The following is a 72,089-nucleotide window of genomic DNA, read 5'->3' on the forward strand; positions in this document are numbered from 1 at the left end:
TAAGTTTAGTAGGGAAATATTTTTTTTTCTTTATATTTTGTTGATAGCACTTTATTTTACAGTCCATTTTTTTGTCATAGCTGTTACATAAACCAGAAAATAACTATGTATAACCCTTAAATAGTTACCAAGCCCAAAACTTTACCCATGTAGTTATATCCCATTGCTTTCTTAGGTTTATTGGCTGGGTTACACTTTATTTCAAGGTGTCTTTGTTACAGTGTAACTATTTATTTTACTACCGAGGAATGTTAATTAATTACATGTACTTACTATAGCCTATGGTTAGGGTTACAAAGTATGTTAGGATTAGGGTTAATTGCATTCAGTTATGCAAGGTTTATTGTAATTGCTATAACAAAGACACCATAAAATATACTGTTGTCATATATGTCCATGTACAGATTGTAAAATAAAGTGTAATCATTTTTAAAATATTCAAACAAGCATGATAGGTGAATTGGGTAAGCTAAAATGGTCCGTGTGTATGGATGTTTCCCAGTGATGGGTTGTAGCTGGAAGGGCATCCGCTGTGTAAAACATATGCTGGAAAAGTTGGTGGTTCATTCCGCTGTGGCGACCCCAGGGATTAAGCCGAAAAGAAAATTAATCAAAACAGGCATGGAGAACCAAGAGGCATAGTTCTCAACACACACACATACACACATTTGTATGGTTTAAGAGGACTCCCCATAGGTGTAATAATTTATGTTGTATAATACCCTACCCCATAAACCCAACCCCCACAGGAAACCTGTGGCAAATTTTAAACATGAAAAGACCCTGTTAAGCATGATTTTTAATTTTGACTTATAAGGACACAAGTTATGTCCTTGTAAACCACCCTAATAGAGTACAACTATTCATATATGTCATTATATAATTATGTGCTTTCGTAAATCACATAAACATGCACACATAAAAAATGTTGGGGGACTTTTTGGTTTTACTAGAAACTTAGCCGAAACTTTGAGCCCCTGCTCATATACAACAGTATTGCTTTATGTAATTGTCTTTTTCATTCTATGTAGTAATCTCTGCTTTGCAACAATATTATACAGATTTTTTTTTTTGTTATTCACAAAATTGTAAGCAGCTATTTATTTTTTATATATATGTTTTTGTTACTAATGTATTATTAAAGACCAGTTAGAACAGCAGAAATGCAGGGCTACCTTTTTTTGAAGGATCCCTGAAAAGGTATTTTAGATTAATTTTAGGTTAATAAAAGAGGATTTAGGCTAATTTGTTTAACATTAGTCATTATTTTTGGAATTATTTTTCAATTAGTGATGCAGGAATTTTCTTTATTTCTGAAAATGTATTTTGGGTAAAAAGAAAAAGGTGCTTAGTTTCTTTTTGCTGTTGCTGTTGATGTGTTTGTGCCACAGAATGCTGCAAATGTACTCTATGTTTACATTGATCAGGTCACTCATCATCATGCTGTATCACTGTGGCAGCTGTTTTACTCATAATACACTGTATTGAATGTTATTTTTCACTCTAGCACTTTCACAATGGTTTCCTGAGAGAGGACAGTTGAATGTATTATGTGCAATGAAATTTTGTCTGTACGTTTTTTAGGATGGTGTACAGATGCCTAGCAAATTTGCAAAATAAAATGGTCAATAATGAACTGTCATTGCGCATACACAAATACGTGCTTCCGTCTGTTTCCATCTCAGTATGAAAAATAAACAAATTGTGATCTCATATTGTGACTAATTTTAAATCATTTCTTTTAAATGAATATTCTCTGAGGTCTGCTTGTTTTAATTTGTTTTTTTAAATCATGTTTTTAAAGTATTTGGCTAGTCTGTCCTGTTTTGACCCTTTCTTTGAAACAAATTTGACAGGTATGCCACTAAACTTGCAAGTAAACACTGTTATGTTTTAATAACTGTTTCACATATTATTATAAGCTACCATGATGTACTCCGAAAACCATATGGTTCATCATACGTAATATCAGCCTGATTTTAGCCCAATCAAGGATGTTGTATCGATTCATAAACAACAGGATGCTTCAAGATGGCAAAATTGATAACTATGCCACATATGTTGCATCTGGGGGCAGCACGGTGGCGGAGTGGGTAGCACAATCGCCTCACAGCAAGAAGGTCGCTGGTTCGAGCCCCAACTGGGTCAGTTGGCATTTCTGTGTGGAGTTCCTCCGGGTGCTCCGGTTTCCCCCACAAGTCCAAAAACATGTGGTATAGATGAATTGGATACGCTAAATTGTGTGTATGAATGTGATTGGTTGCAGCTGAAAGGGCATCTGCTGCGCACAAACATATGCTGGATAAGTTGGCGGTTCATTTCGCTGTGGTGACCCCAGATTAATAATTTCCACTTGTAAAATGAGTTGCTAGTTTTGATGATGATGATGCATGTTGTTAAAGTTGTCAAGTAACGCTTTAATGGCAAGCATTGTTTAGTCTCACATGTTGCTTGTCCAGACACAACAAGAATTTATTAGTTCAAACAAATAATCAGTCAATCGTAACAGACAAAATACGGTGTTGTGTGAGTTGCCAATTGAGACAAAATCCAAAGACATTAATTATGGTTAAAAAGCTTGGTTTAAACAAATGTTGTTTTTGGGTACGTTTAATAAACTTGTAGGAGGTTTTCAGGATCTTGTCAGAAGATAGGACATTTGATTTCTCAGTTCATCACTCTTTCAAAAGCTGAATTTACAATTACATAATGTTTCCTACTCTGAGGTACAAATGTCTTCCATTTTCCATAGATTATGCTGCTTTACTTGTAATTTTTTTCAAACTGCTTAGGAATTGTGCAAAAAAAAAAGCCAGTGTGTGTAAGTTCAGCATGCACTTGTGTCGACCTTAGAGGGAATTACACATCAAATAAAACAGTTTTGAAATTTAGCCTTTGGAGAGATGTGTTTTAGTGGGAAAATGCTGTCAATCTGTGCGAGAAGTCAGTGGAAAGAGTGCATGGAGGCTGGAGAATGCTCACGGAGCAAACATTTACACTGGACTTACGACACTGAGATGTTGCTGACGTCAGGAGAGAACACTCCACTTCATTCTCTCCAGTTGGCTTGGCACATGCTGCATTGAGGCTCACTGAGACTTCAGCTGGGCATGACGAGCGTCTTGTGTTTTGCTTCTGTTTAAACAGCAGTTGACATGCTCAAGGTGACGCCTGCACCTGAGGAGACTTTGGGTTAGTTCGAGATGAATGAGGTTTGTTGCGTGGGTATCAAGAGGTCAGGGTTTGACGGGTTAGCACCTGCTGGTTATCTAAGTGGAAACAACACCGTTCTGTTGATGCCCATTCAGAAGTAGCCGTATTCACTTTGTTTTTCACGGTTCTGCCATTTTCTCTCTGGCTGGCATTTGTAAATGTTAGGTGCATGGCTTCCAGTGTTGTTCCCTTTTAGCTGTACAAAACAGTGCCTTATGTTGTTTGATATTGTAACTGGTGTATTTCTTAACATATACACTACCTGACAAAAGTCTTGTCCTAGTTTTAGGATCAACAAATAATAACTTGACTTCTAGTTGATCTTTTGGTATCAAAAGTGGCGTATATGAAAGGCAACGATTACGCTTATTTTATTAAAATAAAATATGATCATGACTTATTATTTAGGACAATAAGGTCTGACTTTGCTTAGACAAAAGTCCTGTCATTTAACAGAAATAATGTACACTATAGAATATAAGGTCATGGTGCAGTGGAAAAAGAATGAATATTGTGTATGACTCCCATAGGCTTAGACAACTGCATCTATACATCTCTGCAATGACTAATAACTTATTAATAATAAAGTCATCTGGAATGGCAAAGAAAGCGTTTTTGCAGTACTCCCAGAGTTAATCAGCATTCTTTGGATTCATCTTCAATGCCATGTCCTTCATCTTATCCCAGACATGCTCAATAAAGTTCATGTCTTGTGACTGGGCTGGCCCATCCTGGAGCACCTTGACCATCTTTGCTTTCAGGAACTATGATATGGAGGCTGAAGTATGAGAAAAAGCGCTATCCTGCTGAAGAATTTGCCCTCTCCTGTGGTTTTTAATGTAATGGGCAGGACAAACACCTTTGTACCTTAGGCTGTTGATGTTGCTATTCACTCTGCAGATCTCTTGCTGGACCCATACTGAATGTAACCCCAAACCATGATTTTTCCTTCACCATACTTGACTGCTTACTATGAGAATCTAGGGTCCATGTGGGCTCCAATAGGTCTTCTGCAGTATTTGTGATGATTGGGATGTAGTCAGGCCTGTATATGTAGCTTTTAGCATAGAATAAAAGGATTAACAATCCACAATACCCTGGGGAAACAAACACTAAAATAACCGGTTACGTATGACAGTTGCTAAAGCAAAAAAAAAAAATAGTTTGTAGTCAAATACGAAAATATATTTCTAATATATAAAAAAAAAAAACTATTATAAAATTTAAAAAATGCTATATGTTTTGGACAGAATTCGGTGTAAAATGTAAGCCATTATTTATGAAGATTAACAGTCCTACAGAATTATTTTTAGAGTGTTTGAACATAAATAGCAGCTGTTTTTAATCCAAAAGCCGCAACAGGTAAAGATATTTACCTACCTAACTAAAACGCGTTTTAAACATGAGTATCTGCACTTCTACTTAAGTAAAGGATTTGTGTACTTTTGCCATCTCTGCTAACTTCACTATCAGCTATACTGTCATTTAATAAACAGGTAGCACTCTCCAGTTTTATACCCCCTTAATGTTGGGGCAATGATGGGTCACAACATCATTTAGAGAATGTTTGCTGTTTTGAATTTTGTAAAGTCATCTGAATATCAACATTTGTACTTAAAATGTCAAAAAAGTTAATTCATTCATTTTCCTTCAGCTTAATCCCTTATTTATCAGGAGTGGCATATGTTTAACGCAGTGGATGCCCTTGCAGCCGCAACCCAGTTCTGGGAAACACCCACACACACAAATTCACACACAAACTCATACACTAAGTTCATACTCATACACATACACAATTTAGTTCATCCAATTCACCTATAGCGCATGTTTTTGGACTGTGGGGGAAACCAAAGCACCTGGAGGAAACCCACAGAAACACAAGGAGAACATGCAAACTCTACACAAAAATGCCAGGACTTGAACAATTGACCTTCTTGCTGTGAGATGACAGTGTTAACCACTAAGCCATCATGCCACCCCATGTCAAAACAGTTTTGCAATTTTTTTTAATATGAAAATATATGATCTACAATGTAACATGGCATTTATAAAAAAAAAAAAAAAAAAAAAAAAAAAAAAAATATATATATATATATATATATATATATATATATATATATATATATATATATATATAAAATATATATAAAAATATTTCATATATATATATATATATATATATATATATATATATATATATATATATATATATATATATATATATATATATATATATATATCATCACCTTAGAAATATAAGGCTCTATTTGACAGTTTGTCAAAATTGAGTTATTGACATTCTTATTAACTGAAAACTTTACTTTTTAAGACATTTTATTTAAAAAAAACAAATGTTACACACACAATGTTTGCTATGGAATGCAAAAATTTTGAAGCTCAATACCTGAAAATCATTCAGAACGCAGATTGAACTTTATAATTCCAAGGTGACGATATATATATATATATATATATATATATATATATATGGATATTTTATTTTATTATTACATAACATTACAATATAATAATGTTAAATTTGATTGTAAACTAAATAATAGTTAATCACATTAAAATTTTATTTGTTTGACTCTCACCATACAAAATAAGGTAGAAAACAATGTTATATATAAGTTTTAGGTATAATTTATATTTCTAGATATTTACCGGGGGCCCCCAGATTTTCTGAGTCCCTAAGCAACCATTTACCTCGCTTTTTGGTTAAATCCACCCCTGCTGGCATTGAAATGACCACAAAATTGTAACAGAAGGTGCACAATGTTTTCAGCACCAAGTCAAATCATTCTTCAAATTCACAGTTTTGGTTTTCAAACGGACAATTAAAAATATGTATAAACTGTATCCATATGCAAATACATTCTTAGAATGAATTTAGTTTGGTTTCTTTGTTCATGGTTCTTCCCTCTTTCACACTTTACTAAAATAATTGACAGACAATGAAATACAAGAGAACTACAAAACTTTCCAAACCTCACCCTTATGAATGCTAATGCTTGTTTGAACACTAGGGGACAGTGTATGATAAGCTTGACCCCTCTTAATGTCTCCTGATGAACATCAGTCGATCCACTGGGTCTTATTTTGCTCTCTTCAATATTTGTCTCATTCAGATTCTTAGAAATTTGCTGGATTTGGACAAAGCATGTAAGGAAAATCACCACAAATGAAAATCCTCTCTAGCTTACAGGACAGTATGTAAACCCCAATAGCATCTCTTGTTTTTCTCTCACTTCTATTCATCCTCCACCACCGTTGTGTCTGATGTATGTTTTCTAACTGTAGGGATATTATTGGACAGCATATGTTGAACTACACACCGCACTCAACCAAACTCCTCTCTCACCATGAGTTCCCAGTCTGCCTGTAATAATATTGTTCCTCAAAGTCCTCTACAAACACATCACCTCTCCGCTGCCCGTTCCCCTCAGTCAGCCTGCTTCACCCTGGCGCCAGCAGTCACCAGAAGCCTGGCAATGAGACCAGGAAATGTGGTTACCATGCCAGCCTTTGTGGTCAGTAAGAGATGATCTCGACTAGTTGTGAGAGTCCAGAAGAATTGAAGAAAAGCAAACAACCGTGGTGTGCGTTTAGGAAAAAAGACCACATGCAGCAGTTTTGATATTCTGAGGTTTGCCCTGGCTTGAAAAGCAGGAATAGGATTGCTTACTCACTGCGAAACAGTATATACCCGCACCAGGGTCTCAGCGGGATCTCCTTTACACATGCAATCCATCAGGTGTGTGTGATGCAGGCCCACGCAGGGTTAAACATACTGCTCGCAAACACGTCCCGGATCATGTGTGTGCTGATGAGGAACCGATGACAGCCGTGTATAACTGCTGGCATGTCGAGCCACTTCTGTGCTGTGCTGTAAAATGGCCTGACTGAAGTGCACAAACATCGGGCCGGTATCGCTATATGGCTGGAATGGTAAATATTGACCTTTTCTGTTGCCTCAGCCTCCATTGTGATTGTTTGGTCTAATATGCTGCTTGAGCGTTCAGTGGGTTTGGGCTGACAGACGTGAAGGTTTGAGTGTGTGTTGCCACTGCAGAAACAAATCTGTGGTCATGTAAATAGACAAGACTATGAAATATGGATATCATTTAGACATATTTATAGAAACAACAGTTAAATAAATTTGTCATGAACAATTTTTTTAGCCATTTTAGTCCAAGTCTGGAGCTTGTAACTAATATTCATTCATTCATTCATTCATTTGTCTTTGGCTTAGTCTCTATTTCAGAGGTTGCCACAGTGGAATGAACCACCAACTATTCCAGCATGTTTTATGCAGCAGATGCGATTCCAGCCACAACCCAGTACCGGGAAACACCCATACACACTCATTCACACGCACACTCATACACTATGGACAAATTAGTTTATTTAATTCACTTATAATGCGTGTTATTGGGAGAAACCGGAGCACTCGGAAGAGATCTATGCGAACACAGGAAGAATATGCAAACTCTACGTAGAAATGACAACTGACCTAGACGGGACTCGAACTAGCGACATTTTTGCTGTGTGGCCTGTACCTAACTAACAAATAATATAATATAATATAATATAATATAATATAATATAATATAATATAATATAATATAATATAATATAATATAATATAATATAATAGTAAAATAAAGGATAAAGTACATCCAGGCAATGGTTATCGCAGATTAAAGCCTGACTGGATGAAGTGCTTTATTCTGTACAGACAACCATCTTAAATGTTCTTTATCCTGGTTTTACATGGCTACATGCCACAAAACATAAAAGTTAGACACAAAACGTTCTCAGTAAGTATATACTAACTTGTGCCTTATTTAGTCACAAGATAGTGGCAAACAGACAAAAACGAAAAGCTGTACATGACTACTTGCCACAAAACGTAAAAAATAGACACAAAACCCTATTCTGAGCCATGATTCAGTCCATTCATCCTTAAATTGAATAAAAATGACTGAAAGGAGCATATACTAACCTATGCATTGTTCAGTCACAAGATGGCGCCATACAATAAAAAAACAGCGGCATGACACACAAACATATTTGGATTTAAACGCATTTACTGACATCAAGTTGATTCAAAGTACTTACCTTGAAATGTCGCAACTGACCAATCAGTATCAACTATTCCTCACAGCAATATAATTCATTCTTAAATTTTCCTTCGGCTTAGTCCCTACTTCAGAGGTCACCACGGCGGAATGAACCGGGACAGTAATATAATATAGTATAATATAATATAATATAATATAATATAATATAATATAATATAATATAATATAATATAATATAATATAATATAATATAATTCATACTACATGGCTGTTGAATGTTTGATTCTGATTGGCTGATGGATAAAGTGTACTTGACAGCATTACAGTTCCACATCAGTATGCCAAATTAATTTACATATTTCATAGCACAGAACAGTCAAAAACCAAAACAAAACAAAACAAAACAAAACAAAACAAAACAAAACAAACAAAACAAAACAAAACAAAACAAAACAAAAGGTTTTGGATGGGATGTGTAAGATACTAGTCTTATATACAGGATTGGTTTGAGGACAAAAAACTAAGAAATGTCTTGAAATACAACAATAAACAATGTCTTTAGGCATGAAACCCATAGTATAAGCAGTACAATTGGCTCCAGTTTGATGAATTATTGGAAAAGAATGCTTTATTTTCAAATAATTCAGTGACTGTCATCAATTATTAATTTCAAAATAAAAAAAACAAGTTATAAGTGATGTTATGAAAGGGTACAGAGAGTTTCAGGGTGCTTTCTTGCTGTCAATCATTCTGCCCATTCAGAGTGAGTAGTCTATATACAGTATGGGAAGCTGAGAGTACGTGACCTTTGAGCTACTTTCATGGGTTTGAAGAGTGCAGTGCAAAACATTCACAATTTTTTTTTATTCAATAATGGCTTACACAGAACATAAGGAGGGGGACAAAAAAGCAAGTGACATTGAGCAGCAATAAAAGAACTCATCTCTGGAGGAAGCTGAAAGATTCCAGTCTCCCAAAAATCAACGCTAGAGATTTTCACTCACTATCTTGTCACTGTTGCTGACTATCAGCGAACATGTCACCAATGCAAAACTCTACACAAGTCTTCTTGCATTTATCTGTTTATAATGAATCTTGCCTGTTGTACACTGTGGAATTAATGCTAACTGAGATCCCGCAGTGTGTCGTGGCTTGTAGCTGGGAACATGTTCATACAGACCAGCAACAATCGTAAAGGGCTATTATGAATGGTATGTGCAAACGGCTTTACAGACAAACTAGTACATCTATAGGGGGTCCATTTATAGAAACAGTTTACAGAGTCTGCTATCCAGTAACCTAAACCCCACTAAAGGCCTTTGGGATGAACTGCACAGTTAACTAGACATCAACATCAGACCAACATCAGGTTCCAGACCTCACTGATGCTCATGTGTCAGAATGGAAGACACTATTGGAACTACTGGAAACTTGCCAAGCCAGGCTCATTGGAAATACATGCCTCAGCCTACATTTTTGTAATACGTTAAATATATTGCTCAGTGTAAGTTTGGTTGCTAGACAATCTACTAGAGGGCGATGTCTACATTTTTGCGAATTTAAAATACATTATTTAGTAGGGATGGGACGGTTCATGAAAAACCCAAACCATTCGGATCTCGTCACAGTTTGGTATGCAAGTGTACCGAATGGTTCACGTATTTAATTTAATTAAAAAATCATTTCAACAGAGGCTCATTTTGAAAACGTAGCCCTATAAACATTTCTGGAGATCGCGAATTATGTAGCCAGAGGTATGTATAGCTGCATTTCATTTTTAAAATGAACGCTACGGGGTGGTATGACATCGTTCATTTTCGTTCATTACCAGCTGACTGCTTACCTCCATATGGATGGCTTTCCCTCTGTTACCAGTTTGTCCCGTTAGCTTGCCATGTATATTGGCGAACTTTGATGACGGGGTTCGAGTCCAATAAAGAACAGTTCCAGAAAGCAGGTAAGACAAAAAAATAAAATAAACAAGTAAATAACAGGGTGATAATGTAGTAAAATCTGAAAACGTCAGAAAAAAAATTAGACGAGGGTTTTCTTTTTCTGGATTGCTTTTGAAAATTGTTGGTTGGGTTTAGGGAAGTGGGTGGGCGGGTCAATCAATACAGTTGTTTGGGTTAAGGGTGGGTCAGTCGATCGGTCAGTCTGTCAGTAAGTCAAACAGTCAGTTGACAGTGGCCTCTGGTGGGTTTTTGCGAGAACCGCAGGCGCGAATGGCACTCGCGAGAGAAATTTGAGATCTCAAAATATGTACACAGTGGCCTCTGGTTTATTTGCGAAAACAAAAACGGCAAAGAAACGTAGCTCCTGGGACATATTTGGCACTCTCCAGAAATGTAAATAGAGGTACATTTTCAGAATAAGCCTGGGTTGAATCATTTGATGGGGAAGCAGGTTTTTGGAGTGTTTTGGTGTCTGACAGGAATATATGATGGCTACCAACAATATGGATACCTGCCGTCTGCAGTGCTCTCTCTCGCTCTCTCTGAACCTCCGGCACTTATTCAACGCAGACAAATACTATAAAATACAAAAGACATGCCACTCCTATAGGTTTGAATAGGGATAAGTGTAACGGTCAACAAGGCGAATGAAGCCCCGCCTTCTAGTACAGGAGCCAATTGTCGATCGATATAGACTGACTATTCCACGGGGGAGGGGTTTGGACCAGGTGCGAATATCTTCAGATTTTGTGTGATTCAAAGGTTTAGAAATGAAACTAAAGAGACAGTTGCTGTTTAATCTTACTGTTGGTTACTAATATATAATTTAAGCTTGGCAATGCAATTTTGGAGAATTTGATGTTTCCCCATTCAGACAGAATGCCCGAGCATGCTGCCTGAGAGGCGTTTTAAAGATGGCCGCCCAATGAAATGACTTGCCTTAAAGGGAATTTGACACAGATGCATTCTGGCCAATCGAAGGAATTTGTTGGTGTGTTACTATTGTTATGGCCCTCTGCAGTCTATTCTGTCCCATTAAGATTTAACTTTGCTAATTTCTCCAGAGCTTACAGTGTCTCTTTCACAGTTAATACCGCAAACTCATAGGATTAATCAGTTTAAAGACTTACAAGATGTGACAGAAACTCAATACTTGTTCTCGTTTCTCTCTCAGCTTACAAATGCTTTTTTAATGCAACATGTCCTTGCACCACAACACATAGACGAGTGAATGAATGTAACAATGTCAGAATACCAATATTTAATAATAGGCTGAGTCTAAAGTGAAAGTACACACTCGTGTAACAGTTTTTTAAATGCAGCAGTCAAAATGAAGACACTGTCATTATTATCATTAATCAACAACAAACAACTAAATTAAAACTCTTAATTACTCTTAATTAATTACTCTTAAAAACTTAAATTATAAAACATATTAGATTATATATACTTATGAATAACCTTTTTTTGAAGTACTGATTATAAGGCAATGTATGTTATGCTGGTGTATGGTATTCAGAAATGGTGTTTAAGTGTTACATAAGGGGATTTCTTTTTAAAATGTATGTGTTTCAAATACACGTCCTTCTTGTACACGAGAAGGTGGGGATTGTATGTTGTAGTACAGATCACCTAGCAAACCACTGTTCCCTAAAGCCAATTCTGAGTGTTTTTAAAAGCAAACGTAAGAGAAAAGTACACTGCATTCAAATAGGTTTACCTTGATTTTACATTGCTTTTATCTCTTTTGTGGAAACGTGCTTCACCAGATTTGAACCCAGAGCTCTGCAGCACAAGTACAAAGCCAAGTTATATGCTTAAATGGATAGTTCACCCCTCAAAAATGAAAATGTACTCACAATTTACTCATTATTTTGAAAATGTTGGAAAGTGGTAACAATTGGCATCCATAGTAGAAAAAACAAATACTATCCCAGCAGGCACAGGATGTCAACATGACGTCTGATTGACGTTGTACCCCAACATCGTGGGATGTTGCATTTTGATTGGAAATGAAAATCGGGTTGAACATCACAACTACGGTCAGACATTGCATTTTGGTTACTTTCCTAATATGATGTAATGCAACCTAAAAGCAACAAAATATAAATGTCTAATGCAGTAACAGCTTGACGTTGTGTGAACGTTACCACTATGACGTCTATCAGACTTTGGATTTTGGTTGCCATACCTGATGAACAAATGTCAATATTTGAGGTCACAATCACCAGCGATCTAATTCTTATAGATCGCTGGTAAATTCACTGATCACACAGAACTACAAATCTGCTGGTATATAGACTACAAGCCCCAGTCATGCAACATATACACACACCTGCTCCAAGTTCCCATTGATTAGACTCACACAGCTGAAGCTGCTCATGGACTGATTACTGCCCTATTTTTACAGCACACAAACACACAGAAGTTGCTTAGTCTTGTTGAAGTGTATAGTGAACATTGCGAAGCGTTTCCCTTGCCTAGTCTTGCTGTGTACTGATCTTTGCTTTGCTTTGTTTGTTTATTCCTGTATGCTGCGTGCCTTTTGACCATCTGCCTGTTTACTGAACTTGACTCTGAATTGTCCTTGTAAATCTGTAACCTAAATCCAACCTAATATTAATTTCAAAATTCTTCCATGCCTTATTTTGTGTTCAGAAGAAAGAAACTCAAACAGTTTAAACAAGTAAAAGACAACAGAATTTTCAGTTTTGGGTGAACCATCCCTTTAACAATCACTTACAGCCACAGAATCTGGGTGAAACAGCAGACACTGTACATTTGATTAAATAAAACTAAAGAAACTGCAGACCAATAAACTAAAACCTTCTTCAGAAGTGGTTGTGTTTGGTTGTGGAGTTCCCAGTGAATGTGTGTAGTTTTGTGATTGTGTGTTTCGCGGGTATTGAGCAGGTGTTGGGAAGCTGCTCTTTAAGAAGGCTGACCCATTGGCACAGCTCAGAGAGATGTGAAAAAGAGAGAAAAACGAAAGACAGGGAGTTGGGCAAGGGAAGAGAGGAGTTAAGGAAGAGGAAAGTAACTGGTGTAAAGTGGATTTCCTGGCTGGAAGACAGCTGGTCATTCCCATAGGACTCATTACGGCTCTGACAATCCAGTGTTACACACACAGCCACATGTACATGCAGAAGTAGGTCTCCGTTTGCCACCAATGTAAAGCCATGGTAGTAAATTTTCTGATCAACAGTTCCCTTCCTTTCTACATCCCTCCATTTAATTTATGGATAATTCCTGCAGAAATGAACAGTCTGTCATCATTTACTTGTGATGATGAAATAATGTTAAATTTCATGACTTTAATGTTGTATAAATCAGAAATGTCATTCATATTTTGGATGTTGAGGAAATTAACGTCAAATTAACCTTTTTTCTTTCACCCTTGGTTGGTTAAGAATCAATTAAAGTGCTTTTTGTCAAAACATTCAAGACCAAAGACCTCCAAATGTCTTGGATGCTATGACTTTTCTTATTTTAACAACTGTCACAACAAAAATGTAAAAATATGGTTCTATAATGGACACTTTTGACAAAGTGTTGAGGTGTTATACAACATGTTATTTTCTATTGTGTTATTTATTCTCATATCTTCAATTTTTGTGTTAAATTTAAAAACAGCTTTTGATCATAAAGTTTGAAAAAATATGTTTGAAATGTTTTGAAAGTACATCATTGGACTAGTGGCTTTGCCTGGTTAGTTAAGAGAGCACACAAATAAATTAAGGACATTATTCAGACATGTTAAATGGATAACTCTGCCATCATTTACTCAGCCTTCATCTGTTCCAAACCTGTTTGAGCTACTTTGATCTGTTGAACATTAAAGAATATATTTTGAAGAATGCTGGAAACCTGTAACCAGTCTTCCATAGTATTTGTTTTCATGGATGTCATTATTGGTTTCCAAAATTCTTCAAAAATACCTTCTATTGTGTTAACAACAACAACAACAACAACAACAACAACAAAACTCTAACAGGTTTGGACAACCCAGGCTCATTCTGAGAACGTAGTCCCGGGGACGTTTCTGAAGACCGCGAAATACGTAGCCGGGGGTACGTACGGCTGCATTTCATTTTTTTAAGCGAACGCTGCGAGGCGGTGTGACGCCGTTCCCTTCGGCGCTTGCCGGCCAGCCGGCCAGCCGGCCGCTCGCCTCCGTGTGGAGGGCTTTCCCGCTGCAGCCAGTTTGTCCGGTTAGCTCTTCGTGTACTCTGGCGGACTCGAGGCGCAGAGAGGGGCTGACCACGACGACCGGGTTCGAGTCCGGGGAAGAGCGGTTCCAGAAATCAGGTAAGAAAACAAAAACAAAATCCAAAAAATGAAGCGAACAAGTTCGTCACAGGGTGAGAATGTGGTCAAAATCCGAAAACGTGGTAAAAATCGGACGAGGGCTTTTCTTTTTCTGGACGGCTTTTGTGAACCGTCGTTGGTTGGGTTTAGGGACGGAGGAGGGTGGGTCAGCCGATTGGCCGGTCTCACGGTCAATCATTCCGTCATGAAGACAGGCTGACAGGCGGAAGGTCGTTCGACAGCGGCCTCTAGCGGGTTTACGCGAGAACGGCGCGGGAAAAAGCGCGCACAGCGGCCTCTCGCGGACTCGCGAAAACAAAAACTGCACAAATACGTACCTCCCGGGACGTATTTCGCGGTCTCCAGAAACGTCCCCGGGACTACGTTCTCGGAATGAGCCTGGGTTGGGTTTGGAACAAGAGATGAGTAAAGGATGACAGAATTAAAATTTTTGGGTGAACTATACAACAGAGGCTCATTCTGAAAATGAAGCCCTATATACGTTTCTGGAGACCGCAAATTATGTAGCCAGAGGTACGTATGCCTGCATTTAATTTTTTTAAACGAACGATACGAGGCGATATAATGTCATTCCTTTTCGCGCTTACCAGCTGACCGCTTACCTCTGTATGGACTGCTTTCCTGCTGTTACCAGTGTGTCTTGTTAGCTTGCCTTGTACGTTGGCAGACTTGAGATGCAGAGAGGAGTTGACCATGATGACAGGGTTTGATTCTAGTGAAGAACGGTTCCAGAAAGCAGGTAATCAGGCCAACGTCAATGTCCAATCTAAAATCAAACAAATATTGTCTAATATGTCACAGCATGATGTTGTGTGAACGTTACCAATAATATGATATCTATCAGATGTTACATTTTTGTTGTTATACCTAATGAATAAATGTCAGTATTTAATGTAACCTAATATTAACATCTTAATATAAAACACGCTGTGTGTCTGCTGGGATACTTTTGCAAGGTTGAATTGAATTCAGAATTATTTGTATATATTTTTCCCCAATTTCTGTTTGTTTTAATAATTAGTTTTTAATAACTGATTTATTTTATATTTACCATGAAAAGGTATTTGAAAATATTATAGGAAGTTTTGTGAAAAATTCCTTGCTCTGTTAAGTGATCTTTCATGAACAAATTTCGGGAGGAGCACGAGGCTAACTCATCACAGACAATCTAATATCCAATCAGCTCAAGACCAAACCCCTATAAATAGTCAAACATGTCATACCTCTGTTTTCTCTTGATTTCAGCATCCCTCCACCACGCCAACTCCACATTATTAAACCCAATACCTACTTAAATCTAAGGGGGGGCATTCTGGAGCAGGCCTAGACACTGCACTCAAACCCTATCTCTCTCTATCCTGATAAGGGGAAAAACACGAGTTATTCCGAGCTCAGAGCCCTCTCCCTGGACAGCACGCCAATTATGCATATTCTATTCAGTCATTCTATTCTGTGAGTGTGAATTCGTGAAGCATAATTTGGGAAATATTTGAAAAAAAAATTACAGGAGGGCGAATAATTTTGAATTCAAGTGTACATGCAAGATGTAAAAAAAAGCAATATTACAATAACACCACGGTGCTGAAAAAAATGCACAGCTTTGAAAGGGATGTGCAAAACAGACGCTTACACGCACACAAAAACACACACAGAAACATTAGGATGAGAGAAATTAACTATTAATTTATACTTTAAACATTTAAAATACCAATTCAACAGATTTCCGTAAAATGATTTTAACTATCACCATCCATTCTTATTTTGATAGACATTTTATTTATCTAATGCTAAGGTTGTTGAGTTGTCTTATTCCAGTGACCAGATGTGACTCTCTGATAGTAAGTGGTGAGGATAAAGTTGTGACAGCTCTCCAGCTGACAGTCACAGTTATTATTTAGGAAACTGTGAGAGACTGAAATGACGTAATGAGTGTGAAGTGTTTGCCATCTTCAGAGATCACATTGTAATAAAGCGCTATATATTCAGAGCCTATCCGAGGCATCTCATCTATTTCTGAAGACAGCAGCTCAAAGGCACATTCACACACACACGCACAGTCATAGACGTTATGTGTGTGGGAGGTTGCTTTGTACCTATAGTTTGGTTGTGAATGTTGGGATGGGATATTTTTAGAGCTTTGATACAGTGATGTATTGCAGGCTTTTTTTTAGCATGCAGTAATTTCTTTGTGTGAGACGGAAACTTGTTTTACGAATAAATCATTTACTCACCCTGGAGTGGTTCCAAAGCTTATGAGGTTCTTTTTTAATTTTTTTTCGCTGAACATAATTTTTTTATTTGAATAATGTTGGAAACCAGTAGCTGTGACATGCAATGTTGGAAACCATTGACATCCAAAGTAGGAATAGCAACTGGTTTCCAACATTCTCCAGTATATATTTTTAGTGTGTGTGTGTGTGTGTGTGTGTGTGTGTGTGTGTGTGTGTGTGTGTGTGTGTGTGTGTGTGTGTGTGTGTGTTAAACAGAAGAAAAAATCCTCAAACATGTTTGGAATAATTGTAAAGTGAGTAAATAATTTTTTTGTTGAATTATCCAGCTCTTAATGTGATTTTATGAATAAGAATACTTTCATTTTGATGGTAAGAATGGGGTTGGTACTGTCCAAGATTTGATTAATGAAATACAGACCTGGGAATCAGGAGAAATGGGACGAGGCCTGTTCTGGTTTTCCTACACTGGCTGCCAATTCAGTTTAATATTCATTACAAAGTATGTTTTTGTGGAGTTTATTCATAAACCAATTTCGAGAGGATCATGTGCTTATCATTGCTTGCAGCTGCCCTGTACTATCCAATTGATTATTCACCAATCAGACAATTTTTAGGCCACTATAAGAGCCCTAGGTTTCGTACCACAGGCATCTTCGTTTTGAAGAATCCGCCCTTCCACCCCTACTCCTCTATTTCTAGATGGGTGGCGTGGTGGCCCAGTGGTTAGCACTGTTGCCTCACAGCAAGAACGTCTTTAGTTCTGGTCATTAACAAAACCAGCAGACGTTTCTGTGCTGAGTTTGCACGTTCTCCCCATGCTGGTGTGGGTTTCCCCCGGTTTCCTCCCACCGTCCAAAAAACATGCAACTTAAGTTAATTGTATAATCCAAATTAGCACCATAGACATGCACTTAGCAAGTAGCTATCTCTTAAGAGCAATCTCTATATTCATTAGCTTTTACAGCAGGGGAGTTCTCGAGTTCTACCTGAACTCAAACTCCCCTCTTGCCTTGCAATGGGAGGGAGCCCCGGGTTCGAGGCTCTCTCCCAGGACAGCATGCCAAACAAGCTTTATAATCAATCATCAGCTAAGTGTGAACTCTTGAAAAATCCCTTCATTACAGTGTGAAACACTGTGTGAAGTGTGAAGCTCGAGACAAATTTACATTTTGGAAAACATTTTTACCTACCATAAGACACAATTATATAGGAAAAAATGATTTTACCAAGGACGAAACAAATTAACATTTTAGAAAAAATTTACAAGACACAAAAAACTTTTACCTGTCCCGAAACAAATTTACAATGATAAATTCTTTACGGAAAGGGAATGTACCACACACCAGAAGTGACACGGAATGTACGACACACTGGAAAATATCAGCTCGTGTGTAACTTTTGTAGACACAGGTTAACATGAGTCTACAACTATAAAAATCATTGTTTGGCCAACAGCGATAAAACATTGTTTTGTGATTTAGAGCTATTCTGAGAAAATGTCAGCGTGAGAGTGTGTAGAAACATGTAAATGCGAGTACAAGAAAACAAGTTAACACGAGTCCACAACCAATGCGCAACAAATGTTGACTGATAAAAATATCAAAACCGACCTCAATGTGTAGTCCTGAAAAGCTCAGTTATATAGGTCGATTGATACTCGTTCTGAACTTTTTGACTTGTGTTTGAATCCTGTTGATGACATGTAAATTATAATTCTTTCTTTACATTAATTTTGTTTATATATATATATATATATATATATATATATATATATATATATATATATATATATATATATATATATATATATATATTTATATATTTGCCTCGAGCTTCGTAAAAGTATTTCACGCTTTGTTGTTTTGCACTTTCCGTGCACCGTACTCCATGGCCTGGCCCCTGAGTATATTTCTAAGCTAATTAATATACACCAACCCGTGATATCTCTTCGCTCTAAGGATCGATTCTATTTGCAAGTTCCGCGATCACGCTTGAAATTTCGAGGTGATAGAGCTTTTTCAGTAGCAGCTCCAAGAATTTGGAATGATCTTCCACTCTCCTTAAGAACATCTCCTACTTTGGAGTCACTTCAGAGGTCACTGAAAACACTTATTTTCTTTAGTTTTTAATCATGTGTTGTAAGTTTATGTATTTTTGTTCCTTGTATGTTTGCATGTTTTATGTGTTTTTTATGTACAGCACTTTGGTACCCATTGTGGTTGGTTGAAAATTCTCTAGAAATAAATTGAGTTGAGTTGAGGCTCCACCCAAAAGCAGTGACATCATACATGAATATTTGGAGATGGGCTGAAATGGTATCACCAATGGAAACAGTGTTAATATGTGCTCTTTGGATGTCTCTTTTGCCGTTCTGATTTTATGTTGCTTTTTCTTTTGCTTTAATTGGATTTTTCCTCAGATGTGTCCAGAGTTCACGATGCTAACTAGAGTTTAATTGGTTCATAACCCTTTGAGGGGGGCTCTAGCACCACAGTGCATTTGAACATTTATGGGAGTGAACTTTTTTTGACAATTTTATTCAAATTTTAAAGTCCACATGAACCAGAAATTGCTGAGACCTTTATTTCAGTACGTTAATGCACTTCTAACTGAAATGGAATATCGAGTAGGACGGGGCAGTATGTTTCTTGCACATCCTTCCCTCCTAGCAAACTAACAGTAAGAGGGGCGTCCATGATTAGGAATACTGTCATACATCAGAGAAGGACCGCCACTTCAAACGCAGAGGCCAGAGCTTAAAGTATTCCGGCACCGTACCCGATCTCCGCCGTGCGGCCGTGAGGGGAAAAAAAAAGTAGAACCTGTGGATGCTGTTTAATTAGGGATGCTCAAAGTAATCGATTAACCGTTAATGGTGTGTTGGCAACCGATTATTGGTATCAGTTAAACAATTAGAAATATTATTTTAAATATTTGTAAAGTTTGGCTGCATAAGGGGCCGATCACAGCGAACGTGCTTTTTGCGTTGAGAGGGGCATTTTTTGAATGGTTAACTAACGGCTGCGAGCGTTTTTCGCGCTGCTTGTGCGCCCTGGGCGCCTCACATTTTGCAATGCGTGCTGTCTTTTCGTTCTTCAATCAAATGAAAGCACTGCAGGGTTTCTGTTGAGGTGACAGCAGGGTTTGTGTTGTCAAGGGGACTATAGCGAACTTTTAATGAGGAAAGACTTGTGGTCGCTGTTTCAAGTTATCCACAGCTATATTACTTTACAGATCTTGAATATTACAATGTTATTAAAAACTACAATTATAATATTGACAGCAATACGACTCACTCAGAATGTGGGTCAGCTAATTCAGTCGTTTCCTAGTGACATACAAAAGAGCCTTGCGTTTTTGGAATGGAATTGCATACTCTTTGTGATCGCCCCTTAAATGTTCAACAAATAGTTGTTAACTCTCAGGACAGTAACACGTGCAAACACACATGTGTACAGATGTATTTTGCCAAAGAAGCAAAATGTAAGAAGGATATTTCTGGTCGCAGTTTGACATAGGTGAATTGATAAACCAGCGCGGATGCTGATGGCCTCTGTGCTGCATGGAGCCGCGTCATAAACTTAACAAACAGGCTATTGATAATTTAATGTACAACCAAAAAACCAACCTTTTTTCTATTTGGAAAATTACAGTTAATAATAGTTCTTATGTAATATCAGTTTTTAAAATAGCCTACATAATCTATGAATCAAACAAATCCAAAGATGTTCTTGATTTTTGTATAATGATAGCCTCAGTTTGGTGCGGAGTTTTCATTTTACAGCTTATAAAACATATATGCAAATGAATGCAATATCATATGTAAACAACAACATTGTTATACAAAAAGTCATATGAGCCTTGAGGTTCATTGTCATTTTCTTTCATCACACGCCGCGCGCACACATCAACCACCAGTGAGATGGAGGAAATAAGTCATAATCATAAGACATAATCTTTAATCTAATGACTTTTATTTAAAATGTTGACAGAGGTTTTGTGATATAATAATAACAGCGGAGCATTAGTTAAATGCATATTTCCTGTGGAGCCATCGATTTGAGGGAGCCTGATATTTTTATTTGACGGAAGAACAAAACATGATTGGACAAACAGCAGACTCTCAGCCTCATACAGTGTACCAGCTCCATCTTCTGGTCCAAATGTCTTAAAAAGAAAGAGTTTGCAGGACTTTGCTTACAACCCAGAAAAAAAAGAAAAAAAGAAGTGATAATGGCCTTGATTTCACTTTTAATCTCCAGTTTAGCAGTTCAGTTCTTCAGGAACTGAGTTAATAACTGAGTTACATCATTATAAATCTCAGAAATAAAGGTTTAAAATCTGTCACTTTGGTGGTACCTTTTCAAATGGTACACTCTTGTACCGTACATGTGGATATCAGTACCTTTAGGTTACACTTGTGTACCTTTAGGGTGCTTTCACACTTGGTTCAATTGCCTGGACCGTACCCAAGTTTGATTGTCCCTCCTTGCCACCTTCTCAGTTGGTTTGTGTTCACACCGTCTTTTTTCCTTCTGAACCCCGGTATGCTTGCGTCATCAAGCTGCTGTTGTGTGTACAGCTGTTGCTAGGTGATGGACACAAAACAAAGCACCAAAATGAAAAGATGTACACACATCGCAGTCGTTCTGCTTTTAGTGAATCTTTTGGTTTTGGTAACATACAGAGAGCCACTCGTGTCTGTCTGCTGCAAAAAATATTATAAACATTCAGAACATAGCACAATGTCTGCAGAAGCTGTGAACATTAGATGAATTATATCACAAGAATGAACATTATAATAACGATTGTTTTTTGTATAGTTTAGTGGTTGACTTCTGTTATTTGGTACATTTGCATTCATACTAGAAGTGAACCCGACCCCAGACCACCTCTTTCAGCTGGACTCGGGTAAAGTTCATGGGTGCGCACCAGTTTAGAAGACACGTTCACACAAGCTAAATGTACTGTACTTTGATGTCAAACGAACCCGGGTGCGGACCAAAAGTGCTATTGTGAAAGCACCCTTAATGTTTACTTTTGTGCATTTAAGTTACTGTGAGGTACACATTTGTACTTTTTAGGTATTAATATGCACCTTTAATGACCTGTTGGGAACAAAAATGAATCTTTTCAAAAGGTACTGACCCAGTGAGAGATTTTGTACCTATAATTTTGAGTATAATTATCAGGCAAAGTGACTGAGTTACTTCATAAAAGAAAAATCATTAATAAAATATCAAAAATATCAATAAATTGAATTGTACACTATTCTGTACTATATTAATGTTTCTGTGAAACAAGACACCTATCAAATTTAACATTTCATTGTAAATATTTTGATTTATATTGCAGTAAAACATAACAGATGGTTCAGAATGTTTAATATCTATTGCACAGATGACAACAGGCCAAAAATAGGTCTAAAATGGTCTAAAAAGTTTAATAAACAAACTTTTTTCATGAAAATTTAAGAAAGATGTGAATAATATTTATATATCTTTTCAAGACTAAAACAAAAATAGTGATTACAGTAATTTGTTTTATTACTTGTTACTAATAATGGTAACTCTGTAGCTTTGTAGTAATGCTGTAATGAATGGCCAGGAATACATTATATTAAAATTGGGAAAAGGTTATATTAAATATGGCTGATAAATTATTGTTTTCACCCATAAGATTTTTTTCTTTGAAAGATTTTTTTCTTTGAAAAAAATTATCTTTTTGACCCTAAACTTTCACATGACAATCTAAATACCAGAAAACAACATCAATAAATGTAAAAACTCTGCAAACAACATTTATTGTATTTTTTCTAGACACAATTCATGGCCCATAAATTTGAAAAAGCAATGCTGTCTACAATGTGTCAGTGCACTGAAAGCTCAATCTAAAGAGGATCTGTAATCCTGTTTTCCTGTCTCATGGTTTCTGGCAGTGCAGCTCATGCAGGCCCAGAGCGCCACTCTAATGTGCAGATGTCCATCACACACCAGATGAGCTCAAAAATCAATAGCTGCCCTTTAAAACCGTGAGCCCCACCACAGTCCCTGCGTACCTGGTGCAGTTTACCAGCTGCCATCAGTGCTGCTCTCTAGTCCCGGCCCAATCGCTCTCTGATTGGGACAGATGGCCAAGCTGGAGGACTAGAGAGAGCAGAGCTGTGTGTCCATTTGTTCTCATTAGTCAGGAGTCTGATATAAAACCAAATGCAGTCTAGCTGCTCATTTGTTGGAAAGGGTTCAGATGCGCAATGCCACATGGATTTCCTTTAAAAGGATAGTTTAACCCAAAATTACTCATTTACTCACACTCATGTAGATTAAAAGCTGTTCTTTTTTTTTTACACATTAAACCTACTAAATACTGTGTTACTTTACCCATAGTTTGCCATTGTTATTTGCAATGGTGATTGACAATTTTATTACATTACAAGAGCCAGTAGACGTTTACAGATGCAAAATCGCTCCCTATACCCTCATTCACTCTTCCCTACAGTCCACTTGAAGCAATGAATGAAAAGGAGTGAGTGAATTGGAGCACTCAGTGCACTGGAAGAGATTCAGTGTTGTTTGTGTTTTGATGGATTAAATGTTAAACTTCTAAATTCAACCATGTTATAGATTTTTAACACTCAGCAAGCTGTCTATTAGTAGTGAAACAAAGTATTTTGATTTCCGTCATGTAAAGTGCTCAGCATATATACTGTAAGTACATCCCTCACAAATCTATTTTTCAAATTCATATTTTTAATAGGAAGCTTTACAATATTATATTTGTGCATATACATTAGATTGGTCAGTACTGAAGCCAAATCTGGAGCTTATCAAAAAAACAACAACAACAACAAAAAAAAAAAAAAAAAAAAAAAAAAACTTATGATAATATTCCAAAAGCTAGTACAGCCAAATTTATGTTATAGGAAAATACTAAATACAAATTTTATAAAAGAAGTAAAATCAAGAGAAGCAAAAATTGTAAAGATTTAGTTGAAATTTTGTAGGTTGTAATTTTTTTGCAATATTTTGCTTGAAATTAATTGTATTATCTTTCAATTTCTAAATATGTCAGGTGACTAAAATATTACTTATATTTATAAAATTACTATATATATATATATATATATATATATATATATATATATATATATATATATATATGTGTGTGTGTGTGTGTGTGTGTGTGTGTGTGTGTGTGTGTGTGGTGTGTGTGTGTGTGTGTGTGTGTGTTTATTAAATCTGTTTTGTTTAAAAGCACCAAAATACATTGCCTATATTCACTGAGAAATGGATATAAATGTTTATTTTCAAAATGGGGTGTACTCAATTATGCTGAGCACTGTATACAAACATTACCTTAATTAAATTGTATTTTATTTTGAAACTTACAGATGCAGAAATTTAATTGCTGCACAAACTCTTAGGGGTATTTTCCAGCTGTTGAGTGTACATGGGAGGTACAATCATTAGTGTGACCTCCAAGTGGTAGGAACCTCCACAATAGGTAGGTTGGGTTAAGACCAGAAAGGTTGGTAACAGTGACAATTTTGTGATGCTGTACAACCATAATTACTGTTTTTTCATTACTTTAAAGGGTAGGTTTGGGGTTAGGGTAGGTGTAGACATAAAACACAATAGGCTGGACTATGTGTCATGTTCAAGGCATTCAATAAATCGATAAAAAAAAACCCAGGACATTTGTACAGACCTCTTGGAGCTCAAGTTTCATCCATTTAGAGCTGACCTGCTCATTTGAAGCTGACTCAAACCCAACTATATTGAACTGGTAACCTAACTTTCAGTTAAGGTGAGCTGTTTTAAAGTAACTGGATCTCTTTAAAAACAGGTTGTCCAGATGAAGGCCAAACAGATAAGCTTTCCGATTGTTTCAGTCACTGAAAAAAAGCTGGTCATTCTGCAGATTCAAAAACTTTGATTTCTTAAATACTGTATCTTTTCAATGTCACTGAACTAATTCAGTACCTTCCAAAGGCTAGATGTTCAACACTGGTCCAAATTTCTTAAATCTGAAGTAAATCTGATGGGAAACATCATGCTCATTGTCAAAGACTGAACGTGTATAAAGTGTATAAAGAAGTCAGTAATGTGCAGGAGAAAGAGTCATGGTCTGGCAGATGAGTCTCTTATAAAGCTACACTACCTGACAAAAGTCTTGTTGCCTATCCAAGTTTCAGGAACAACAAATAATGACTTGACTTCTAGTTGATTGTTTGGTATCAGAAATGGCTTATATAAAAGGAAAAGGCCTCCAGATTAAGCTTATTTTTACCAAATTAAAATATGATCATACCTTGATTTTTAATTATTTATTAGGACAGTAAGGTCTGACTTTGCTTAGACAAAAGTCTTGTCATTTAACAAAAATAATGTACAGCATGAAATATAAAGTCATGGTGCAGTGGAAAAGATTTAATAATGTGTATGACTCCCATGAGCTTGGAGGACTGCATCCATACATCTCTGCAATGACTCAATAACTTATTAATAAAGTCATCTGGAATGGCAAAGAAAGCGTTCTTGCAGGACTCCCAGAGTTCATCAAGATTCTTTGAATTCATCTACAATGCCTCCTTCTTTATCTTACCCCAGACATGCTCATAATGTTCATGTCTGGTGATTGGGCTGGCCGATCCTGAAGCACCTTGACCTTCTTTGGTTTCAGGAACTTTGATGTGGAGGCTGAAGTATGAGGAGCGATATCATGCTGATGAATTTGCCCTCTCCTGTGGTTTGTAATGTAATGGGCAGCACAAATGTCTTGATACCTCAAGCTGTTGTTGATCTCTTGCACACCCCCTTCTGTATGTAACCCCAAACCATGATTTTTCCTTCACCAACTTGACTGATTTCTCTGAGAATCTTGGGTTCATGCGGGTTTCAATAGGTCATCTGCAGTATTTGTAATGATTGGGATGCAGTTCAATAGATGATTCATCTGAAAAATCTACCTTTTGCCACTTTTCCAAATGATCAACTAGAAGTCGAGTTATTATTTGTCGCTTTTACAACTGGGATCGATGGCAAGACTTTTGTCAGGTAGTATACATGGCAGAGTGAATGCAAGCTCCTTCAATGAGCCTTGTCAAACAGTATAATAGGTAATTAGTTCCTTGAAGCTGAAAACATTAAAATAATGAAATGGCTAGGCCAGAGTCCTGTTCCAAACCTGAATGAAAATCTCTGGAAAGCCTTGCTGACAAAGTAATGGAACAAAAAAAACGTATAGTTTGAGAACTAAGAAGAGTTTAGAGTGCGAGACAAGTGATGCTGTAATGTTCAGAAATGTTTGTAATATTCTTTGTGGTACAATATTGTTTTTCCCACAACACTTTGTGATGCTTTATGTGAGTGTTTCACTCTTTTCAGAGCTTTAAATCATCACTTACTTAAAATAAACATAAAAGAACAGCTTACACATTTTGACAAACATCTCATCAATTGTTCCACAGTTCAAAGAAACCCATACAGGTCTGGAATGACACAAATGCCAAACAATTATGACAGAATTTTCATTTTTGGCTGAACTGCTCCTTTAAGCATCAAGACAAGCTTGCAGGAGGTGGTTTGCAGCATATTGCGAGTGTGCTAAAGACTTATGATTTCATGTGTTTAGAGGTCACAGTGTCTCGCTCCAGCTGTGACTTGAAGCTTTTGAGGTGTCAGCGTGATGAGGACGTGTGCGTGAGAGAGAGAGAGATAGACTACCGCAGCCGCTGCCTCCACGCCTGTCACCTTTCGCCCAGCAGAAAACACATCCCGACATTACATGAATATTAAGGCCAACAGCTTCTTCACTAGGGTTCAGTAGTGCAGCGGGGGCACACTGAATATGTGTGTGCTCACTTGTTTATAAGAATGTGTGTCATCTGGAGTGACAGCTCTTGTGGACGTCTCCATCCACCTTCCTGAAGGGGCGGATCTGTGCTGTCAGAGCTTTGAATGATGGGTCACCAAGTGCCATGTACTTCAGTCCGAGAGTACAAACGACCCCTCTTCCCCTTTCGCCGCTTTCTCTGTTCCAGTGTTCTTGAGTATCTCTTTTGTGCTGCATGTGAATGATTCTATTCTATAATAGATATAAATGTTTTTCCACATGAAAAACCAAAACAAAACACTATAGTAGTTTATACTAGTTTATAGTAAATATTATAGTGTTTTTTTTAACCATATTATGGTAAAGAACATGGTAACAACAACTATAATATCATAGATATTTACATTAGATGTCGCCTTCACTATTGTTGTCCCTTCTATTGGAAGGAATGCGTCATTAGAATCGTTGATGTCTCAATGTGCATATCCACCTTTCTGATCTAAATGGTATATAACATTTGTAATATTCAATAATTTAGGGTGGACAGAATGAACATTGAGGCGCAGGCACTGTTATGTTATCAGACACCCTTATAAGGTTACTTAGCCTACATTCATACAGGTTTCTGGTACCGAAGCATCTTGTCATATTTCATTTACATTGTTAGCTGATTTTATTCAACAAAACTAAGCCTAGAATTTTGTGCAAGTTGGTGTTCCTTTGCCTTATGGTCAGTGCAGTAAGAGACTGTATTATCATCAAATGTTTCCAACCAAAAATGCAAATTAACTTTATGTGCATTACTGGATTATTGCATAAAAGACGTGCAAATAAAGCAGTGTTTCCATCAAATGAGTCTAAGCAAACAAAATCTTCCTGATTAACTGGTGCCAAATATCAACAGTAAAAACGGAATTTGCTGAGGAAGGAGAAGCTGCGTGAATCTTTTCTTCATTTAATAAATCACTTGCGCTTCAGAAGGCAATCCTGACAAGTTGTGATAAAAACAAAACACTATTGGCTTTTTTGGTTAAAGCGGAGGGGTTACTCTATGTCCCACCCTGGCTTTATTTTTTTTCGTTGAGATTATGTCAAACATCGAATAAAAAAATGGCCATTTCAAAGCACTTCACAGTACCTTTAACTCAAGAGTTGTATATATATATACTATAATATACATAGTATAATACACTTTAATACAGTGTAGCTCAAAAACACTACATAAAAAAATACTTATTTTTTCATGTGGGTTTTAAAAAAGTTATCGGGGAAAAAAAAGTTTTTTTCTGGTATCTGATTAGAAACCCATTCGATTTTAATAATTCAGTGATTGCCAAACTCAGTAATACTACTACTACTACTACTAATAATTTAAAAAAAACCAGATTATTCTGTAACATTATCAACTCTGTTATTGGAAAACCTGTTCCATATTTTCAGCAAAATAACAGAGTTTGACACTAACAGGATTAACCACGTTAAATGTTTAGCCAGAAAATCCACTGCTAGCATAAATGCTAAGTGTCGTGATACTAATCAAATAACCACTGAAAGACTTATACAACATACTGTTTGATCAGTTGGACGTTCTGTTTTATTTTTTTAATTGCGACAATTTAGGTTTTTTTACAGAGTAAAAAAACATTTAAACATTTTTTTTTAAATATAAGTTAGTAACTTTTGTAACATTTTTTAAACAATTTATTGTTGCAGAATGCAGAAAATGACTTTTAGGATTGTTTTACAAAGCGAATGCCCTTTCAGCTGTAACCCAGTACTTGCAAACACCCATACACACTCATTCACACACACACACTGGTACACTATGGCCAATTTAGTTTATTCAATTCCCCTATAGTGCATGTCTTTGAACTGTGGGGGAAACCGGAGCACCTGGAGGAAACCCAGGCGAACATTGGGAGAACATGCAAACTCCACACAGAAGTGCCAACTGGCCCATCCAGGACTCAAACCAGTGATCTTCTTGCTGTGAGGCAACAGTGCTAACCATTGAGCCACCATGTTGCTTGCTTTTATAAATAATATAAATTAAATATTAACAAAACAGTAAACCATATATCGATAACATAATATAGACCTTTGGTCCATGAACAGTTCCTGCTCGTCTTAAAACTTTTTCAGAGCTGTAACAAAAGGCGATTCAGTCATAACTAATGTTAAAACAGCTGTCATTAAAAAAAAGTATCAACATGTGGAACTTTCTGAATTCTCAGAAGCTTTGGAAATAAAAGATCTAAAACAGGAAATACATTAGGAGCATTGTTATTGCTTACATCCCTCAAAATGGTCTATATGCAAGAAAAAAAACACTAACACAAAATAAAAATTTTCAGCAGTGTAAGACACTTTGCTAAAAAAAACCTTATAATAAGTATAATATAAATATAATAATATATATAAATATAATAACCCATTATATTATTATGGCCTGTAACATCTTGCAATCCATGACAACGAGTGACAAATTATTCATATAATAATAATAAAAAACTATTTGAAAAAATGACTAAGGCGTTATTCCCCTCTGTATGTGTACCCGCACATCCAGACACATCATCAAACGCTTGACTGCGAGCTAAATAAAATCTACTCTCACACACACACACACACACACACACACACACACACACACACACACACACACACACACACACACACACACACACACACCACAGTGGTATAAAGAGGCCTATTGTCCGCAGGCAGCTTTTGTGAATGGGGAATTATCGCAGGGGATCCTCTAAAGCATCTTAGAGCGACTGACAGCTTCATAGAGAGCGAGCGAGGGGTGGAGGCGAGGGATGGATGGATAGAGCTGGAGATCTGAAGCAGAGCCTCCTGGGGGAGTTTAGGAGCTGCTGGCTGCACTGAGATGGAGCATCGTGGGGCCACTTCCTGCCCGGCACAAGGGTCCGGCATCTGCGTCCACATCCAAAAGCTCAGCTCTCCCCTCGCAATCATGGGATTAAGCGTGAGTTTTCTCAGAAAGAGTAACGAAGCGTTCGTCCCACCCTAGTGACTAATTGTCAGTTCAGTATGACAGATTTAGCTACGTTGGTTTTTGACATTCAGCTCTCGTTGCACTGACTGACAGGCAGATCCTGGTGTGGAGTGAGCGTCTAAATTCGGTGATGGCTTCTATAGCACAACTGAGAAGATCTGAAGTACTAAAAATATAATGGTAGTGTGACGTAAATAATTTATTATTTTTTTAACTCTCATAGTAGTTTCATCCCTATAGCAATTTTACGTTAAAGCAACCTTTCTTTTTGTATTTTGAGGATAGATTTGTTCCAAACACTCAACTGTAATTACCCATTTGCACTGAGTGGTACAGTACAGTACGGTACGGGTCGGTTTTTAGGTTTGCGCTTCCACTGCCATAAGTGTACCAATGGTGGGTGTAATCTACGACAGCAAGTTTCAGTCGACGTCATTCTTGCTTGAGGAAATGTCAAAGTAAAGCTATACAGGTCGTTCACATATCATATGAGAAGCACTTCTTACAAAACAGAAGCTATATACACATAAATACTTCGAAATAACCTACTGTAACGTCTGCAATTATATAAAATTTAAAAAAAGCAACGTGTATGAACACATACAGCCCCTTACAGTCTCCGATATGCTACCAATTACAGAAAAACTACACACAGCACTACATTTAGTCTTTATTTGGGTACAAAACAACACGCAACATATAGCCAGTGCAAACCTCTCATTTGTATTTTAATCTTCGCCAGCACATAAACCTCTTGTTAAAAGTAATTCCGTCATTTCCGAGTTCATAATAATCCAAAGGTGATGATAATAGTTAAACAGGGCAGTTTGTTCATGGTTTAGGTTTCAGAATCATTTGCTCCTTTGATTTTTAATCTTGTGTTGTCCGTTTCTGAAAGGATAGGATATCAGAAGCACTTCAATAATCACACGGATGTTATCATCATCAGCTGAAGAAATTCGTTATTTCAAATATAGACGCATAGCTCACGCATGGTGAGAAAGCGCAACCGCTTGCACTTTAGACGGCTTTGTAAACAACTATGGTGCCCAGGGTAGATTCTGCTTTTTCTTGGCTTTGTGGCTGTTCATTAAGATGGCGACAAGGTTTGTTTAAGCTCAAGTCGACCATGGCTCATTATTATGTATATATTATTATGGTGTAATGTCTCGGCGGTGTATTTAAAAATGGAGCTTCCTTTGTTTTCATTCTCCTGCTTGTTTACGCGCTGGTGACATTTCTCTGTAAACCAGAAGCGTTTAGCTGCACGTCTAACTCTGCCTTTTGGTACCCTTTTGTCATGCTAGGTACCCTTTTAAAAGGGTACCCGAAAAGTGGTATGGTACGGTTCGCTTTTTGGTACCTTTTGACAGTGGAAATGGCCATAAAAGCATACTGAACTGTACCATACCATACCACTCCACGCCATAAGCTGACCCCTTAGACCCCCCTAAACCAGTAACTTACACTAACCCACCCCATTAAGCCCCATTTTTTTTTATAATTATTTGTAATTGTCCATTTATTTTAATTAATGTATTTAGCTTTTCTTGTGTACTCATTTTCTTGTGTGTGTTTGAGATGTTATGTAAAGACCTTTAGCTAGTTATGATAGTATCTCTCGTTATAAATGTAGTGCAATTTTTGTAGAATTCACTAAAATGATTTGATGAAAAGCTGGTAGCCACTGAATTGCATTTTATGAATCACCAGGACCAGATTTTAGCTAACAATGACCTTTTATGGGCTCCTATTTTACAACCTTACAAGATGAACGTGTCTGTTTTCAGCTCAAAATACCCATCAGATGATTTAATATACAATGCAGAATATGCCCGTTTTGAGGCTCTGAGAACAGTAGCTGTTTTTGTAGCCTGTGCCTTTAAATGCAAATAAGCTGGTTATCCTCGTCCACTCTTCCCACATGCCTGTCTGCTTCTCATGCGTTACTTCAGATAAACAGCAGTCAGTAATAGAGACAGACACAGATAAAGCAGAAATACAGCTTATCAGTAACAAATACCAAGAAAGTTTATTTAGGGTTTATTCAAGCCTTTCTGAAACACACTAAACATTTACTGACAACATGCAGCTGTGCTGATCCGGTGGTTATGAACTACACAGTGATTTTACTGTCTTTAATTTTGTTACAAACATGCTCTGTTTTGAAAATGTATTAAATAGGGCTGCTCCGATCAGGATTTTTGAAGTCGATACTGAGTACCGATTCCTTGTAATGGGGATCAGCCGATACAGAGTTCTGATTCTGAAAACACATTTTCCATCTAAGTGTATACCTAAAGAGAAGATCTCTCCATACCTAAGAGAATAAATGAAGAATGTTCCATAAAATCCCTGAAACATGTCTCTTATAACCATTTAATGTGGACATGTCATGGTCAGAAGCAGCTTTACAGAAAATAATAGAAAAATAGTCAAAAACACAGAACCTTCAGTTTTTATACATGTAAAAGGGCCTAAATACATTTAAGGCCATTCCAATATTTTGCTCACCAACTAGCACATCTGTGACCGCAGCTCCTATGCTCCAGACAGCCTCACAGCAGCTCGATCGCTCGATGAGAGAGCACTTGAGATATCTTTACGCTGCTTTTCATCTAACCTAACAAATGTAAAGCTTAGAACACCACTGTGCCTCTCACAATCTGTTCTATTGCTAATTTACTCTCATTGTCATGATTTACAGGGTATTTTATCTAATTCAAAACATGATTGGTTCATGAGATCGGTCAGATTGGCGAGTACCGATCGTCATAAAATGTGAATCTTATTGGCCGATACCAATCTCCAGCCCGGTATCGCTATGGCTGGAATGGTAAATATTGACCTTTTCTGTTGCCTCAGCCTCCATTGTGATTGTTTGGTCTAATATGCTGCTTGAGCGTTCAGTGGGTTTGGGCTGACAGACGTGAAGGTTTGAGTGTGTGTTGCCACTGCAGAAACAAATCTGTGGTCATGTAAATAGACAAGACTATGAAATATGGATATCATTTAGACATATTTATAGAAACAACAGTTAAATAAATTTGTCATGAACAATTTTTTTAGCCATTTTAGTCCAAGTCTGGAGCTTGTAACTAATATTCATTCATTCATTCATTCATTTGTCTTTGGCTTAGTCTCTATTTCAGAGGTTGCCACAGTGGAATGAACCACCAACTATTCCAGCATGTTTTATGCAGCAGATGCGATTCCAGCCACAACCCAGTACCGGGAAACACCCATACACACTCATTCACACGCACACTCATACACTATGGACAAATTAGTTATTTAATTCACTTATAATGCGTGTTATTGGGAGAAACCGGAGCACTCGGAAGAGATCTATGCGAACACAGGAAGAATATGCAAACTCTACGTAGAAATGACAACTGACCTAGACGGGACTCGAACTAGCGACATTTTTGCTGTGTGGCCTGTACCTAACTAACAAATAATAATATATATAATATAATATAATATATATATATATAATATAATATAATATATATATATATAATAATATAATAGTAAAATAAAGGATAAAGTACATCCAGGCAATGGTTATCGCAGATTAAAGCCTGACTGGATGAAGTGCTTTATTCTGTACAGACAACCATCTTAAATGTTCTTTATCCTGGTTTTACATGGCTACATGCCACAAAACATAAAAGTTAGACACAAAACGTTCTCAGTAAGTATATACTAACTTGTGCCTTATTTAGTCACAGATAGTGCAAACAGACAAAAACGAAAAGCTGTACATGACTACTTGCCACAAAACGTAAAAATAGACACAAAACCCTATTCTGAGCCATGATTCAGTCCATTCATCCTTAAATTGAATAAAAATGACTGAAAGGAGCATATACTACCTATGCATTGTTCAGTCACAAGATGGCGCCATACAATAAAAAAACAGCGGCATGACACACAACATATTTGGATTTAAACGCATTTACTGACATCAAGTTGATTCAAAGTACTTACCTTGAAATGTCGCAACTGACCAATCAGTATCAACTATTCCTCACAGCAATATAATTCATTCTTAAATTTTCCTTCGGCTTAGTCCCTACTTCAGAGGTCACCACGGCGGAATGAACCGGGACAGTAATATAATATAGTATAATATAATATAATATAATATAATATAATATAATATAATATAATATAATATAATATAATATAATATAATTCATACTACATGGCTGTTGAATGTTTGATTCTGATTGGCTGATGGATAAAGTGTACTTGACAGCATTACAGTTCCACATCAGTATGCCAAATTAATTACATATTTCATAGCACAGAACAGTCAAAAACCAAAACAAACAAAACAAAACAAAACAAACACAAAACAAAACAAAACAAAACAAAACAAAACAAAACAAAAGGTTTTGGATGGGATGTGTAAGATACTAGTCTTATATACAGGATTGGTTTGAGGACAAAAAACTAAGAAATGTCTTGAAATACAACAATAAACAATGTCTTTAGGCATGAAACCCATAGTATAAGCAGTACAATTGGCTCCAGTTTGATGAATTATTGGAAAAGATGCTTTATTTTCAAATAATTCAGTGACTGTCATCAATTATTAATTTCAAAATAAAAAAACAAGTTATAAGTGAGTTATGAAAGGGTACAGAGAGTTTCAGGGTGCTTTCTTGCTGTCAATCATTCTGCCCATTCAGAGTGAGTAGTCTATATACAGTATGGGAAGCTGAGAGTACGTGACCTTTGAGCTACTTTCATGGGTTTGAAGAGTGCAGTGCAAAACATTCACAATTTTTTTTTATTCAATAATGGCTTACACAGAACATAAGGAGGGGGACAAAAAAGCAAGTGACATTGAGCAGCAATAAAAGAACTCATCTCTGAGGAAGCTGAAAGATTCCAGTCTCCCAAAATCAACGCTAGAGATTTTCACTCACTATCTTGTCACTGTTGCTGACTATCAGCGAACATGTCACCAATGCAAAACTCTACACAAGTCTTCTTGCATTTATCTGTTTATAATGAATCTTGCCTGTTGTACACTGTGGAATTAATGCCTAACTGAGATCCCGCAGTGTGTCGTGGCTTGTAGCTGGGAACATGTTCATACAGACCAGCAAACAATCGTAAAAGGGCTATTATGAATGGTATGTGCAAACGGCTTTACAGACAACTAGTACATCTATAGGGGGTCCATTTATAGAAACAGTTTACAGAGTCTGCTATCCAGTAACCTAAACCCCACTAAAGGCCTTTGGATGAACTGCACAGTTAACTAGACATCAACATCAGACCAACATCAGGTTCCAGACCTCACTGATGCTCATGTGTCAGAATGGAAGACACTATTGGAACTACTGGAAACTTGCCAAGCCAGGCTCATTGGAAATACATGCCTCAGCCTACATTTTTGTAATACGTAAATATATTGCTCAGTGTAAGTTTGGTTGCTAGACAATCTACTAGAGGGCGATGTCTACATTTTTGCGAATTTAAAATACATTATTAGTAGGGATGGGACGGTTCATGAAAAACCCAAACCATTCGGATCTCGTCACAGTTTGGTATGCAAGTGTACCGAATGGTTCACGTATTTAATTTAATTAAAAAATCATTTCAACAGAGGCCTCATTTTGAAAACGTAGGCCCTATAAACATTTCTGGAGATCGCGAATTATGTAGCCAGAGGTATGTATAGCTGCTATTTCATTTTTAAAATGAACGCTACGGGGTGGTATGACATCGTTCATTTTCGTTCATTACCAGCTGACTGCTTACCTCCATATGGATGGCTTTCCCTCTGTTACAGTTTGTCCCGTTCGCTTGCCATGTATATTGGCAGAACTTTGATGACGGGTGTTCGAGTCCAATAAAGAACAGTTCCAGAAGCAGGTAAGACAAAAAAATAAAATAAACAAGTAAATAACAGGGTGAATGTAGTAAAATCTGAAAACGTCAGAAAAAAATTAGACGAGGGTTTTCTTTTTCTGGATTGCTTTTGAAAATTGTTGGTTGGGTTTAGGGAAGTGGGTGGGCGGGTCAATCAATACAGTTGTTTGGGTTAAGGGTGGGTCAGTCGATCGGTCAGTCTGTCAGTACGTCAAACAGTCAGTTGACAGTGGCCTCTGGTGGGTTTTGCGAGAACCGCAGGCGCGAATGGCACTCGCGAGAGAGAATTTGAGATCTCAAAATATGTACACAGTGGCTCTGGTTGTTATTTGCGAAAACAAAAACGGCAAAGAAACGTAGCTCCTGGGACATATTTGGCACTCTCCAGAAATGTAAATAGAGGTACATTTCAGAATAAGCCTGGGTTGAATCATTTGATGGGGAGGAGCAGGTTTTTGGAGTGTTTTGGTGTCTGACAGGAATATATGATGGCTACCAACAATATGGATACCTGCCGTCTGCAGTGCTCTCTCTCGCTCTCTCTGAACCTCCGGCACTTCTTCAACGCAGACAAATACTATAAATACAAAGACATGCCCACTCCTATAGGTTTGAATAGGGATAAGTGTAACGGTCAACAAGGCGAATGAAGCCCCGCCTTCTAGTACAGGAGCCAATTGTCGATCGATATAGACTGACTATTCCACGGGGGAGGGGTTTGGACCAGGTGCGAATATCTTCAGATTTTGTGTGATTCAAAGGTTTAGAATGAAACTAAAGAGACAGTTGCCTGTTTAATCTTACTGTTGGTTACTAATATATAATTTAAGCTTGGCAATGCAATTTTGGAGAATTTGATGTTTCCCCATTCAGACAGAATGCCCGAGCATGCTGCCTGAGAGGCGTTTTAAAGATGGCCGCCCAATGAAATGACTTGCCTTAAAGGGAATTGACACAGATGCATTCTGGCCAATCGAAGGAATTTGTTGGTGTGTTACTATTGTTATGGCCCTCTGCCAGTCTATTCTGTCCCATTAAGATTTAACTTTGCTAATTTCTCCAGAGCTTACAGTGTCTCTTTCACAGTTAATACCGCAAACTCATAGGATTAATCAGTTTAAGACTTACAAGATGTGACAGAAACTCAATACTTGTTCTCGTTTCTCTCTCAGCTTACAAATGCTTTTTAATGCAACATGTCCTTGCACCACAACACATAGACGAGTGAATGAATGTAACAATGTCAGAATACCAATATTTAATAATAGGCTGAGTCTAAAGTGAAAGTACACACTCGTGTAACAGTTTTTTTAATGCAGCAGTCAAAATGAAGACACTGTCATTATTATCATTAATCAACAACAAACACTAAATTAAACTCTTAATTACTCTTAATTAATTACTCTTAAAACTTAAATTATAAAACATATTAGATTATATATACTTATGAATAACCTTTTTTGAAGTACTGATTATAAGGCAATGTATGTTATGCTGGTGTATGGTATTCAGAAATGGTGTTTAAGTGTTACATAAGGGGATTTCTTTTTAAATGTATGTGTTTCAAATACACGTCCTTCTTGTACACGAGAAGGTGGGGATTGTATGTTGTAGTACAGATCACCTAGCAACCACTGTTCCCTAAAGCCAATTCTGAGTGTTTTTAAAAGCAAACGTAAGAGAAAAGTACACTGCATTCAAATAGGTTTACCTTGATTTTACATTGCTTTTATCTCTTTTGTGGAAACGTGCTTCACCAGATTTGAACCCAGAGCTCTGCAGCACAAGTACAAAGCCAAGTTTATATGCTTAAATGGATAGTTCACCCTTCAAAATGAAAATGTACTCACAATTTACTCATTATTTTGAAAATGTTGGAAAGTGGTAACAATTGGCATCCATAGTAGAAAAAACAAATACTATCCCAGCAGGCACAGGATGTCAAATGACGTCTGAATTGACGTTGTACCCCAACATCGTGGGATGTTGCATTTTGATTGGAATGAAATCGGGTTGAAACTCACAACTACGGTCAGACATTGCATTTTGGTTTACTTTCCTAATATGATGTAATGCAACCTAAAAGCAACAAAATATAAATGTCTAATGCAGTAACAGCTTGACGTTGTGTGAACGTTACCACTATGACGTCTATCAGACTTTGGATTTTGGTTGCCATACCTGATGAACAAATGTCAATATTTGATGGTCACAATCACCAGCGATCTAATTCTTAGAGATCGCTGGTAAATTCACTGATCACACAGAACTACAAATCTGCTGGTATATAGACTACAAGCCCCAGTCATGCAACATATACACACACCTGCTCCAAGTTCCCATTGATTAGACTCACACAGCTGAAGCTGCTCATGGACTGATTACTGCCCTATTTTTACAGCACACAAACACACAGAAGTTGCTTAGTCTTGTTGAAGTGTATAGTGAACATTGCGAAGCGTTTCCCTTGCCTAGTCTTGCTGTGTACTGATCTTTGCTTTGCTTTGTTTGTTTATTCCTGTATGCTGCGTGCCTTTTGACCATCTGCCTGTTTACTGAACTTGACTCTGAATTGTCCTTGTAAATCTGTAACCTAAATCCAACCTAATATTAATTTCAAAATTCTTCCATGCCTTATTTGTGTTCAGAAGAAAGAAACTCAAACAGTTTAAACAAGTAAAAGACAACAGAATTTTCAGTTTTGGGTGAACCATCCCTTAACAATCACTTACAGCCACAGAATCTGGGGTGAAACAGCAGACACGTACATTTGATTAAATAAAACTAAAGAAACTGCAGACCAATAACTAAAACCTTCTTCAGAAGTGGTTGTGTTTGGTTGTGGAGTTCCCAGTGAATGTGTGTAGTTTGTGATTGTGTGTTTCGCCGGGTATTGAGCAGGTGTTGGGAAGCTGCTCTTTAAGAGCTGACCCATTGGCACAGCTCAGAGAGATGTGAAAAAGAGAGAAAAACGAAAGACAGGGAGTTGGGCAAGGGAAGAGAGGAGTTAAGGAAGAGGAAAGTAACTGGTGTAAAGGGATTTTCCTGGCTGGAAGACAGCTGGTCATTCCCATAGGACTCATTACGGCTCTGACAATCCAGTGTTACACACACAGCCACATGTACATGCAGAAGTAGGTCTCCGTTTGCCACCAATGTAAAGCCATGGTAGTAAATTTTCTGATCAACAGTTCCCTTCCTTTCTACATCCCTCCATTAATTTATGGATAATTCCTGCAGAATGAACAGTCTGTCATCATTTACTTGTGATGATGAAATAATGTTAAATTTCATGACTTTAATGTTGTATAAATCAGAAATGTCATTCATATTTTGGATGTTGAGGAAATTAACGTCAAATTAACCTTTTTTTCTTTCACCCTTGGTTGGTTTAAGAATCAATTAAAGTGCCTTTTTTGTCAAAACATTCAAGACCAAAGACCTCCAAATGTCTTGGATGCTATGACTTTTCTTATTTTAACAACTGTCACAACAAAAATGTAAAATATGGTTCTATATATGGACACTTTTGACAAAGTGTTGAGGTGTTATACAACATGTTATTTTCTATTGTGTTATTTATTCTCATATCTTCAATTTTTGTGTTAAATTTAAAAACAGCTTTTGATCATAAAGTTTGAAAAAATATGTTTGAAATGTTTTGAAAGTACATCATTGGACTAGTGGCTTTGCCTGGTTAGTTAAGAGAGCACACAAATAAATTAAGGACATTATTCAGACATGTTAAATGGATAACTCTGCCATCATTTACTCAGCCTTCATCTGTTCCAACCTGTTTGAGCTACTTTGATCTGTTGAACATTAAAGAATATATTTTGAAGAATGCTGGAAACCTGTAACCAGTCTTCCATAGTATTTTGTTTTCATGGATGTCATTATTGGTTTCCAAATTCTTCAAAAATACCTTCTATTGTGTTAACAACAACAACAACAACAACAACAACAACAAAACTCTAACAGGTTTGGACAACCCAGGCTCATTCTGAGAACGTAGTCCCGGGGACGTTTCTGAAGACCGCGAAATACGTAGCCGGGGGTACGTACGGCTGCATTTCATTTTTTTAAGCGAACGCTGCGAGGCGGTGTGACGCCGTTCCCTTCGGCGCTTGCCGGCCAGCCGGCCAGCCGGCCGCTCGCCTCCGTGTGGAGGGCTTTCCCGCTGCAGCCAGTTTGTCCGGTTAGCTCTTCGTGTACTCTGGCGGACTCGAGGCGCAGAGAGGGGCTGACCACGACGACCGGGTTCGAGTCCGGGGAAGAGCGGTTCCAGAAATCAGGTAAGAAAACAAAACAAAATCCAAAAAATGAAGCGAACAAGTTCGTCACAGGGTGAGAATGTGGTCAAAATCCGAAAACGTGGTAAAAATCGGACGAGGGCTTTTCTTTTTCTGGACGGCTTTTGTGAACCGTCGTTGGTTGGGTTTAGGGACGGAGGAGGGTGGGTCAGCCGATTGGCCGGTCTCACGGTCAATCATTCCGTCATGAAGACAGGCTGACAGGCGGAAGGTCGTTCGACAGCGGCCTCTAGCGGGTTTACGCGAGAACGGCGCGGGAAAAAGCGCGCACAGCGGCCTCTCGCGGACTCGCGAAAACAAAAACTGCACAAATACGTACCTCCCGGGACGTATTTCGCGGTCTCCAGAAACGTCCCCGGGACTACGTTCTCGGAATGAGCCTGGGTTGGGTTTGGAACAAGAGATGAGTAAAGGATGACAGAATTAAAATTTTTGGGTGAACTATACAACAGAGGCTCATTCTGAAAATGAAGCCCTATATACGTTTCTGGAGACCGCAAATTATGTAGCCAGAGGTACGTATGCCTGCATTTAATTTTTTTAAACGAACGATACGAGGCGATATAATGTCATTCCTTTTCGCGCTTACCAGCTGACCGCTTACCTCTGTATGGACTGCTTTCCTGCTGTTACCAGTGTGTCTTGTTAGCTTGCCTTGTACGTTGGCAGACTTGAGATGCAGAGAGGAGTTGACCATGATGACAGGGTTTGATTCTAGTGAAGAACGGTTCCAGAAAGCAGGTAATCAGGCCAACGTCAATGTCCAATCTAAATCAAACAATATTGTCTAATATGTCACAGCATGATGTTGTGTGAACGTTACCAATAATATGATATCTATCAGATGTTACATTTTTGTTGTTATACCTAATGAATAAATGTCAGTATTTAATGTAACCTAATATTAACATCTTAATATAAAACACGCTGTGTGTCTGCTGGGATACTTTTGCAAGGTTGAATTGAATTCAGAATTATTTGTATATATTTTTCCCCAATTTCTGTTTGTTTTAATAATTAGTTTTTAATAACTGATTTATTTTATATTTACCATGAAAAGGTATTGAAAATATTATAGGAAGTTTTGTGAAAATTCCTTGCTCTGTTAAGTGATCTTTCATGAAAAATTTCGGGAGGAGCACGAGGCTAACTCATCACAGACAATCTAATATCCAATCAGCTCAAGACCAAACCCCTATAAATAGTCAAACATGTCATACCTCTGTTTTCTCTTGATTTCAGCATCCCTCCACCACGCCAACTCCACATTATTAAACCCAATACCTACTTAAATCTAAGGGGGGGCATTCTGGAGCAGGCCTAGACACTGCACTCAAACCCTATCTCTCTCTATCCTGATAAGGGGAAAAACACGAGTTATTCCGAGCTCAGAGCCCCTCTCCCTGGACAGCACGCCAATTATGCATATTCTATTCAGTCATTCTATTCTGTGAGTGTGAATTCGTGAAGCATAATTTGGGAAATATTTGAAAAAAAAATTACAGGAGGGCGAATAATTTTGAATTCAAGTGTACATGCAAGATGTAAAAAAAAGCAATATTACAATAACACCACGGTGCTGAAAAAAATGCACAGCTTTGAAAGGGATGTGCAAAACAGACGCTTACACGCACACAAAAACACACACAGAAACATTAGGATGAGAGAAATTAACTATTAATTTATACTTTAAACATTTAAAATACCAATTCAACAGATTTCCGTAAAATGATTTTAACTATCACCATCCATTCTTATTTTGATAGACATTTTATTTATCTAATGCTAAGGTTGTTGAGTTGTCTTATTCCAGTGACCAGATGTGACTCTCTGATAGTAAGTGGTGAGGATAAAGTTGTGACAGCTCTCCAGCTGACAGTCACAGTTATTATTTAGGAAACTGTGAGAGACTGAAATGACGTAATGAGTGTGAAGTGTTTGCCATCTTCAGAGATCACATTGTAATAAAGCGCTATATATTCAGAGCCTATCCGAGGCATCTCATCTATTTCTGAAGACAGCAGCTCAAAGGCACATTCACACACACACGCACAGTCGTAGACGTTATGTGTGTGGGAGGTTGCTTTGTACCTATAGTTTGGTTGTGAATGTTGGGATGGGATATTTTTAGAGCTTTGATACAGTGATGTATTGCAGGCTTTTTTTTAGCATGCAGTAATTTCTTTGTGTGAGACGGAAACTTGTTTTACGAATAAATCATTTACTCACCCTGGAGTGGTTCCAAAGCTTATGAGGTTCTTTTTTAATTTTTTTTCGCTGAACACAATTTTTTTTTTTGAATAATGTTGGAAACCAGTAGCTGTGACATGCAATGTTGGAAACCATTGACATCCAAAGTAGGAATAGCAACTGGTTTCCAACATTCTCCAGTATATATTTTTAGTGTGTGTGTGTGTGTGTGTGTGTGTGTGTGTGTGTGTGTGTGTGTGTGTGTGTGTGTGTGTGTGTGTGTGTTAAACAGAAGAAAAAATCCTCAAACATGTTTGGAATAATTGTAAAGTGAGTAAATAATTTTTTTGTTGAATTATCCAGCTCTTAATGTGATTTTATGAATAAGAATACTTTCATTTTGATGGTAAGAATGGGGTTGGTACTGTCCAAGATTTGATTAATGAAATACAGACCTGGGAATCAGGAGAAATGGGACGAGGCCTGTTCTGGTTTTCCTACACTGGCTGCCAATTCAGTTTAATATTCATTACAAAGTATGTTTTTGTGGAGTTTATTCAAAAACCAATTTCGAGAGGATCATGTGCTTATCATTGCTTGCAGCTGCCCTGTACTATCCAATTGATTATTCACCAATCAGACAATTTTTAGGCCACTATAAGAGCCCTAGGTTTCGTACCACAGGCATCTTCGTTTTGAAGAATCCGCCCTTCCACCCCTACTCCTCTATTTCTAGATGGGTGGCGTGGTGGCCCAGTGGTTAGCACTGTTGCCTCACAGCAAGAACGTCTTTAGTTCTGGTCATTAACAAAACCAGCAGACGTTTCTGTGCTGAGTTTGCACGTTCTCCCCATGCTGGTGTGGGTTTCCCCCGGTTTTCCTCCCACCGTCCAAAAAACATGCAACTTAAGTTAATTGTATAATCCAAATTAGCACCATAGACATGCACTTAGCAAGTAGCTATCTCTTAAGAGCAATCTCTATATTCATTAGCTTTTACAGCAGGGGAGTTCTCGAGTTCTACCTGAACTCAAACTCCCCTCTTGCCTTGCAATGGGAGGGAGCCCCGGGTTCGAGGCTCTCTCCCAGGACAGCATGCCAAACAAGCTTTATAATCAATCATCAGCTAAGTGTGAACTCTTGAAAAATCCCTTCATTACAGTGTGAAACACTGTGTGAAGTGTGAAGCTCGAGACAAATTTACATTTTGGAAAACATTTTTACCTACCATAAGACACAATTATATAGGAAAAAATGATTTTACCAAGGACGAAACAAATTAACATTTTAGAAAAAATTTACAAGACACAAAAAACTTTTACCTGTCCCGAAACAAATTTACAATGATAAATTCTTTACGGAAAGGGAATGTACCACACACCAGAAGTGACACGGAATGTACGACACACTGGAAAATATCAGCTCGTGTGTAACTTTTGTAGACACAGGTTAACATGAGTCTACAACTATAAAAATCATTGTTTGGCCAACAGCGATAAAACATTGTTTTGTGATTTAGAGCTATTCTGAGAAAATGTCAGCGTGAGAGTGTGTAGAAACATGTAATGCGAGTACAAGAAAACAAGTTAACACGAGTCCACAACCAATGCGCAACAAATGTTGACTGATAAAAATATCAAAACCGACCTCAATGTGTAGTCCTGAAAGCTCAGTTATATAGGTCGATTGATACTCGTTCTGAACTTTTTGACTTGTGTTGAATCCTGTTGATGACATGTAAATTATAATTCTTTCTTTACATTAATTTTGTTTATATATATATATATATATATATATATATATATATATATATATATATATATATATATATATATATATATATATATATATATATATTTATATATTTGCCTCGAGCTTCGTAAAAGTATTTCACGCTTTGTTGTTTTGCACTTTCCGTGCACCGTACTCCATGGCCTGGCCCCTGAGTATATTCTAAGCTAATTAATATACACCAACCCGTGATATCTCTTCGCTCTAAGGATCGATTCTATTTGCAAGTTCCGCGATCACGCTTGAAATTTCGAGGTGATAGAGCTTTTTCAGTAGCAGCTCCAAGAATTTGGAATGATCTTCCACTCTCCTTAAGAACATCTCCTACTTTGGAGTCACTTCAGAGGTCACTGAAAACACTTATTTTCTTTAGTTTTTAATCATGTGTTGTAAGTTTATGTATTTTTGTTCCTTGTATGTTTGCATGTTTTATGTGTTTTTTATGTACAGCACTTTGGTACCCATTGTGGTTGGTTGAAAATTCTCTAGAAATAAATTGAGTTGAGTTGAGGCTCCACCCAAAAGCAGTGACATCATACATGAATATTTGGAGATGGGCTGAAATGGTATCACCAATGGAAACAGTGTTAATATGTGCTCTTTGGATGTCTCTTTTGCCGTTCTGATTTTATGTTGCTTTTTCTTTTGCTTTAATTGGATTTTTCCTCAGATGTGTCCAGAGTTCACGATGCTAACTAGAGTTTAATTGGTTCATAACCCTTTGAGGGGGGCTCTAGCACCACAGTGCATTTGAACATTTATGGGAGTGAACTTTTTTTGACAATTTTATTCAAATTTTAAAGTCCACATGAACCAGAAATTGCTGAGACCTTATTTCAGTACGTTAATGCACTTCTAACTGAAATGGAATATCGAGTAGGACGGGGCAGTATGTTTCTTGCACATCCTTCCCTCCTAGCAAACTAACAGTAAGAGGGGCGTCCATGATTAGGAATACTGTCATACATCAGAGAAGGACCGCCACTTCAAACGCAGAGGCCAGAGCTTAAAGTATTCCGGCACCGTACCCGATCTCCGCCGTGCGGCCGTGAGGGGAAAAAAAAAGTAGAACCTGTGGATGCTGTTTAATTAGGGATGCTCAAAGTAATCGATTAACCGTTAATGGTGTGTTGGCAACCGATTATTGGTATCAGTTAACCAATTAGAAATATTATTTTAAATATTTGTAAAGTTTGGCTGCATAAGGGCCGATCACAGCGAACGTGCTTTTTGCGTTGAGAGGGGCATTTTTGAATGGTTAACTAACGGCTGCGAGCGTTTTTCGCGCTGCTTGTGCGCCCTGGGCGCCTCACATTTTGCAATGCGTGCTGTCTTTTCGTTCTTCAATCAAATGAAAGCACTGCAGGGTTTCTGTTGAGGTGACAGCAGGGTTTGTGTTGTCAAGGGGACTATAGCGAACTTTTAATGAGGAAAGACTTGTGGTCGCTGTTTCAAGTTATCCACAGCTATATTACTTTACAGATCTTGAATATTACAATGTTATTAAAAACTACAATTATAATATTGACAGCAATACGACTCACTCAGAATGTGGGTCAGCTAATTCAGTCGTTTCCTAGTGACATACAAAAGAGCCTTGCGTTTTTGGAATGGAATTGCATACTCTTTGTGATCGCCCCTTAAATGTTCAACAAATAGTTGTTAACTCTCAGGACAGTAACACGTGCAAACACACATGTGTACAGATGTATTTTGCCAAAGAAGCAAAATGTAAGAAGGATATTTCTGGTCGCAGTTTGACATAGGTGAATTGATAAACCAGCGCGGATGCTGATGGCCTCTGTGCTGCATGGAGCCGCGTCATAAACTTAACAAACAGGCTATTGATAATTTAATGTACAACCAAAAAACCAACCTTTTTTCTATTTGGAAAATTACAGTTAATAATAGTTCTTATGTAATATCAGTTTTTAAAATAGCCTACATAATCTATGAATCAAACAAATCCAAAGATGTTCTTGATTTTTGTATAATGATAGCCTCAGTTTGGTGCGGAGTTTTCATTTTACAGCTTATAAAACATATATGCAAATGAATGCAATATCATATGTAACAACAACATTGTTATACAAAAGTCATATGAGCCTTGAGGTTCATTGTCATTTTCTTTCATCACACGCCGCGCGCACACATCAACCACCAGTGAGATGGAGGAAATAAGTCATAATCATAAGACATAATCTTTAATCTAATGACTTTTATTTAAAATGTTGACAGAGGTTTTGTGATATAATAATAACAGCGGAGCATTAGTTAAATGCATATTTCCTGTGGAGCCATCGATTTGAGGGAGCCTGATATTTTTATTTGACGGAAGAACAAAACATGATTGGACAAACAGCAGACTCTCAGCCTCATACAGTGTACCAGCTCCATCTTCTGGTCCAAATGTCTTAAAAAGAAAGAGTTTGCAGGACTTTGCTTACAACCCAGAAAAAAAAGAAAAAAAGAAGTGATAATGGCCTTGATTTCACTTTTAATCTCCAGTTTAGCAGTTCAGTTCTTCAGGAACTGAGTTAATAACTGAGTTACATCATTATAAATCTCAGAAATAAAGGTTTAAAATCTGTCACTTTGGTGGTACCTTTTCAAATGGTACACTCTTGTACCGTACATGTGGATATCAGTACCTTTTAGGTTACACTTGTGTACCTTTAGGGTGCTTTCACACTTGGTTCAATTGCCTGGACCGTACCCAAGTTTGATTGTCCCTCCTTGCCACCTTCTCAGTTGGTTTGTGTTCACACCGTCTTTTTTCCTTCTGAACCCCGGTATGCTTGCGTCATCAAGCTGCTGTTGTGTGTACAGCTGTTGCTAGGTGATGGACACAAAAACAAAGCACCAAAATGAAAAGATGTACACACATCGCAGTCGTTCTGCTTTTAGTGAATCTTTTGGTTTTGGTAACATACAGAGAGCCACTCGTGTCTGTCTGCTGCAAAAAATATTATAAACATTCAGAACATAGCACAATGTCTGCAGAAGCTGTGAACATTAGATGAATTATATCACAAGAATGAACATTATAATAACGATTGTTTTTTGTATAGTTAGTGGTTGACTTCTGTTATTTGGTACATTTGCATTCATACTAGAAGTGAACCCGACCCCAGACCACCTCTTTCAGCTGGACTCGGGTAAAGTTCATGGGTGCGCACCAGTTTAGAAGACACGTTCACACAAGCTAAATGTACTGTACTTTGATGTCAAACGAACCCGGGTGCGGACCAAAAGTGCTATTGTGAAAGCACCCTTAATGTTTACTTTTGTGCATTTAAGTTACTGTGAGGTACACATTTGTACTTTTTAGGTATTAATATGCACCTTTAATGACCTGTTGGGAACAAAAATGAATCTTTTCAAAAGGTACTGACCCAGTGAGAGATTTTGTACCTATAATTTTGAGTATAATTATCAGGCAAAGTGACTGAGTTACTTCATAAAAGAAAAATCATTAATAAAATATCAAAAATATCAATAAATTGAATTGTACACTATTCTGTACTATATTAATGTTTCTGTGAAACAAGACACCTATCAAATTTAACATTTCATTGTAAATATTTTGATTTATATTGCAGTAAAACATAACAGATGGTTCAGAATGTTTAATATCTATTGCACAGATGACAACAGGCCAAAAATAGGTCTAAAATGGTCTAAAAAGTTTAATAAACAAACTTTTTTCATGAAAAATTTAAGAAAGATGTGAATAATATTTATATATCTTTTCAAGACTAAAACAAAAATAGTGATTACAGTAATTTGTTTTATTACTTGTTACTAATAATGGTAACTCTGTAGCTTTGTAGTAATGCTGTAATGAATGGCCAGGAATACATTATATTAAAATTGGGAAAAGGTTATATTAAATATGGCTGATAAATTATTGTTTTCACCCATAAGATTTTTTTCTTTGAAAGATTTTTTTCTTTGAAAAAAATTATCTTTTTGACCCTAAACTTTCACATGACAATCTAAATACCAGAAAACAACATCAATAAATGTAAAAACTCTGCAAACAACATTTATTGTATTTTTTCTAGACACAATTCATGGCCCATAAATTTGAAAAAGCAATGCTGTCTACAATGTGTCAGTGCACTGAAAGCTCAATCTAAAGAGGATCTGTAATCCTGTTTTCCTGTCTCATGGTTTCTGGCAGTGCAGCTCATGCAGGCCCAGAGCGCCACTCTAATGTGCAGATGTCCATCACACACCAGATGAGCTCAAAAATCAATAGCTGCCCTTTAAAACCGTGAGCCCCACCACAGTCCCTGCGTACCTGGTGCAGTTTACCAGCTGCCATCAGTGCTGCTCTCTAGTCCCGGCCCAATCGCTCTCTGATTGGGACAGATGGCCAAGCTGGAGGACTAGAGAGAGCAGAGCTGTGTGTCCATTTGTTCTCATTAGTCAGGAGTCTGATATAAAACCAAATGCAGTCTAGCTGCTCATTTGTTTGGAAAGGGTTCAGATGCGCAATGCCACATGGATTTCCTTTAAAAGGATAGTTTAACCCAAAATTACTCATTTACTCACACTCATGTAGATTAAAAGCTGTTCTTTTTTTTTTTTACACATTAAACCTACTAAATACTGTGTTACTTTACCCATAGTTTGCCATTGTTATTTGCAATGGTGATTGACAATTTTATTACATTACAAGAGCCAGTAGACGTTTACAGATGCAAAATCGCTCCCTATACCCTCATTCACTCTTCCCTACAGTCCACTTGAAGCAATGAATGAAAAGGAGTGAGTGAATTGGAGCACTCAGTGCACTGGAAGAGATTCAGTGTTGTTTGTGTTTTGATGGATTAAATGTTAAACTTCTAAATTCAACCATGTTATAGATTTTTAACACTCAGCAAGCTGTCTATTAGTAGTGAAACAAAGTATTTTGATTTCCGTCATGTAAAGTGCTCAGCATATATACTGTAAGTACATCCCTCACAAATCTATTTTTCAAATTCATATTTTTAATAGGAAGCTTTACAATATTATATTTGTGCATATACATTAGATTGGTCAGTACTGAAGCCAAATCTGGAGCTTATCAAAAAAACAACAACAACAACAAAAAAAAAAAAAAAAAAAAAAAAAAACTTATGATAATATTCCAAAAGCTAGTACAGCCAAATTTATGTTATAGGAAAATACTAAATACAAATTTTATAAAAGAAGTAAAATCAAGAGAAGCAAAAATTGTAAAGATTTAGTTGAAATTTTGTAGGTTGTAATTTTTTTGCAATATTTTGCTTGAAATTAATTGTATTATCTTTCAATTTCTAAATATGTCAGGTGACTAAAATATTACTTATATTTATAAAATTACTATATATATATATATATATATATATATATATATATATATATATATATATATATGTGTGTGTGTGTGTGTGTGTGTGTGTGTGTGTGTGTGTGTGTGTGTGTGTGTGTGTGTGTGTGTGTGTTTATTAAATCTGTTTTGTTTAAAAGCACCAAAATACATTGCCTATATTCACTGAGAAATGGATATAAATGTTTATTTTCAAAATGGGGTGTACTCAATTATGCTGAGCACTGTATACAAACATTACCTTAATTAAATTGTATTTTATTTTGAAACTTACAGATGCAGAAATTTAATTGCTGCACAAACTCTTAGGGGTATTTTCCAGCTGTTGAGTGTACATGGGAGGTACAATCATTAGTGTGACCTCCAAGTGGTAGGAACCTCCACAATAGGTAGGTTGGGTTAAGACCAGAAAGGTTGGTAACAGTGACAATTTTGTGATGCTGTACAACCATAATTACTGTTTTTTCATTACTTTAAAGGGTAGGTTTGGGGTTAGGGTAGGTGTAGACATAAAACACAATAGGCTGGACTATGTGTCATGTTCAAGGCATTCAATAAATCGATAAAAAAAACCCCAGGACATTTGTACAGACCTCTTGGAGCTCAAGTTTCATCCATTTAGAGCTGACCTGCTCATTTGAAGCTGACTCAAACCCAACTATATTGAACTGGTAACCTAACTTTCAGTTAAGGTGAGCTGTTTTAAAGTAACTGGATCTCTTTAAAAACAGGTTGTCCAGATGAAGGCCAAACAGATAAGCTTTCCGATTGTTTCAGTCACTGAAAAAAAGCTGGTCATTCTGCAGATTCAAAAACTTTGATTTCTTAAATACTGTATCTTTTCAATGTCACTGAACTAATTCAGTACCTTCCAAAGGCTAGATGTTCAACACTGGTCCAAATTTCTTAAATCTGAAGTAAATCTGATGGGAAACATCATGCTCATTGTCAAAGACTGAACGTGTATAAAGTGTATAAAGAAGTCAGTAATGTGCAGGAGAAAGAGTCATGGTCTGGCAGATGAGTCTCTTATAAAGCTACACTACCTGACAAAAGTCTTGTTGCCTATCCAAGTTTCAGGAACAACAAATAATGACTTGACTTCTAGTTGATTGTTTGGTATCAGAAATGGCTTATATAAAAGGAAAAGGCCTCCAGATTAAGCTTATTTTTACCAAATTAAAATATGATCATACCTTGATTTTTAATTATTTAATTAGGACAGTAAGGTCTGACTTTGCTTAGACAAAAGTCTTGTCATTTAACAAAAATAATGTACAGCATGAAATATAAAGTCATGGTGCAGTGGAAAAAGATTTAATAATGTGTATGACTCCCATGAGCTTGGAGGACTGCATCCATACATCTCTGCAATGACTCAAATAACTTATTAATAAAGTCATCTGGAATGGCAAAGAAAGCGTTCTTGCAGGACTCCCAGAGTTCATCAAGATTCTTTGAATTCATCTACAATGCCTCCTTCTTTATCTTACCCCAGACATGCTCAATAATGTTCATGTCTGGTGATTGGGCTGGCCGATCCTGAAGCACCTTGACCTTCTTTGGTTTCAGGAACTTTGATGTGGAGGCTGAAGTATGAGGAGCGATATCATGCTGATGAATTTGCCCTCTCCTGTGGTTTGTAATGTAATGGGCAGCACAAATGTCTTGATACCTCAAGCTGTTGTTGATCTCTTGCACACCCCCTTCTGTATGTAACCCCAAACCATGATTTTTCCTTCACCAAACTTGACTGATTTCTCTGAGAATCTTGGGTTCATGCGGGTTTCAATAGGTCATCTGCAGTATTTGTAATGATTGGGATGCAGTTCAATAGATGATTCATCTGAAAAATCTACCTTTTGCCACTTTTCCAAATGATCAACTAGAAGTCGAGTTATTATTTGTCGCTTTTACAACTGGGATCGATGGCAAGACTTTTGTCAGGTAGTATACATGGCAGAGTGAATGCAAGCTCCTTCAATGAGCCTTGTCAAACAGTATAATAGGTAATTAGTTCCTTGAAGCTGAAAACATTAAAATAATGAAATGGCTAGGCCAGAGTCCTGTTCCAAACCTGAATGAAAATCTCTGGAAAAGCCTTGCTGACAAAGTAATGGAACAAAAAAACGTATAGTTTGAGAACTAAGAAGAGTTTAGAGTGCGAGACAAGTGATGCTGTAATGTTCAGAAATGTTTGTAATATTTCTTTGTGGTACAATATTGTTTTTCCCACAACACTTTGTGATGCTTTATGTGAGTGTTTCACTCTTTTCAGAGCTTTAAATCATCACTTACTTAAAATAAACATAAAAGAACAGCTTACACATTTTGACAAACATCTCATCAATTGTTCCACAGTTCAAAGAAACCCATACAGGTCTGGAATGACACAAATGCCAAACAATTATGACAGAATTTTCATTTTTGGCTGAACTGCTCCTTTAAGCATCAAGACAAGCTTGCAGGAGGTGGTTTGCAGCATATTGCGAGTGTGCTAAAGACTTATGATTTCATGTGTTTAGAGGTCACAGTGTCTCGCTCCAGCTGTGACTTGAAGCTTTTGAGGTGTCAGCGTGATGAGGACGTGTGCGTGAGAGAGAGAGAGATAGACTACCGCAGCCGCTGCCTCCACGCCTGTCACCTTTCGCCCAGCAGAAAACACATCCCGACATTACATGAATATTAAGGCCAACAGCTTCTTTCACTAGGGTTCAGTAGTGCAGCGGGGGCACACTGAATATGTGTGTGCTCACTTGTTTATAAGAATGTGTGTCATCTGGAGTGACAGCTCTTGTGGACGTCTCCATCCACCTTCCTGAAGGGGCGGATCTGTGCTGTCAGAGCTTTGAATGATGGGTCACCAAGTGCCATGTACTTCAGTCCGAGAGTACAAACGACCCTCTTCCCCTTTCGCCGCTTTCTCTGTTCCAGTGTTCTTGAGTATCTCTTTTGTGCTGCATGTGAATGATTCTATTCTATAATAGATATAAATGTTTTTCCACATGAAAAACCAAAACAAAACACTATAGTAGTTTATACTAGTTTATAGTAAATATTATAGTGTTTTTTTAACCATATTATGGTAAAGAACATGGTAACAACAACTATAATATCATAGATATTTACATTAGATGTCGCCTTCACTATTGTTGTCCCTTCTATTGGAAGGAATGCGTCATTAGAATCGTTGATGTCTCAATGTGCATATCCACCTTTCTGATCTAAATGGTATATAACATTTGTAATATTCAATAATTTAGGGTGGACAGAATGAACATTGAGGCGCAGGCACTGTTATGTTATCAGACACCCTTATAAGGTTACTTAGCCTACATTCATACAGGTTTCTGGTACCGAAGCATCTTGTCATATTTCATTTACATTGTTAGCTGATTTTATTCAACAAAACTAAGCCTAGAATTTTGTGCAAGTTGGTGTTCCTTTGCCTTATGGTCAGTGCAGTAAGAGACTGTATTATCATCAAATGTTTCCAACCAAAAATGCAAATTAACTTTATGTGCATTACTGGATTATTGCATAAAAGACGTGCGAATAAAGCAGTGTTTCCATCAAATGAGTCTAAGCAAACAAAATCTTCCTGATTAACTGGTGCCAAATATCAACAGTAAAAACGGAATTTGCTGAGGAAGGAGAAGCTGCGTGAATCTTTTCTTCATTTAATAAATCACTTGCGCTTCAGAAGGCAATCCTGACAAGTTGTGATAAAAACAAAACACTATTGGCTTTTTTGGTTAAAGCGGAGGGGTTACTCTATGTCCCACCCTGGCTTTATTTTTTTCGTTGAGATTATGTCAAACATCGAATAAAAAAATGGCCATTTCAAAGCACTTCACAGTACCTTTAACTCAAGAGTTGTATATATTATATACTATAATATACATAGTATAATACACTTTAATACAGTGTAGCTCAAAAACACTACCATAAAAAAATACTTATTTTTTCATGTGGGTTTTAAAAAAGTTATCGGGGAAAAAAAAGTTTTTTTCTGGTATCTGATTAGAAACCCATTCGATTTTAATAATTCAGTGATTGCCAAACTCAGTAATACTACTACTACTACTACTAATAATTAAAAAAAAACCAGATTATTCTGTAACATTATCAACTCTGTTATTGGAAAACCTGTTCCATATTTTCAGCAAAATAACAGAGTTTGACACTAACAGGATTAACCACTTTAAATGTTTAGCCAGAAAATCCACTGCTAGCATAAATGCTAAGTGGTCGTGATACTAATCAAATAACCACTGAAAGACTTATACAACATACTGTTTGATCAGTTGGACGTTCTGTTTTATTTTTTTAAATTGCGACAATTTAGGTTTTTTTTACAGAGTAAAAAAAACATTTAAACATTTTTTTTTAAATATAAGTTAGTAACTTTTGTAACATTTTTTAAACAATTTATTGTTGCAGAATGCAGAAAATGACTTTTAGGATTGTTTTACAAAGCGAATGCCCTTTCAGCTGTAACCCAGTACTTGCAAACACCCATACACACTCATTCACACACACACACTGGTACACTATGGCCAATTTAGTTTATTCAATTCCCCTATAGTGCATGTCTTTGAACTGTGGGGGAAACCGGAGCACCTGGAGGAAACCCAGGCGAACATTGGGAGAACATGCAAACTCCACACAGAAGTGCCAACTGGCCCATCCAGGACTCAAACCAGTGATCTTCTTGCTGTGAGGCAACAGTGCTAACCATTGAGCCACCATGTTGCTTGCTTTTATAAATAATATAAATTAAATATTAACAAAACAGTAAACCATATATCGATAACATAATATAGACCTTTGGTCCATGAACAGTTCCTGCTCGTCTTAAAACTTTTTCAGAGCTGTAACAAAAGGCGATTCAGTCATAACTAATGTTAAAACAGCTGTCATTAAAAAAAAGTATCAACATGTGGAACTTTCTGAATTCTCAGAAGCTTTGGAAATAAAAGATCTAAAACAGGAAATACATTAGGAGCATTGTTATTGCTTACATCCCTCAAAATGGTCTATATGCAAGAAAAAAAAACACTAACACAAAATAAAAATTTTCAGCAGTGTAAGACACTTTGCAAAAAAAAACCTTATAATAAGTATAATATAAATATAATAATATATATAAATATAATAACCCATTATATTATTATGGCCTGTAACATCTTGCAATCCATGACAACGAGTGACAAATTATTCATATAATAATAATAAAAAACTATTTGAAAAAATGACTAAGGCGTTATTCCCCTCTGTATGTGTACCCGCACATCCAGACACATCATCAAACGCTTGACTGCGAGCTAAATAAAATCTACTCTCACACACACACACACACACACACACACACACACACACACACACACACACACACACACACACACACACACACACACACACACACACACAGTGGTATAAAGAGGCCTATTGTCCGCAGGCAGCTTTTGTGAATGGGGAATTATCGCAGGGGATCCTCTAAAGCATCTTAGAGCGACTGACAGCTTCATAGAGAGCGAGCGAGGGGTGGAGGCGAGGGATGGATGGATAGAGCTGGAGATCTGAAGCAGAGCCTCCTGGGGGAGTTTAGGAGCTGCTGGCTGCACTGAGATGGAGCATCGTGGGGCCACTTCCTGCCCGGCACAAGGGTCCGGCATCTGCGTCCACATCCAAAAGCTCAGCTCTCCCCTCGCAATCATGGGATTAAGCGTGAGTTTTCTCAGAAAGAGTAACGAAGCGTTCGTCCCACCCTAGTGACTAATTGTCAGTTCAGTATGACAGATTTAGCTACGTTGGTTTTTGACATTCAGCTCTCGTTGCACTGACTGACAGGCAGATTCTGGTGTGGAGTGAGCGTCTAAATTCGGTGATGGCTTCTATAGCACAACTGAGAAGATCTGAAGTACTAAAAATATAATGGTAGTGTGACGTAAATAATTTATTATTTTTTTAACTCTCATAGTAGTTTCATCCCTATAGCAATTTTACGTTAAAGCAACCTTTCTTTTTGTATTTTGAGGATAGATTTGTTCCAAACACTCAACTGTAATTACCCATTTGCACTGAGTGGTACAGTACAGTACGGTACGGGTCGGTTTATTAGGTTTGCGCTTCCACTGCCATAAGTGTACCAATGGTGGGTGTAATCTACGACAGCAAGTTTCAGTCGACGTCATTCTTGCTTGAGGAAATGTCAAAGTAAAGCTATACAGGTCGTTCACATATCATATGAGAAGCACTTCTTACAAAACAGAAGCTATATACACATAAATACTTCGAAATAACCTACTGTAACGTCTGCAATTATATAAAATTTAAAAAAAGCAACGTGTATGAACACATACAGCCCCTTACAGTCTCCGATATGCTACCAATTACAGAAAAACTACACACAGCATACATTTAGTCTTTATTTGGGTACAAAAACAACACGCAACATATAGCCAGTGCAAACCTCTCATTTGTATTTTAATCTTCGCCAGCACATATAACCTCTTGTTAAAAAGTAATTCCGTCATTCCGAGTTCATAATAATCCAAAAGGTGATGATAATAGTTAAACAGGGCAGTTTGTTCATGGTTTAGGTTTCAGAATCATTTGCTCCTTTGATTTTTAATCTTGTGTTTGTCCGTTTCTGAAAGGATAGGATATCAGAAGCACTTCAATAATCACACGGATGTTATCATCATCAGCTGAAGAAATTCGTTATTTCAAATATAGACGCATAGCTCACGCATGTGAGAAAGCGAAACCGCTTGCACTTTAGACGGCTTTGTAAACAACTATGGTGCCCAGGGTAGATTCTGCTTTTTCTTGGCTTTGTGGCTGTTCATTAAGATGGCGACAAGGTTTGTTTAAGCTCAAGTCGACCATGGCTCATTATTATATGTATATATTATTATGGTGTAATGTCTCGGCGGTGTATTTAAAAATGGAGCTTCCTTTGTTTTCATTCTCCTGCTTGTTTACGCGCTGGTGACATTTCTCTGTAAACCAGAAGCGTTTAGCTGCACGTCTAACTCTGCCTTTTGGTACCCTTTTGTCATGCTAGGTACCCTTTTAAAAGGGTACCCGAAAAGTGGTATGGTACAGTTCGCTTTTTGGTACCTTTTGACAGTGGAAATGGCCATAAAAGCATACTGAACTGTACCATACCATACCACTCCACGCCATAAGCTGACCCCTTAGACCCCCCTAAACCGTAACTTACACTAACCCACCCCATTAAGCCCCCAATTTTATTTTTATAATTATTTGTAATTGTCCATTTATTTTAATTAATGTATTTAGCTTTTCTTGTGTACTCATTTTCTTGTGTGTGTTTGAGATGTTATGTAAAGACCTTTAGCTAGTTATGATAGTTATCTCTTCGTTATAAATGTAGTGCAATTTTTGTAGAATTCAATAAAATGATTTGATGAAAAGCTGGTAGCCACTGAATTGCATTTTATGAATCACCAAGGACCAAGATTTTAGCTAACAATGACCTTTTATGGGCTCCTATTTTACAACCTTAACAAGATGAACTTGTCTGTTTTTCAGCTCAAAATACCCATCAGATTATTTAATATACAATGCAGAATATGCCCGTTTTGAGCTCTGAGAACAGTAGCTGTTTTTGTAGCCTGTGCCTTTAAATGCAAATAAGCTGGTTATCCTCGTCCACTGTTCCCACATGCCTGTCTGCTTCTCATGCGTTACTTTAGATAAACAGCAGTCAGTAATAGAGACAGACACAGATAAAGCAGAAATACAGCTTATCAGTAACAAATACCAAGAAAGTTTATTTAGGGTTTATTCAAGCCTTTCTGAAACACACTAAACATTTACTGACACCATGCAGCTGTGCTGATCCGGTGGTTATGAACTACACAGTGATTTTACTGTCTTTAATTTTGTTACAAACATGCTCTGTTTTGAAAATGTATTAAATAGGGCTGCTCCGATCAGGATTTTTGAAGTCGATACTGAGTACCGATTCCTTGTAATGGGGATCAGCTGATACAGAGTTTTGATTCTGAAAACACATTTTCCATCTAAGTGTATACCTAAAGAGAAGATCTCTCCATACCTAAGAGAATAAATGAAGAATGTTCCATAAAATCCCTGAAACATGTCTCTTATAACCATTTAATGTGGACATGTCATGGTCAGAAGCAGCTTTACAGAAAATAATAGAAAAAATAGTCAAAAACACAGAACCTTCAGTTTTTATACATGTAAAAGGGCCTAAATACATTTAAGGCCATTCCAATATTTTGCTCACCAACTAGCACATCTGTGACCGCAGCTCCTATGCTCCAGACAGCCTCACAGCAGCTTGATCGCTCGATGAGAGAGCACTTGTGATATCTTTACGCTGCTTTTCATCTAACCTAACAAATGTAAAGCTTAGAACACCACTGTGCCTCTCACAATCTGTTCTATTGCTAATTCACTCTCATTGTCATGATTTACAGGGTATTTTATCTAATTCAAAACATGATTGGTTCATGAGATCGGTCAGATTGGCGAGTACCGATCAAGTCATAAAATGTGAATCTTATTGGCCGATACCAATCTCCAGCCAATCGATCGGAGCATCCCTAGAGTGTGCAGCTGATCACAGAGAGTTGGAACAGATCTTTTAACCCCCGTTTCTTTTAAAATCCTGTTCTGTGGACATGTATATTCGAGTTCTGACATGTTAATAAACGTCTTTCAATCAATTTGGTGGGCAGGGAAAACCACACTCCTCAAGTTGCAGTGAGCCTCAAAATCACTGGGATTTGGGACCTATTTGAACATCAGGAAATTTTAAAAAACAGACTTGATGTGATTATAACACTCCAGTATGACAGTGGACACACTATACTTACACAAAGTTCTGTCCAAACAGCTTACAAAAGTTGATTTTACATCAGAGGTGTGTTCAATGTTCATTTTTTATCAAAAGTATTCTTCTAAAATCAAACACACTTACCTGCCTTTCTACATTTTTATTCAAGACATTTTGTCAGGTAGTTAACTCCAGAAGAGCACTCTTAACCATGGTAGTAACTGATGTGTGTTGAGTCGAGTGCGATGCAGATGGGCTGAAAGATTTATGTGTTGTGGTCCAGTGTGTGAAGGGACCCAGGGGCGACTTCATTCTTTGCGTTGTTTAGGAGGTCCCACTAAATGCCAGGAAATACCACTTCATGGTGTCACCGATACCCCACAGCACGGCTCTGCTCTCACACGGATGCCACGTTAGATGCAATTAGTACCAACAGTCCTAAATTGATCCATGGGCTATGGGAATGAGTGTGTGTGTGTGTGTGTGTGTGTGTGTACATGTATTTAGAGCAGTGACAGCTGATACTGGTCAGCTGTCTCATTAGTTTTATCATTAGGCTAACAGCTGAGTTACAGAGGCTCACTCTCTCTCTCACTCCTTTCCCTCCTATTTGTCTTTCCTCTCTGCAATTCTCATGGGAAATACTTGGAGTGGTGCCCCATTTCCATCTACCTCCTACCATATTCAGATATGCCTTATATGAAATGTAAACAAAGGCCAAACCATTCAGCCCTTTCATCATGTTCTACGATTTCAGACTCATCTCACATCCTCTGTGCCCTTTTCATATCATCCACATACTGTGGCCTGTGAGTGTGTAATGGTGACTCTCACATCCAGCTGTTCTGGGCCTTATCTAATTGTCGGTATGACATTGTCAGTGATAGGGTAAGGGGATGCCCTGGTCATATGTGTGTATCTCTGGATGGTTGTGTAGATATGGCCTCAATCACAAGGCCTGTTCACAATAAGAACTGTACACTTTAAGCTAAAAAAGGGTACAAATGTATACTTTTTAAGGCCATGGCTAGGCTGGTACCTTTAAGGGAATATTTTTTGTATCTCTAGTTTACAGTTTGCAATACATTTTGGGTACAAAATTACATAGTTGGGTCTTAGCGGCACGGACCTATCTAACACTAACAGATCACAAACCAATAATATATAACCCTCTTTATATTTAATATTTAACAGTTAAAAAAATATAAAACATATTTGGATACCTTTTGGTACTTGGAGGCGTTCAATCTGAGCAGATTATATTTATTTATTTATTTTTTACCACCAGTGGTATTGTTAGAGAGCATTTCTCCAGTACATTCAGGTAAACACTATTTTTCTCTATGTTTTGGCCTTCCGTCCATGCCTAGACAGCATGGCAACCAAAAAAAATTTCTGAAAATGCCTTCTCAAGAGGATACATTTGAAATGGTCGATTTTAAGTTACTATGTGGACTGTGGAAGTAAAGACTTCAGAAAACAATGATGCATTTTTAGTCATGTCATTAATTTAGCTAAAATGGTGGAGGACATTGCACAGCGTTTGTACTGGATGCTCTGTTTGGACAGCATTGTTAAAGGTATTGTCTGTTGGTACATCCCAGCAAAAAATTGTGTGTTTTATTGATGTCTAATAGACATCTAAACATAGACAGCTTGGCTAAAACAAGCCTAAACTTGGCCTGTCAGTGAAAATCTAATAAACATCTAAGCATAGCCCAAAACTAGACTAGTCGTCAAATAGACAGATTGGACAGACTTTATATGTGTAGTCATTAATTTCTGTTGATTTGCCGACTATAGATTTGGCTAATACTTAGACGTCTATTAGATTTTCACTGACAGCTCAAATTTAGCCTTGTTTTAGTCAAGACGACTATGTTTAGACGTCTATTAGACATCTATTAGACATCTTTTAAAAACAAAAAAATGCTCGCAGGGACACTTCAGATTGCTTTTCTTCAAAAAACATGGAATTTGTAGCTCTGAGCTGTTGTTTTGGCACATCTCTCAGAATATGTTTTCACTCACTTTTGAAACTTTACAATGTTACTGTATATTACTTGTAGCAACATCTCCACCTCACCGTTGGTCCATTTAAAATAGATTAATAAATAAAACATGGTGTTTTTCCTCAACATTTCAAAGACATTGAAAGTAAATAAAGGTAATAGCATTGTTTGCCTTAATGCATGTGCAGTACATTAAAATCCCTTTAAGGCAAGTCATTTTACTCAGCGGCCATCTTTGAAACACCTCTCAGCCAGTATGCTTGGGGAAACATAAAATTCTCCAAAATTGCTTTGTCACGCTTACGATTAAATTTCAAATTCGGAATCACAAATAAAATTAAACAACGACTGTCTCTTAAGTTTCATTTTTAATCGTTCGAATCACACAGAAACTGCAGAAACTAGTAGAAAACACACATCTGAAATTCTCTACTTTTCATTTTATGTACATATTTAACTTTTGTTCAATAGAAACATTTTCTATTAAAAGCACTGAACGGTACAGAATCCCTTATGTGTCAACATGTTAAAATGTTTTTAATGACACTGAAGAATCTTTATCATCAACAGAAACTATTACATTTATAAAAGTTTCTATATAATGGTTAAAGATCTTTTAAAATTATTAAAAATGTAACCTTACTGTAATACCAAACTACTGAAATGTGTTGCAGTTCCACACTTACATGTGTGTGTTGAGTTGCTGCCAAAGGATAGCGTTCCTAATCAGTCACTTAGTACGTTTCATGGTGGCTAAAAGCTGTCTTTGAAAGTATTAAAGCTGCCTGTGTAGGAAATCTTCAGTGAGGTCAGTTTGTACAGGAGTTTGTGTGAAAGCTCTTTTCATTAAGAAGAGAGACCAGGGATGGACAGAGGTGAGGTCTGAAGCTGCTCTCTGAACCTCCGCCACTGATAAACTCACAGGAAGTGTAAATATTTGTCCGTAGTAGACTTGACAGGGCCGTCTTATTTACCAATCTCAGTACCTCATTCAACACTCTGTTTGTTCAGATATGCATGTGACTGTTAGTACTACAGTGTGTCTGAGCTAAATCTTTTTTTGGCGTAAATCCTTCTGGAGCAGTGTTGTGTCCGATTAGGCTCTGCCCTGCATGCGTGATCTGAACGACAGCTGCCCAGAACTTCTGCTGTCCTCCTATAGGTTTAATGGGCTCAGATTGAGTTACATAATGGACACCCTTCACTGACAAAATCTCATTTACTTTTCGCTTGTTTTTATTTCCTCACATTTCATCATCTGTCCTTCGTAAAGTCCTTTGTTTTTTTTTTGCCTTTAGATCTGCATGTCTGCCTCGAGGGTCATTTTGGACACTCATTTACAGTATGTTTTGAATGTTAATATTTGAATTCTTTTCTCATTATTATAGCTTTGTAAAGCACTACTGTTTATGAAATGTACAATACATAAACTATACCATTCAGAACTTGAGGACAGCATTATATATTTTTTTAGAACTTTTATTTAACCAAAATTATATTAAAGTAACCATTTTTTTAGGTCACACTTGATATTGATGGTCCGTTTATTAGTAGTATTAGTCTAGTAATACTCAAATGGACCATCAAAATAAAGTGTTACCTTTTTTATTATTTGAAAATATTGGGTTGTTTCAACTTAGGGTAAAATAATCAACAGACATTTATTTATTGAATAAAAATATAGGGTCACACTTTATTTGGTAACACTTTAGTTTAGGTCACAATTCACGCTATTAACTACTGACTTATTACCTGCCTGTTATTAAATTATTAACTGTTCATTTGTAGTTACTTGTCACCTATGCAAGTTTTAGGAACAACAAATAATAACTTGACTTCTAGTTGATTATTTGGTTTCAGAAGTGTTTTTTTATGAAAGGCAAAGGCCTCTAGATTACACTTATTTTACCAAAATAAAATATGATCATGCCTTGATAATGAACAGTATAGAATATAAGGTCATGGTGCAGCTGAAAAAGAATAATATTGTGTATGACTCCCATGAGCTTGGAGGACTGCATCCATACATCTCTGCAATGACTCATATAATCAAATAACTTATTCATGAAGTCATCTGGAATGGCAAAGAAAACGTTCTTGCAGGACTCCCAGAATTCATCAAGATTCTTTGGATTCATCTTCAATGTCTCTTCCTTCATTTTACCCCAGACATGCTCAATAATGTTCATGTCTGGTGACTGCGCTGGCCAATCCTGGAGCACCTTGACCTTCTTTGCTGTCAGGAACTTTGATGTGGAGGTTGAAGTATGAGAATGAGCACTATCCTGCTGAAGAATTTGCCCTATCCTGTGGTTTGTAATGGGCAGCACAAATGTCTTGATACCTCAGGCATTACACAGTGTTACCCTTTATTTTAATGTACAACTATCACTATTAACAAATCATTAACTAAGACTTTAGCTCAAGCACTAATTTGCTGCTTATAAATAGTTACAAAGGTTAGTATGATGAGAAATGTACAGTTCTAAAGAAGCATGGCAATGTTTAACAAGTTCAAACTATTGGCCATACAGTGATTGTTAAAAAAAGTGAAAATTGCTGTTTCTTATGATAATTGACCGGATATAGTCTTTTTGTAGCAATTATCGGGGCCAAGCAGCCCAGTGGCCACATTATAAACAAGCACAGCAACAAGCTAAGTTTTTGGCACCATGGTCTGAGCCAAATTTTCAAACTAATTCAAGATGGTGGGAAGGAAGTCGGGTCAATGAGAACAGTGATTCTTAATCTGTGATCCACGTACCACAAGTGGTACGTGGGCTTCCTTCTAGTGGTACGCAGAAGAATAACTGAACAATAAAATAATTAAATTAACACACTTTTAACCCTTTTGACGCGTACAATAACACTGAGAGAGAAGGCCTTCTGCAGACCAGCGCTGTTGTGTTAGCATTTCAGTTACTGCAAATTCAGGAATTTCCCCATGCTGCATCACTGGTAAAATAACTATTACAAATGTGTTAATGTGTGCTAATGCGTGTTTTTGTTATATAAAGTTATTTGTTTTGTAAAGTAGAGCGGCTTTTGGTTGTTTGTTACCTCAGATTTATAGACTAATTCATTTGGATGTGATTCAAAAGGCGCGAGACACAGAACATAGACTCAAGCAAGTTAGTCTCCGTGTACACAGACGGAGGAACCATGAATCTTACCCAAATCTGTTTGAAAACAGTGGTCGATGCGCAGTTAATGCGAACTTAGCGGTTCACTTAAGATGTGATCTTATTTGCACCAAATCACTGAAATACCGCGAATTGGTCAAGCAGTGTATTTGTGCATTTAATCACTCGCTTTTCTGACACACGTAGGCCTACTGTAAATTACGAGCAGGAGATCTATTTTCTAATTTAAATATGTAATTCTAAATCATATATTTAAAATACCAGTTAATGTTTAGATTTCAAAGATATACAAATATGTCATCTGTACATGCAACATATATTTCAAAATGTATAAAAAAATCTATATATATATATATATATATATATATATATATATATATATATATATATATATATATATATATATATATATATGTGTGTGTGTGTGTGTGTGTGTGTGTGTGTGTGTGTGTGTGTGTGTGTGTGTGTGTGTGTGTGTATGACATATAGCCTATATTCATCAGGTCCAAGCAACATTTCAAGGTGTTGATGAATAGGTTATACATTAATACTTTTCATTTACAGTACAGCAGTTTTCTTTTTACTTTTTAAGAAAAGTGCCATTTTTAATTAACTTTTGAAAGCACATTTTAATTTAAATGGTGAAGTTTTTTTGTTTTCTTTTTGTTTTTTTTGTCTGCAAGTACAATTAATGTTCAAACTATTTATAATGTTTAAAGTGGCAGACAACTTGACAACAATACATATTCTCAATAATAGGAATTAATCTGCCTTGTTTTTGCACTGTGCAGAGCTGTCACTGTTTAATTAGGCCTGCTACGCTACTGTATTACAATACTGGTCATTACAGTGGTACTTGGAGAGACAATTTTCTCTGAGGTGGTTCTTGGTGAATAAGGTTTGAGAACCACTGAATTAGGCAATAAATTATATCAATGTCAATATCAAGACTAGTCTCATGACAAGAGACAAAACGAGTCAAAAGTCATATAATAAAATTTTTATGATTTCTATCAATAGACTTACCCAGAAGGTGGCTCAAACAGACATAATTTGGTCAATGTCAGATCTAGATCACATACATTAAGGTTTCATTACTTCAATCCATTGCAGTGATTCAGCAATTTTATCTGACAGTAGTGCATCAAGTTTGCACATATGCTAAATAACAACAGTTTTGTCTATCGACACAAGGTCTACATGGTTTGAAGATGATCAGAGCCAAATTTGGTGAAGATCGGATCAACGGTCTAGGAGGAGTTAAAAAAAGAATGGTTTGAACAAAATCTAAATGGCAGACAGGACGTTTGGCAGACTATGGCATAATTGGTATCTGTGTTGTCGGCATGACCCAAGAAATAATTTGAGACCAATTTCATCAAAATAAGCAAAGGAATCAGAGGGAAAAAAGATTGACTGTAGCCCATTTGGTTCAAAAGTTATAAAGTGAAACTTTGTTATAAGTAAAGTTATAAAGTTATAAGTGAAACTTTGGACAAGTGGTGGCGCTAGAGAGTTTGAGTTCAGACTGTCCTCTGTCAGTGTGCCAATGTTTGCACAAATGCCGCAAATGGTTCATAGGGCTGCCATAGACCTCCAGAGCAGAAGAAGAAGAAGCTGGAAGAATAATAATAGGAACTGGAACGGAAACAATAGGTGTCTACGGCCCCTGAAAACAACTAGTGCATATAAAAGGTTTCAATGAAAATGCAAAGAGGCAGTCAATAGGGGCAGTGAACATATTAAGCACTACACTACTGTTCAGAATTCGCATTATATTGGTCCAGGTGATCAAGAAATGGTTGCCAAATATTGTAAAACTTATCAAGGTTACCAATAACTCCATAACAAACACTTTTTTATGTGCAATATTTGAGTAAAATAAGTTAACCATGTCTTAAATTAAAGAATAAAATCTCATTTCCACAGTTTTAAAATGACACTCTCAGCAATAATTATTCCATAAATTATGGCACTTTGTATATACACATTATAACCCAGCTAGAGCAACAGTACCCAAATATAGCAATTTCTGGGTCAGGTTTAAAGGCAAAACCATACATTAGAATACCATTTAAATATGTTACACCAGAAATCATAAAGTTTTGGACACGTCCAAAAGAGGTGGGTCAGAGAGGTTTTAGCAGACTTACACCGGTCACATATAGAAGAAATGGTTGAGAAAATTCTGTGTAATTTAGATTTTGAGTAGTGCAGTCTATGCATTACTTTAAATGCAGTTAATTGATGCCTGGAATTAATAGAGCAAGGCTTTCCTCCCATGTATTAGTCTAAATCTGTATGCCCAGTTCCTTTCCCAAGCATTTTTTAAGGAAATTGTAGAGTAACTAATTTCTTAAAGAAAATCCATGTACAAAATCTGAAATCAAATGTTTGGAATCAGGTGATATAGAAAGGTGAGCACAATAGAACATTGTACAATTTGACATTAAAAGTAATTTGAAATGATCAAATAATAGAAAACTAAAATCAGGCATAATGTTATGGAACTGTTATTTGATCAAGACCTGCCTCAAAACTGTCAATCTGGAAATAGCTGCACACTTTAGAATGTTCATCAGAATCAAGCATTCAACAACCCTCTATTATAAGTGTCTCCCACCAGGTTTTGGATCATAGCTTGTGTGTTTAACTAGTGTGGTTTCATACAGCAGCGTTCTGTGTGTTTGTGTTGTGTTGCTGTGTATGGAAGTATTCTGGGTTGGCTGGTGTAATGAGGAGTCCTGTGGACAGATCAGTAGGTCAGCCAGCACCACTGAGACCCACACAACACATCAGTCAATTACACAAACCCAAAGCACGGCACTAACAGGAAACACTTACTGGATAACACAAAAACATGACCAGTGTTTTTATATAAGAGATGGCACAGATGCTCTTTCTGTGGAACGAATGCATTGTTTGTCTTAAATAGTCATGTATGTGTGTGTCTGTTTGTGTGTTGTCAGGCTCTGTTCTCTCTGATTCTCTTTGATTTCTCTGTGGTCTTCTGATCTTTTTACATCCTTTCTCTTCTCTGAGTAGGTTATTGTTTCAGGGCAAGAGCTGTAAAAGGGTTCAATGCTTATAATGTAACCCCCTCCTCTCACACATGCTGAACTGAGGGCCTGAGGTGAGCGCTAGATGAAAGGGTGAATCTATAGTGAGCACTTGTCCCTCCAGGATTCTTTGTTGTGTTTTATTTTCTTTCACAGGGCCTCGTCAGGTTCACCTGAAAACCCAGATCACAAAAACCTCACACATTCCTTGCTATTTTGAAATGTGCAACCTTGAATTGGATCTGCATTCTGTGAGGTTTTGAGATACCGAGCTTTTTAAAGTTTTCCATGTATCCATAAAAGAATTTGGGAAAAAAAAATTTTTTTCCATCTGGAATTGAAAGGTTTCTGTCATTTTACGAAACAATGTTTATTTAAATTTAAGTAAATCTATACAGTGGGGAAATTGAGTATTGAACACGTCACCATAAAACATATCTAAAGGTGCTGTTGACTTGTAATTTTTACCAGATGTTAGTAAAAACCAATCCAGTCCATATATGCAAAGAAAACAAAACTTATTAATTTACAAATAAAATTCTGTGTAATAAAATGAAATGATAGAGGGAAAAGGTATTAAAGAAATTAACACATGAAGAAAGGAGGGTGTAGAAAGGCAGTGAAAGCTCAGACAACAGCTGAAATCTCTCAGTAGTTCTTCAGCAACCCTTTGCCCTTCGTCATTGTAAACTAATATTAGCTGCTTCAGTCCAGCATCTACATTTGCCAACCCAGGCTCATTCTGAAAATGTACCTCTATATACATTTCTGGAGAGCGCCAAATATGTCCCAGGAGCTATGTTTTTTTGCAGCCGCTGTGTGCGCTTTTTGAGATCTTAAATTTCTCTCGCAAGTGCCATTCCAGCCTGCTGTTCTCGTGTAAATCTACCAGAGGCGGCCATCGACTGACTGTTTGACTGACTGAATGACTGACTGAACAACTGACTGACTGACTGATCGACTGACGCGCCCACCCACTTCTCTAAACCCAACCGACAAAAAGCAATCCAGAAACCGAGAAGCCCTCGCCTGATTTTAACCACGTTTTACCAAATTCTCACGCTGTTATTTACTTTACTGTTATTACTGTTTATTTTATTTTTTGGATTCTGTTTTTGTCTAACCTGCTTTCTGGAACCATTCTTCACCGGACTTGAACCCTATCATCTCGGTCAACTCCTCTCTGCATCTTAAGTCCACCGACGCACATGGCGAGGTACAGTAACTGGACAAACTGGTTACAGCAGAAAAGCCCTACGGAGGTAAGTGGTCAGTTGGTAAGCGCAAAAATGAATGCCGTCATACCGCCCTGTAGCATTCATTTTTTTAAAAAACACATCAAAAATGCTGATGTCAATTGATATCTAACATTGGCGTCAAAAAACTTGTCAAAAAACGATTACAGGACATTTTTTGACACAAGTTAGATGACATTTTGTCATAAGTTTACATGCATTGTAGAGATACAAAATATCCAATATAAATTGGTCATTTGGAAATAAAGTTTTGTGTGGATGTCAAATAGACATTAAGGTTTTGACATAAAAGCAAAAAGCATTTTTGACATGTTTTCTGATGCATTTTTTAAGTAATTTTGAAATCAGTATACATGCTGGGCTGTGAATAACTCAACATAGGCTTATTCTGAAAACGTAGCCCTATATACGTTTCTGTAGGCCGCAAATTATGTAGCCAGAGGTACGTATGGCTGCATTTCATTTTTTAAAATAAACACTATGGGGCATTATGATGCCGTTCCTTTTCGTGCTTTCCAGCTGCCATATGGACGGCTTTCCCGCTGTAACCAGTTTGTCCCGTTAGCTCGTCATGTACGTCCGCAGATTTGAGACACAGACACAGGAGTTGACCATGATGACTGGGTTTGAGTTCAGGGAAGAACAGTTCCAGAAAGCAGATAAGACAAAAACAGAATCCCAAATATAAAATAAACAAGTAAATAACAGGGTGAGAATGTGGTAAAATCTGAAAATGTGGTTAAAATCAGATGAAGGCTTTTCTTTTTCTGGATTGATTTTGAAAATTGTTGGTTGGGTTAAGGGAAGTGGGTTGGTGGGTCAATCCATAAAATTGGTTGGGTTTAGGGAGGGAGGAGTGTGGGTCAGTCAATGGGTCAGTCAGTCAGTCAAATATTCAGCCAGTCAAACAGTCAGTCAACAGCGGCCTCTGGAGAAATTTGAGATCTGAAAAAGCGTACCATCCAATGACTGGTTAATTCCTTCCATGGCCCCTGAATGTCATACTGTAGCCCTGATCCTTTAAAGTCTTCTGCACACAGTAATTGCAGCCTCTGTTAGTTTGTATTTTTAGTGCAGACGCTCCCAGAGGTCTGTTAGGCTGAAGATGGTATGGGCTGAGTGAGCAGATGCAATAACACTCCTCTCACCTGTCTCTTCCACTGAGACTCTTCACCATCTGACAATCCAGCCGTGTGACACAAACACACCACACCACCTGCAGATACATAAGCAGAGCTCTTGATATCACAATCCTGCGGACGGATGTTTTATAGTGCACGATGATCCTAGTATCTGAGTGTGGAAGGATTTGTTTGTACTTGCAAATTTATCAGGCCTAAATTTGGACCACACACGTGAGGGTGAGAGGAAACTTTTGGCAGTGTTGGATAAGATGTGGTGTAAAATGTAATCAGATTAAAAATGTAGAAGGCAGATATTAGTTTTTCAGTAGTCTAGATTAATAGTTGGCAACCTGTCATTATTTATTCAAGATTGAAGATGTTTTCAAAGCTAAGGGCCCTATCATACATCTGGCGCAGAAAGTGCAAGATGTGTATGGTGCGATTTTTTGTTATTTTCAGATCACTGCAACCCTAATTTTTACGTTTTGTGCCATGTTGTTTAAATAGAAAATACAGTATTTGTGGATTCATGGGTGTTCTGGTTTAAAAAATCCAAACGCAAAGCTCAAAACTGCATACACATTGCTTAATACACACAGGATGTACAGCAATACACAAATATCTTTACATTTGAAAAAAAATTAAGTATTAAAATGTCACAAAAATTATTATTTTCTACAAAGATATAAAAAAGAAAAACACTACCTCCATGCCTCCTTCATGCTGGGGCATAAGAATGATATTGCATATAGTTCAGTTTTTTTTACCACACTTCGTTATTATTATTCTTTTAATCGTTTGCTGAAAATTAGAACTGAATTTAGAAATAGTTTTGAAACAAATCTTTATGCTTAACAAACTAAATAAAATATGTAAGCTGATGGATGTCTTACAACAACTTACAACATCGTTTCCTTATCCACGAAAGTAAAGGACTAATGAGTAAAAGTAAAGAGAAAGTAAAGAGGCCGAATGGAGGAGGCTCGTTCTTTATCCTCACACTGCAGATGGTCGGTTTAATCATTTTCTCGCTAGTGAAGAGTTCAGTTTTTCCACTTACACCACCATGTAAACAGCAAATGCGCCATGGCGCAACACAACTGACTCTTAAAGGGAATGGGAGATGAGACTCTGATTGGTTTAATGCACATTATGCTCAAAACACATCTATAACTCATTAAGAGAATAAGCACATCCCATCCACGCGCCAGGGTGCAAAGCATATTTTTCTCTCCTTAAAATAGGAAAAGTGGATTTGGACATGCCCTTAATACTTTTGTGCCATGCACTTTAGACTTTGCGCCTGTATTATTAAAGTAGAGCCCAAAATGTTTAAGAATTTTGGAAAGTGTTCCCTCTAAATTTGTAATGAAATAATACAGTAAATTTAGGCAATGAAAATAATTGTCAGTTTAATGTTTAATAAAGCTGATCATAAAGCAAACTACTCAGACCTGCAGCTTCTCCATGATGAACGTCCAACTGAGACTACAGCACTGCAATATAAGTTTAGCCGGAGGAGAAATGGTCGTGCCCAACTGAGCCTGGTTTCTCTCAAGGTTTTTCTTCAATTTAGTCAATTGGTGAAGTTTGTTCCTTGCCACTGTCACCACTGGCTTGCTTGGTTTGGGACTTGTGGAGCTGCACATCGATGGATTTGCTCTTCAGTGTTTGGACTTTTAGCAGTGAAAATTAAACCACACTGAACTGAACTGAACTGAACTAAATTGAACTTCAACTGTGATAACTGGACTGACACAGTTTCAAGTTACTTGAACTTCTAATTTGAAGTTATGAATTGAAAAAAAAAAACTGATAACATTGAAAATTTGGCTGTGGCTTTCTATTTTCTGGATAAGGAAAATAAATGTTAAAACGGAGTACAAAAATATATAAGCTCCACTGTTTTAATTCCTATGACAAAATATATATTATTTATTCATGAAATGTATGTGTTAAACAAGTTTATCATGTGCTATGTTAGCATATGCTAGATGAGTGGGCTTGATAAACCACCTGTAGGTGACTTTCTTTTCCTCTCATTGTGCACCAGTCACCATTTTTATAAGCCCTCCATACTCTGGAAACATTCTGCATTTCTGAGTGTGTCTCCTCTCTTCATGCTTCAATTAGAAAATTATAATAAAAGCTTTTTTTTATTAACAGCATTTATATACTGCAAATCTATCTATGTATCGATCGATCTGTCTGTCTGAAGAGTTTTGAACTCAGTGTTGAAGGTATTGAGTTAATTAAATACCTAATTACTTCAACTTAAATAAAGTTCACAGTACTCATATAGATTTTTGTTAGGTTTTCATATAGGTTTTTTTTTTTTTAACTCATATGGTTTGTAGCAATCGGTTTCCTCAAATGGTTTGAGTTGCTTTAACTTATTGGGCTTTACAGTACTCAGTTTGAGTCCTGTTCATTTATCTTTATCTATGAGTTCTCTTTATTTACTGTGCTCAAATTACTTTATTTAATCAAATGGATTAAGTTCACAGTACTTATTAGGATTAGTTTTTGAACTTACATGGTTTGTTGCAATCGGTTTCCTCAACTTTTTGGGTTTTACAGTGAAGAGTTCATCAAGATTCTTTGGATTCATCTTCAATACCTCCTCCTCCATCTTACCCCAGACATGCTCAATAATGTTCAAATCTGGTCAAACTGGCTGGCCAATCCTGGAGCAACTTGACCTTCTTTGCTTTCAAGAACTTTGACGTGGAGGCTGAAGTATGAGGAGGAGCGCTATCCTGCTGAAGAATTTGCCCTCTCCTGTGGTTTGTTGCTGGTGCCTGTCTATCTATCTATCTATCTATCTATCTATCTATCTATCTATCTATCTATCTATCTATCTATCTATCTATCTATCTATCTATCTATCTATCTATCTATCTATCTATCTATCTATCTATCTATCTATCTATCTATCTATCTATCTATCTATCTATCTATCTATCTATCTATCTATCTATCTATCTATCTATCTATCTATCTATCTATCTATCTATCTATCTATCTATCTATCTATCTATCTATCTATCTATCTATCTATCTATCTATCTATCTATCTATCTATCTATCTCTATGGTATTTACAACTGACCTGATTCAGATCTGCTAGCAGATTTTACATAAATAAGAGTACAAGAAAATAATGGGGAACTAAATGGATCAATTGTTACTGTATATACATGCATCGAAGACAAAAACAGAAAGATAATTCAATACACACACACACACTGAATCAATACAAAACATTTTAAATGCTGAAGATTAATGCAAGCCACATAAAATATAGAAACGTTTATTAATGATGAAATAGAAAGTAGACCTAACATGAATTCATAAATGATCTACAAAAAAGTCTGAATGCACTTTGAATAATTATATGTGTGTAAAGACAAATCTGCAATGTTTGAGAAATATTAC

This window comes from Danio aesculapii, chromosome 13, assembly GCF_903798145.1.
Source record: "Danio aesculapii chromosome 13, fDanAes4.1, whole genome shotgun sequence".
NCBI classification, from domain to species: domain Eukaryota; kingdom Metazoa; phylum Chordata; class Actinopteri; order Cypriniformes; family Danionidae; genus Danio; species Danio aesculapii.